The sequence below is a fragment of the Artibeus jamaicensis genome, unplaced genomic scaffold, assembly GCF_021234435.1.
Source record: "Artibeus jamaicensis isolate MK-2021 breed Jamaican fruit bat unplaced genomic scaffold, CSHL_Jam_final contig_3126, whole genome shotgun sequence".
In the NCBI taxonomy this organism is placed as follows: domain Eukaryota; kingdom Metazoa; phylum Chordata; class Mammalia; order Chiroptera; family Phyllostomidae; genus Artibeus; species Artibeus jamaicensis.
The window spans coordinates 4,767,551-4,839,639 of record NW_026521723.1 but is presented as its reverse complement, the minus strand read 5'-3'; positions in this window follow the sequence as shown (position 1 = coordinate 4,839,639).

Below are 72,089 nucleotides of genomic sequence, written 5' to 3'. Positions count from 1 at the left end.
TATGAAAGGTAATTTTCATAAATACCAAGGTTTAAATCACATGGGAAAGCAGTAACAGCCTAATTCTCACATCAGTTCTGCCTCTACCTACACCTTTATGTTTCATGTGTATCTCAACAACAACAACAACGAATATATATATATATAATTGCATATATTTATATATGCAACTATATATATATATAGTTGCATATATTTAGGTGAAAATATATATTTTTTCACACACACACACACACACACACACACACATATATATATATATATATATATTTAGGGCAGTGCTTCTCAGTCATTGATGTTTCATTATGTCATTTAGGGATCTTTTGAAAGTGTAGATTCTGATACAGTTGTTATGAGATGAAGACTGAGATTTTGAATTTATAAAAATCTTTCTTGTGACAAAGATGCTATTGGTCTATAGACCACAATTGAAAAAAGATTTTTGGGTAGCAGTCTGCCAACATTTTCTGTAAAGAAACAGAGAGTAAATATTATAGCCTTTACAGGCCATATGGTATGTTTTGCAACTAGTCATCTCTACCATTAAAGCACAAAAGCAATCATACTTAATTCATAAAACAATCATAAGTGAACAAGCATGGTTGTCTTCCAATAAAACTTTATTTACACAAGCACCATACACAAAATAAACTCAAAATGCATAAAAGACTTAAATATAAGCCATGACACCATAGTAATCCTTAGAGAAGATCATACACTGGAAACTTCAGATATTCCATGTAGCAATATTTTCACCAATATGTCCCCTAGAACAAGGAATGTAAAGGAAAGACTAAACAGATGGGATATCTAGGTTAAAAAGTTCTGCATGGCTAAAGAAAACATCAACAAAGGGAAAAGGAACTATCCATGTAGAAAAATATATTTGCTAATGATAACTTGGACAAGGGTTTGATCTCTAAAATATGTAAAGAACGCACATGACTCCACTCCAGGAAGACAAACAATCCAATTGAAAAAAGGGGCAAAGGACTTGAACAGACATTTTTCCAAGAAAGACATACAGAGGACCCAGAGACATTGAAAGTATGCTCAGCATCACTAGTCATCAGAGGGATGCAAATTAAAACCACAGTGAGATACCACTTCACACCAGGCAGAATGGCCATCATAAACAAATCAACAAACAAGTGCTGGTGAGGGTGTGGAGAAAAGGGAACCCTAGTCCACTGTTGGTAGGAATGCAGACTGGTGCAGCTACTATAGAAACCAGTATGGAATTGCCTCAGAAAACTAAAAATGAAATTGCCTTTTGACCCAGCAATTCCACTGCTGGGATTATACCCTAAGAATCCTGAAACACCAATTCAAAATAATTTATGCACCCCAATGTTCATAGCAGCACAATTTTCAACAGCCAAGTGCCCATCAGTAAATGAGTAGATCACAAAAGTGTGGTACATTTTCACAATGGAATACTACACAGCAGAAAGAAAGAAGGAGCTCCTACCCTTCATAACAACATGGATGGAACTGGAGAGCATTATGCTAAGTGAAAAAAAACCCAGGTGGTGAAAAACAAATACCATATGATCTCACCTATAAGCGCAACCTAATCACCAAAACTAACAAGTGAGAAAATAGGACCAGAGATGTGGAAATAAAGAACAAACTGACAGTGACCAGAAGGGAGGGAGGAGGGAGGAGGGTGGTAATGAAGGAAAAAAGAGGAAGGGTCAAGTCAAGGAACTTGTATAAAGGACACATGGACACAGACGATGGCAGGGGAAAGGATTGAAAGTGGGAGGTGGGGGTGGGTAGGGCAGGAGAGAGTAATGGGGAAAAATGGGGACAACTGTAACTGAACAACAATAAAAATTTTTTTAAACCCTATTTACAAAAATAAGAGGAGAGAATATAGTTTTGAGACTCTAATTTGTTAATACCTGTTTTAGGGAACTAAGGGGGTTCTCCCAAGTAATTAATCTATATTCTAAACTTGTACCTCTTCAGGGTTAACAGAACAGAGGCTAAAGTAAATTTTTGAATGATCTTCAATGACCATCAAACTCTGGAATTTCTATTATATAATATAAACATATAATAGAATATTAAATATTCTATTATATAATATAAATGTGTATAGGCCCTTTTTCCATTTTCTTCCCTTCCTGATATCTTCATTTCATTTCCCGAGTTAAAGGGTGCTAAGGCACCATAAATCCAAACAACATTTAATATACACATAGAATCTCCAAGAGACTCCTCAAAGAGTAGGGTTTTAGAGTAATGAAGTTCCTTTATTCATTGGGTTATCTCTTCCTTGTTTAGTTTTCCACCTGGAATAATCCAAATTATCAAATAAAGCCACACAGTCAAGCAGGCTGCGTTCAACACCAAAGTTCAAATGTTTGATTAGATTAACCACATCCAATTCTTTTCCGCTAACTCAATCAAGATCAGAGTTCCCCTTCTGGACATCCCTTTTTATCTTTTCAATTACCAGGCCTTCCTCAGTTTTTCTAATGGCTGTATCATTTGACATCCACAGATCTGACATTTTATTAAATTGATTCAGTAGGCAGGTTTACATGGTCTATCCCAGTATGAGCAACCTCAGTACCAATTTCTAAAGTATCCTTTATTTTTTTCCTACATGGCAGGGGAAATAAAATTAAGGAATGTGCCAAATTGTGTTAGAAATATTTAATGTTGATAACTGTTAAGACTGTTAAAGTTACAGTATAGTAGGCCATTAATATGACATTTTAGTAATTTGACTACTAAATAGTCAAGAATTTTGAAAGAAGTTACATATAATTCTTCTCCGAGTAGAAGATATAGCAGTTAAACAGTGTTAGTAGAAACAATTGATTAGAACAGTTAGATAAACTATATCCTTAGGGCCAATACCACCTACTTTTTGTTTGTATACACCCAGAAAGTCAAGACTGTTGTGTGTGTGTGTGTTACTGTTTTTAAATGGTTGAAAAGGAAAAATGAATAATATTTTGCAAACCATGAAAATCACATAAAATTCAGATTTCAGCTTCCATACATTAGGTTTCACTGGCACACAGCCGTACCTGCTTGTTTGTGTACCTGTCTTATCCACAGCTGTGTTTTGGCCCAGAAGGGCAGATCGATTAGTGGCAACAGGCTACTTGACTCTCAAAGCCTAAACCATTTATTATCTCTCATCCATTTACAGAAAAAAGCACGACAATCTCGAGGTTAGATTAGAATCTCAAATACCTCATGATTTATATCTATATACTTCACTAAAACTTGATGACTCTTGGCCTTAATTAATTGGTTAAAACAAAGCATCTAACTTTGATGCTTTGTTTTGGAGGTGGTATTTGGAGGAATGGAACAAAGAAATTGGTTAGGATACCTGGATTTTGTCTGGTTCACAATATAATAACAGTTTTATAAAAGCCAGCACAACACATGCTCACTCTTTGCCAAGCACTGTGCCGAGAGCCTAGTGAGCCTCAGAGTTTCTGTCTCAACCGGAATTGTTTCTTGCAACCTCAGCAAGCATTGGAAATAGGTCATATTGTCATCCTTGTTTTGGAGAGGAGGTTTTGAGAGTGAGAGAGGTGAAATAACTTGCCTGGTGTCACCCAAACAGCAAATGGCAAAGCCAAGAACTGAACAGTGACAATTTGACTCTGAAGATCAATATTTTAATCATAAATATAGTTATCCAATATTTTGCAAATATAGTACCAACTTCCTCATACATGTTTTGATCATTCACTAACAGGTATGAGGACAACTATCCATTTGCTCATGATCTCGTGGTCTGGTGGCCTGAATGTGGTCTTGGTTAGTTTGAGATAAAATGGAATTCCTGTAGATTATTATTATCACTGAGGTGTGCACCTCTTTTAAAATTGATTCTTGTATTTTGTTGTGCTTGAGTAGTTGTGAATGAAAATGAATGCAGGCAGGTTGAAGTTTAATCCAGGTAAAATGAAAGCTTTTGGAGAATCTGAAGAGTACTTTTTCTACACCAAATTTAAGTTTTCGCAGAACAGAAATAATTTAGTTAGTTAGTTATTTAGTTAGGAAATTATTAACTATAATTTAGCTGTCTCAGAAAAGTGAAAATCTGCATTATATTTTTCATAGCATACAAATTTTTATCTTTTCCTTTATTTGGTTGTCTCATACAATTCTTAAGGCTGATAACCTTTTCTTTAATATACATTTTACAGCATTACATTTATGTGTGTATGCATACATAAAATCAGGTGAGCAGGGGGAATAGTCAGGGCTTTCATTACTGAAGTAGAAGTGTCACTAGCTTTTACTTGCACCAAAAAATTCGCTAGTACAGAGAGCAATAGGATATGTGTGTAAAGCAATTAACAGTATCAAGGCCTGAATAATCACTTGAATTCTGAGCTAGCTACTTGAGAGTGGATTGTTTATTTACCCTTGACTTATTTTACTGTACTCATGGGATTTCCTAAGGCTTAGAGAGAATACAGTCTTCTGATAATAGACATTATCTTTGTGTAAGCCCACAGTTGGAGTTAAAATATATTGGGATATTTGTCCTTCTCTGTCTGACTTACTTCACTTAGCAAAATAACTTCTAGTTCACTACAGAAGGTATATAAAGGTCTGATTACTTGGCTATACACCTAAAACCAATATAATATTGTATGTTAACTGTAATTGAAAAATGCACTTAAATAAACAAATAAAATCTATTAGGATCGGTGTGGGGTACACTGCAGATTAAATATGTTCTTTTGTTTGGAGATGAAGAAATAACAAGGAGATTGCTTTCTGTTCTTTGTATATTTTTTACCCTTATGGCGGTGTCACGGACTTTTTCTGCTGACCTTCAGGCAGGTCTATTTACTGTGGACTTTACCTAAATAATTTATGGGGATCTTTTGGGTGCGTAATTGGGCATTCAGTTGGAAGCTTTATTTTGACAGTGGGCTAATAGGTTAATTCTGTATTCAGAAATGCATCCCATAGTGTAGACATTTCTTTTTAAAATAATGAGTTGTCAAGCCGATTAGCATTTTCCAGGCACTTTGCTTTCTTCTGATGGCAGGCACTTTTGGTAAACAGATTGTGTTACTTAACTGTAGTCACTTCTTCATCCCCAGCAGAAATCTTGTTTCTCCTCTAAGAGAAACTTAAGCGTGATATTTATAATTCACGTGAAGGCTCTGGAAGATGGCACCAAGTGATTATGATTATATTCAACTGATAAAAAAGTGAAGTCTAACAGAGCTTGCTTGTTATTGTAGGCCTCAAGTGCAGCATTATTTAAATTCAAACCACACTGTCCTCTGCTCTGCAAAGCTGGCCAAAGGGCGAAGAACTGTCTCCAGGGCTATTCATTGGTGTACATTAAACCTTGGTAGAGGACAGAGTCCCACTGACAGTATGAAAGGAAAACCAGAGTGTTTTGTGGAAGGCTACTCGCTTCAATAAATAATTTCCAAATGATTTCATTAGGTAATTGAGGCTTTTCAAATATGAATTTACTGAGAATTAAGACAGAAAGATGAATAGTGACATTTAGTAATGTGTCACCATGAAATAGCCTTGGCTACCACTCTAAAAGTGAACATGTAATTATTAAAGCCCCATTATCTCATGTTATTATTTTATTAGGGGTCATGGTCTGTTATGTTTCCTGCATCCTGATGAAAATGTGAATAACACAAAGTTAATATTGGATTTGATTTTATTAATCAAAGGAAGACAGCAAACACACGCATACACCACACCGAATTGCCTTCAGGGAAAATAGCAATAAACAAAACCACACAACTGAACAAAGATGCAAAGGAAGCAGAAAACATTGGGTGGGGGAAATCAACTAATTTCTCTGCTTCTGGGCTCCTTAAAAATTGGTGTCGATTTGTATGAAATGATATGTCTTCTTTGGCAAAAAGTATATATACATTTCTTAGAGAAAGTTAAGAAGAAGCCATTTGAAAGTATTGGTGGAATGGTGAAAACGTTTTATTTCTTTAATATTTTTCTCTTTTTAAAATTGTGAAAGTGAATTTTGTTGCTAACCTGATAAATAATAATGAATATTTGTCATTACATTAGTCTTCTATCATAGTTTCACCTTATTTCTCTTTAAAATAAATTGTGGGCAAGGATATTTACCCTGTTCACGTCATTGGACAGTGAAAATATTAAATATAAAACATCTCTTTAACTGTCAATATTATTTCAATTTGTCTACAAGCTATCACAAAACAGTTTAAATAAGCCAACAATTTTCTTGAGATACACCCGGGGCTGGTTTTCCTTTTATTAGTGGAAGGAGAGAATAATAGTGACCAAATTCAGATCAATTTAGTTAGGCAGTTATTTTTGGTTCTCTCTCAAAGAAAGTAAGGCAAGGGCAAGCAAACATGTATCCATATTTGTGTGTGACTAAAGAAAAATGGGTAAATGTTTCCAAGCATTAAGACACTGCTTATCAGCTCCTGACCTGCTGTCCCTTGTCTCTGTGTACCACTAAGTTCCAGTCTACCAGCCGAATTTAGTATCTGCTCTAATTAATGTTTTGCCCTAATGCATTTGAACCATATCCCATTAGACCATTCTACTTAGAGAATTCCTTATTTATTACCAACTAGGTTTTAATTTTCCTTTCAGCCTGCTCCTTGGCATTTCTAATTAGATTATTGAGTACTGAGCTTCTCTCCCCCTTTATCTCTCTCTTCACTCCCTCAAGAACTGGTTAATTAGCCCAGTTAGGCCCCAAATAAAGCACATTGCAGCCAAGCACACATCTCGGATAAGCTCAGGTGCCTCTCACCCTGGACAAAGCCAATCTTCCATTCTGAAATGCAGCACACTTCAAATAACTGAGAAATAAACTGCTGAAAGGTAAAATGAGGTAACACAAGTGCAATTGTTTAAATTTAATTACAGTTGACAAACACTATTCTATTAGTTTCAGTTGTACAACAGTGATTAGATGTTTATGTGATTTACAGAGTGATCATATAACTTATGAAAGGTTGCCCCAATAAGTCTAGTAACCCTCTTACCCCATATTAGTTATTACAGTATTATAGACTATATTCCCAATACTGTACTTTGTATCCCTGAGACTGTTTTACAACTGGCAATTTATACATCTTAATGCTTTCCCCTTTTTCATCCACCCCACCAAACTCCTCTCATCTGGCAACCATCAATTTGTTCTCTGTATCAGTAAATTTGTTTGTGTTTTATGTGCTTATTTGTTTTGTTTTTTAGCTTCCACATATAAGGAAAATCATATGGCATTTGCCTATCTCTGTCTGACTTCTTTCATTTAGCATAGTACTCTTTAGGTTCATCCATGGTGTTGTGAATGGCAAGATTTCATTCTTTTGTATGACTAAGTAATATTCCACATCTTTTTTATTCTTTCATTTATAGATGGACACTCAGTTTGCTTTCATTAACTATTGTAAATAATCCTGCAATGAACATAGAGGTGCATATGTCTTTTTGAATTAGTGTTTTGGATCTCTTTGTATAAGTACCTGGAAGTGGAAAAGCTGGGTCATAATGTAGTTCCATTTTTAATTTTTTGAGTGACCTCCATCCTGTTTTCCATAGTGGCTGCACCAATCTACATTCCCACCACCGGTGCACAAGCCTTCTCTTTTCTCAGCATTCTTACTAGCACTTGCTGCTTGTTGATTTATTGATGACAGCCATTCAGACAGGTGTGAGGTGATATTTTATTCTGGCTTTAATTTGCATTTTAAAAAATGTTGTTGAATTTATTGGGGTGACATTCCAAGTGTACAATTCCATAATGCATTATGTGTATATTGCAGTGTATGTTCACCACCCAAAGTCAAGTCACCATTTATGCCCCCTTTACCCTTTTCTAACTCCAATCCCGTCCCCTCTTTCCTTGGTAATCATCGTAATGTTGTTTGTGTCTATGAGTTTGTTTGTCTGTTTGTTTAAGCCCTTTACCAATTTCATTCAGCCCTCTAAATCCCATCCCCTCTGGCAGCTGTCAGTCTGTTCGCTGAATCTGTGAGTCTGTTTATATTTTGTTTGTTTATTTGCTTCATCAGATTCTTCATGTAAGTGGAATCCTACGGTATTTGTCTTTCTATGACTATCTTATTTCACTTAGCATAATACTCTCCAGGTTCATCTATGCTATCACAAAATGTAAGGTTTCCTTCTGTTTTATAACTGAGTAGAATTCCATTGTGTAATATACCACAGAGTTGTGTGGGGTTTTATGTATTTTAATTACATTTTTTTCTACTACCATTTGTCCCCTCAAGTCCTCTTTTACCTCCACCCACCGCCCTCCCCGACCGCAATCACCACACTGTGGTCCATGTCCATCAGTCCTTTTTTTTTTTTTTTTTTTGTTCAGTCCCTCCACCCCCAACTCCCTCTCCCGAGTGTTTTAATCTGCATGCAAAATATGGCTTTGGTCTGTTGAAAGCTTTCCATCTTTAAGGAAATTAGTGTATTCTTTTCTCATTCTTTCCCTTCTTACCAGTCTCTGTATCCTCTCCCTTCCTCACCAATGTCTCCCCTTTGTCTCTGGAATAAACTTCTGAACAGCAACAATACAAAACAGCCATTGAGATGGTACATCCGGAGACTATAAACAGGGAAGGTGTGGAAAGGACTTGGCAATCAAATTTACATGTTTATCACTTTTATTAGTTCACAAATGAATTTGTTTAGTGAGTTCATATTATTAAAGAATAGAAAGCCCTGGCTGGTGTAGCTCAGTGGACTGAGCACAGGCCTGTGAACCGAAAGATCGCAGTTTGATTCCCCATCAGGGCACATGCCTGGGTTGCAAGTCAGTTCCCAGCAGGGGCCAGTTCCCAGCAGGGGATGCACCAGAAGCAACCATACATTGACATTTCTCTCCTTCCCTTACCATCTAAAGATAAATTAAAAAAAACTTTAAAGAATAGAAAAATATTTATATTGAGGGACTGTCTCCTACTTAGCTTTTACTTTTTATTTTTTGTGCTTCATTTAATCTGTAACAACTATGTAATATTAGTATCATTAACACCAGTTGAAAAGTAAAGTAACTTTAATATTCCTAAGGTGAATCTCTGGACCAGAGGAGGCCATATAATCATGATATTTAAAACTGAAATATCTAGTCCCCTGCCTTGGGCAATGTCATTATGACTATTTCACATATGAGGCAACTGAACCCCAACTGGGTAAAAAAGAACATATTTGTTCAATTTTCAGATTTAAATTCCTTCATAATACATAAATCATAATACATAAATACATAAATATATATATAATATATAAATTTGAATAATACAAAACTATTATTCAAACTCATCATTCAATCTCTGCATGAATAATTGTAGTGATAAGAAAAGGACAATTCCATATTTAAAATAATCATTAGAGATGTCTGCTTTATTTTGACCTAAAATTGACTTCCTTCCTAACCTTGATGATCCCACTCATGGTGCTCAAACCAGATAGTGGCCATACCTGGTTGATTATTTTTTCAGGAGCAGAATTTAATTGGAGGTACTTTGCAATTTAATGTTTATTATAGGTACATTTTTAATAGGGACATTCTTATCGGTACATTCTTATAGGCATATACATACTTATCACAAGTAATATTTGTTAGAAGTACTTAAAAGAAACCATCGCTTCCTTCCTTATTACCAAAATTTGAGTACTTCACTGCTGCCAATGACTTCCACTTTATTTCAAATGACACAGCTGAAAAAAGAGGCTCTCCAAGTATTTGCCCTATTTATCATTCTATGCTATGTAATTATTATTAGAATGTAAATTTTCTGCTAGCAGAGATCCTATGTGTTTTGCTCAGAGATATGTTTCTAGAAATACACCTGTTCAAATGGTAACCCCTAGTCACATGTAGCTATGTGAAGTCATATTTAAATACATTAAAATTAAATAAAATTAAAAAATAAATTTCTCAGTCATACTGATTACACAGCAAATCCTTGAGAGCCATGTGTGGTTAGTGAATACCATTCTGGAGGTGACAATATTAGAAAAGTGTCACCATTGCAGAAAGTTTTACTAGACAACATTGTTTTAGAGCCTAGCACAGCTCCTAGAGATAGGAAATAAATAATAACCGAATTAACTTATTTTTCAGTCTTTAGGGAGCAGAAATCTTATTTGTCTTCACTGTGGGGGAATGGATTTGAATGCCTATAATATAGGAATATTTGAAAGAGGCTTTAATGCAATTGCTATCCCTTGTAATCTACTTCCTAGACCAAATAGGCATTCAAAAATTATTATATTCTAAGAATAAAATTTCATATGTCTTTGCAAATATTGATAGGCATTCAAGAAATGGTGGTATTTCTGAGGAACTAAGTTTATTCAAGCTGCTATATCAAAACACCACAAACAGAGTGCCTTACAAACCACAGAAATTTATTTCTCAAAGTTCTGGATGCTGGAAGTCCAAGATCAGAGTGTCATCATGGGCGGGAAGGGCCCTCTTCTGGGCTGCAGATTTCCTCTTGTATCTTCCCAAGTCAGCAGGAACTAGAGCTCTCCATCAGGTTTCCTTTCCAAGTGCACTAGTCCCATTCACAAGGGCCCCACCATTGTGACCTAATCTCATTCCAAGGACCTACCACCTAATGCCATAGCTTGGGGGTGAGGTTTCAACATACAAATTTTGGGGAGACACAAATATTCAGACCACAGCCAGACATTTTATAAATCATATGTCTGATTGAACTGTTTTGAAAGAACTCAGCAATAAAAGAATCTGGAGTTTCAATTGCATCATCATTACTTCTTTGGCTAACTAAATAAGATGGAGAGGAAAGCCTTGAATCAAATATGACAGTTTAGCCCTGGCTAGTGTAGCTCAATGGATTGAGCACAGGCCTGCAAACCAAAAGAGCACAGTTTGATTCCCCATCAGGGCACATGCCTGGGTCACAGGTCAGTTCCCAGCAGGGGATGCACCAGAAGCAACTATACATTGATATTTTCTCCTCTCTTTCCCTTCCCTTCTAAAGATAAATAAATAAAATTAAAAAAAGAAAAGTAAAGAAGTGGTTACATTTAAAAAATATGAGAGTTTAGGAAAATGGAAGAGGGACTATAGAAAAAAATTATTAAAGAAATATGTTTAAAATGAATTGTTCTGTCTCTAACTTTCTCTCATTCTATCTTTTTCCACTAAATTTTCAAAAGCTAGTTCAAGTTTAAGGCTTGTCACTCCATATTTAGCTCACAGTGCTTTCTTTAGGTAGGAAGTCGCCATGTTAATACACAATCTTGTGCCCTGGCCACAGACTCCAAAGTGATGGAATTTATTATTTCTGTCATTGATGAAATCTAACAGGCACAAGTATTTGTTTACTGTTTGGAACTGTTTTCTCTTTGGGTATAATATTGAAACAAGGAGAAGGAAGTGATGAGGTTCTTTCAACACGGTGTTTGTAATTTGAAGAGACTATCTCCTTCAGTCACAGATTAAGAACCATAATTGAAGCCTGGCAATTAAAAAAAAAACATTCAGTAATCTTAATTTCAGCGTTCTTTCATGTAAGAAATTCTCTAATCTAGTGGAAATGTCAGAGTAAGAGAAAATCAATTGAATGGTAGCTTCGAAGTCATTTAGCCCAAATTCCTCACTGGATAGGAGGAAAACCGGAATCACCAGAGCTCTTCCTGAGTCTCAGCAGTGAGGTCCAGAATCCCTGGCATTTTCATAGATGCTAGATAAAGAGAATTTTTGAGCCCTGGCTGGTGTAGCTCAGTGGATTGAGTGCGGGCCTGCGAACCAGACAATCGCGGTTCGATTCCCAGTCAGGGCACATACCAGGGTTGCAGGCTGGTTCCCTGCAGGCCAGTTCCCAGCAGGGGATGCACAAAAGGCAACCGTACATTGATGTTTCTCTCCCTCTCTCTGTCCCTTCCCCTCTAAAGATAAATAAATAAAATCTTAAAAAAAAAAAAAAAGAAAGTCCTACTTTGTTTAAAAAAAAAAAAAAGAGAATTTTTGAAATGCATTCTTGTATCAACAGATAGTCATTGAGAATTTGTAATTGTCAGGCTTTTATTTAAAGATGAGTGTTTTAAAGAACATATAGGTTAGATAATTGTGTTGATTTTCCCCATTTCAGAGACATACTTCTCAGTATCTACTCTTATCAAAGGTAATTCTGTTCTTTATGACTTAAAAGTGTCTACTTCATCTTGCTTAATTGATGTATTATAAAGTAACATTCACAAGACTTCAACAATAAAGCACAATATCAAGCTAGTAATTTCTCTAAACATTTAGCAAAACTTTGCCCTGAAAGAATTATATTCATTAATGTTTCCCTGGAGAAAGATTGGCCAACCATACGAGTTGCTGACTCTTTCCACTTCAGCTCTGAAACACAGGATGACTATTTATAATGAAGCCAATTTTTGTTGGAGAACATGTAAATGCTTTTGTTCATTTACTCTTTCATGCAACAGATATTAATTTAGTACTTTATATTTAGGCACTGAAGTAGATCTTCAGGTCAACGTTGAACAAAACAAACATTCCTTTTCTGCAAGAGCTTACATTTCAGTAGAAAAAATCATAAAATTTAAAATAAATATTATATATATGTGTAGATATTTAGATGTGTTAGAAGATGCTAATTGGCAAAGAGTATATAGATGGAGCAAGGTGAGGAGTGTTAGGAATTGCATCTTCATTGGTAGGGGTAACATTTAAATAGAATGGTCAGAGTTGGCCTTTTCAGTGTCTTCTAGCAAGTACATGAAGAAGAGCAAGTCACACATGATGAAATTTTGAAAAAGGTCTGGAAAAAAGAACTACCAGTATTAATATTTTAATATAAGAATGTGCCATGGCTGGTGTGGCTCAGTGGATTGAGCGCTGGCCTGTGAATCAACAGGTCACTTGCTCAATTCCCAGTCAGGGCACATGCCTGGGTTTTAGGCAGGTCCCTGGTGAGGGATATGTGAGAGGCAACCACACACTGAAGTTGATCTCCATCTTTTTCTTCCTCCTTTCCCCTCTGTCAAGAATAAGGAATGTACATAGTTTGAGGAGTAGTCCAGAGGCCAGAAGAACTGGAACAGAGTGAGTGACAGAGAGAACAAGAAGTGCTGAGATCAGAGAAGTAGCAGGTGTCAGGTCACAAAATCACTGAGAGGACTTTGATCCCTCTCGGTGTGAGATGTAGAGCCACTTTGGGGTCTTACTAGAGGAAAAGGATGGTCATGATTTCCATTTTTACTTAAATGTTGTGGGAATAAATTATGTTTATTTGCTCATCCATCATAAATCTTGTGCAAACTGCATTTTAAGTTAGGCATGGAACTTGCATTCAAGTTAAAGTTACACTGTTTGTTCAATAATATACATTTATCAAACACATTCTATATACCCTAGTAGAAAAATTTTATGCTAGTTTTAATGCTTTTTGTACATTTACTTCTAGTTCAGATATTCATATTTCTAATTGGACATTATTTGTGTGAAACTTCTACAGTAAGGATGTCAGCAAAGAAGAAAGGCAGATCTGAAAAAAAGTCAGGCAATAGGCTCACTGTTGTTCTTACTTTTCCACAACAACCTGTTTTGGATGAAATTTTGCAAGAGTTTACTGTGTGTAGGTTTTCACTGCTACATTCATGTCTGATCCAGAAGAACCTGAAGATAAATAATCAATTGGAAAGTGTCCTTTAAGAAACAGGTAAGAACAACCCTAATTTTTCTTAAGGGATCTGTCAACAAAGCTGATTTGTATAATTTCTACAGAACACACATTGGGGGGAAATTATCCTGACAAAGCCGAAACATCACTAGCAGAGCAATCTGACAATATGAATCTATTCTGAGACATCTGCAAATTGTTTTCACCTTGAATTTTCTGTCAAATCAATCTAGGATAACTGGCTATCATTAGCATGACCATGTACTTCAGAATAAGGAGGAAGCAAGTTTCTGTAAAGAAAATGCATATAATACTAATACACCCTGACTCGAAAAATTGTATTCCTTAGATGTGTTGTGTTTCACAGCACTATTTGATCTGATCTGACTTCTTTCACACTCTTTATTACTCTGTTTATACTGTGCCTGGTTAGTAATGTATTACAAAAAGACTAGTTTTAATTAGTTGCCTCCTGCCTGTATTCAAATTCTGGCTCATTCATGGGTAGATTGAGAATCTTGGGGAAATTTGTGAACCCGTCTTAGCCTTATCTTCTCCCCTATAGAAAGGGATTATCATAATATCAATCTTTAACCCTGTTTCAGAAGAGGCAACTAATGTGCTGAAAGAATTTAGGTACTAGTATTATCTTCCATCTAACAATCCATGTTACTTTTTATACTGAGATTAACTTTTGTAAAGTGTTAACTCCTCAAATAGAAGACATTCCAGAATTTCAGTTTTCCAATAGGAAAAAAAATGTTCTTTTCTTAGACTTGTATTATATATCCCTAAAAACTAGCATGTTTCTATGGTGTAGAATTACCTGGACTCTAACTAGTTTTTCTTTTTTTTTTTTAATTCAAGTCTATCTTGGCCAACGGGATACACATCCTCTTCCTAAACCAATTCCCTACAGTGTGCCTTACATAAGTCCACATCACTTCCTTTACTCATATGATTATCCACACCTAAAATGCGTTTTTCTTTTTACTTTGTGAGCCTAATCCCATTCATCTTCAAGGTATGTACCATTTTCCTTAAAAAAGTTACAGTACTCTATTGCCTTTCTATTTGTCATGTATCACGCTGTTGCTGTTTTACTTTTTGTTGTTGTTGTTCATTATTAATCCCCAGATAGTCTGGAAACTCCTCAAAATTAAGGACTGTATTTCTCTGTGTAAACTGTAAAAGCAGACACAATATTAGAAACAGAATCAAACCAAAATTTTGATCAATGTATTGTTCTAACCCAATGGTCTATATAGTGTGTATGTTACATTTACTTTTGATGAAGTGATTAATGAATTCTTCTGAGAACAGCACAGATATGTGTTATAATAAAAAGCAGTAGCATTAAATCATTTAGGCATTCACAATGGAAGTCCTGGAAAAGATGTTTTATTAGAGAGGTAGCATCTTTTTTCGTGAATACTGTTTTAAGTATCATTGCTACAACTGTATTTGTAACCAGGCAGATACTGATAATTTATGCTGATCGTGACCCCTAGGATAAATACAATCATTAAATTAGAAGCTTCCTTAATGTGTGTGTGTGTGTGTGTGTGTGTGTGTGAGAGAGAGAGACAGAGAGAGAGAGAGAAGTTTCTTCCTGTACTATGTGCCTGTCATAATAAATACATATAAAATAACAAACTAAATTTAAAACTTGATTATTGGAAAGGCAATTTGAAATGAAACATATTTTGAAAGCAGTTTAATAAGAAGACTTTAATGACTATAGAAACATATTTTTTAAGAATAAAATATTGAAAAAGCTCTAAAAGATTATGTATTATATATATAATGCATATATATTATATAAATATAAACTAATTAGGGATCTAATAAGTTTGTTGACCTAAGTCATAAATACTCTGACTACTATACAATGACCAGCCTAGTACTATGCACTGTAGATCTTAAATTCTTTCAGTTGACAAGACTTATTTTAAATTTCTCTATCTAAATAGGAAAATAATTAATTAAAGTGAGGATAAATTTTTGAACATGTAAGTCTCCCTCTCTCACAGTAAAAGAGCAAAGGAAAAAGTACAACCTGTCGTTAACCAATTTGTTTATTCCATACCAACAAAAATGGTTAAGCATTAGCAGGTCTATCTGCACTGTTTTACTTAATAGTTTTAAACATGAAACTCTCCAAATGGTTGGCTAATTACCTACTGTCCACATTGATGATATATGTTATCTTCTTTGGCATTAAATAATTTTGGTTGCTTTTACATTGATGCAAATTCTAGAAATAACCACATCTATTATTCATGTTTTCCTTATAATTTGTTAACCTAATATTACTCATTTTAGTTTTATTTTCACTTGTGGGATGAAAAAGTTGTGCTTGCAGTTGTCACTGGGTTGTGCTCCCCAAAATTCATTTCCGGTGCTGCCACCAGCTACTGTCCCAGAGCGTTTTCTCTGCTTAAGCTTTGTTTTGTTTTGTTTTTACAAAATGGTAATCTTCTGGTTTATTGTTGATGAACTTTAAACTCTTAAATGGGTTACACTTGGGCTACATTGACATATATCACATTTTAGCTAATATAATTTCATATTTAATTTAAATTATAAATACATAAACAATTATAGACATTTCCTTACTAAGAATTTATCCTACAGATGTGTTCAGAGGCATGCAGTATATATAAATATATAATTTTTATACAATCATATCTAATAATAATAATTACATACAAACATTCATATATCAACACATAGGATATATTGAAAGGATCAGAAAAAATATTAATCATTTATTTTTCTAAATTTTAATTAGACTGTCCAAATGATGTTTGAGGATGGGAGTTAGTCAGCCTAGGCTTGGGAGTGGACTAGATTTCAATCTTTAATTTCTCTTATGTTATTTAAGTAATTTATTATGATAGTAAATTATCTTGTAATTAAGCAACATTAACATAATTCAGTTAATCGTTTTCACTTTGTTTCTAAGGATAAGAGAATTCTAATAGATATGAAATAAACAACTCAAGAGATAAAATGGCAGGAATTAGACTCCAGGATTTTTATCATTTTTTGTAAGAATAAAAGGTGAATGCATTAAGGATGTGAATTTGCTGTATTCTCTATTCAGAGAAAAGATTACAGATTGGACTTTTTGACATTTTTTTTATAAGAGGACTGCAAAACTATGCAATTTCATACATTTAAAATGACATTTGAAAGTGTATCCATCTGTATAATTGTGCGGCTTTGTTAGTTTCCTGTTAGTTTTGATTGACACAATAATTAAGTGTGCAGATATGAAAAGATAGTGAGTTTTTTTTTTTAATAGCTTGGGCACAGGTGGAGATTTTTAAATCTCCACTCAGAATTTGAGTAGAACACCAAAATCACAAACTATCTTTTCCCAGTTTCTGTGAATAAAAAAAGAAGTCTCTATGTTACAAAAGCAACTCATTAAAAAGTAAAGATAGAAGGTAGATGGTATAAATTAAAATGCATTCTGAACACAACACTGATTTGCTCTTCTAATAGTCAGCTTTTAGAAGCAAAATTTCTCCATTTTAATCAGACTATCTATATGAACCTTTTTAAACTTTTATAAATACCTTATTAATTCTGAATATATTACTTATCAATGTTAAACAATGTTCTTATTATATAGAAAATAATAGGGGTTTCCGTTATTTCATGAATCTAAAAAGAAAGACCAGAATACAACCTGGAATGTGAGTGTAGGAAATAACCAATTTTTAAAGACTTGTATTTGAGGACATTAAGTTAATGATCCCTAAAATTCTGGAACATAAGCCAAAAATATATTTTATATATTTTGGAAAGCTCTGAGGTGTGATTATGTGAAAAATTCTATTGGTAGATTACATTTTTTGTATCAAAAATAATATTTTTACCTTTAAAATGCTGGAAAATATATATTTTGAAGAAACTATCTCTAAAACTTCTCCTATCTTATTTTAAGATCCTTACTAACATAATTTTTCTCCAGTAAAAGGGCTTTCAGAAAAATCACCATTTACTTATCCTTAATACCTTGCCATTTTCGTCTTTAGAAAGCCACGGGAAATAACCTGAGTATAATGGTTATTATATGTATGAGTGGTTGTTGTGACAACCTCGTACATATACATTTCAGGTTTTCTGGCTTCTTGTTTTCCTTTCTTTATTACTATATTAAGAAGATATGTTTTCATATTACTATTTTCATCTGTTCTTCATATATCCCCTAATGTTTCAGAATATTTTGTCTAAATAATCTCAAGGAAAATATTTCTAAAAAAGCAATTCAGCCCTGGGTAGTGTGGTACAGTGCATTGAATGCCAGCCTGCAAACCAAAGGGTCGTGGTTCAATTACCAGTTAGGGCACATGCCTGGGTTGTAGGCCAGGTCCCCAGTGGGGAGTGCACAAGAGGCAACCACACATTGATGTTTCTCTTTCTCTCTTTCTTCTTCATTCCCCACTCTCTGAAAATAAATAAATAAAATATTTAAAAAATTATTTCAGTGTGTAAAAATCAAATATCTCTAGTAGGATTTTGAAACTTGTATTTATAACATGTTAAACTGATTATGGTGACTTTTTTTGTTTAAGTTCAGATTAGGCCTTAAACATACATCTTTGCTAATCATTATTTATTTATTTAAAAAGATAACTTGGATTTTATATGAGTTACACTGAATACATATTTCATATGAGGAAGCTAAGGTTCAATAGATTAGGCAGCAAGAGCAGAAAATGAATTAATAGAATGATGTACTTCTTTTCCTGGGAAATGTCTTCTGTATTGAATGGCTAGGATCCATAATGACTGGATTCAGACTGAAAGCCCTGGGCTTTTTCTATGGCTTTGATTGTTGTCCAGTTTTTTCTTGAGGAGAGGCAAGGGCATCTTCTGCAAGAGATTGAACTATAGATCATGCTTCTAGAGCTTTCATATATGTCTATAAGGTATTTAGGATATAATGTAACTGCCCTGGCTGGTTTGGCTCAGTGGATTGAGTGCTGGCCTGGGAACTGAAAAGTCACCAGTTGATTTGCCAGTCAGGGAACCTGACTAGGTTGTGGGCCAGGTCTCCAGTACGGGGCGTGTGAGAGGCAACAGATTGATGTCTCTCTTCCTCTCTCCCTCCCTTTCCTTCTTTCTAAAAATAAATACAAAAATCTTTTTAAAAACAGAATGTAGTGTAATTAAATGAGAGTTTCCAAAGGTGCTTATATTCACTCATTTAATTTATTTTTGCTCACACTCATCTTCTATTTAACAGTTTGTAGAAATAAGAGCAACTTTGAAAACATACACTGTTTTTGAAGGTCATGCTAGTTTAAGACAGTCCGTAGATTTTTCTTAGATTCACTATGTTGAGGCTGTTTTAGAAAATGAGAGGTCATACTGAACAAAACTGAAAATGAATAAAAAAAACAAACTTATGAAAAATACACTCACTATTTAATAAATGAGCCTGCAAAATACAAAGTGGCAAACAAGCCTTGTAGATGCACATTAGATTTGAAACACCCAACTTTTAAAGTCTATATTCTGTCAGGAAACAAGCGTGGTCCATCAGTGCATCAGGGGATAGTCATAGCCAATACCAGGGTCAGTGTGTAGGCAGCTAGTTAGTTATTAACAAAAGAGAAGGGAGCTAAGCTGCCTAAGCCTGATTGACTAGGAAGCTACAGCTTCCAGACATTCCAGAAGTTAGACACATCTTCATCAAAGGGATTAACATCTGTGCTTCTCCTGAGTAGGGAAGAAGGACTGACTTCTAATCTCCTCAAGGAATAACCATTTTGTTCCTCCAGACTACCAGGGGGAGAGAGAACCAGTAAAGGGGGGGTTCCTTTGCTAAATGCACACACAAGAGAAACTAAGAGGCGTGTAGCCTGGGGAGGAGTGTAGCCTGGGATTTTCTAGGAAAGGGACTATTTAGAGGGAGGCCCACCAGAAGCCCCTAAAGAATTAGAAAGATGACTGGTTAGTTTGAAAGAACACTTACCCCTTCCCAAGTCAAGGCAATATAATTAAAGCGTAATAAAGGCTGAGGCTTGTATGTTTGCACTTTCTTTCTCCCTGTAGCAGCTGCATGGTCTGAAGCCTGTGCTGATGGGGCTAGAGCTCAGAGGGAGCACAGACTGCTGGACTACTGGAGCCTAAGTTGATGGCTTTACAGTTCTGGATCCTGGCTCTCCTGATGGGCCCTTGTGCTCACCAGGCCCAGGACTCCTGCAAGGAGGTGAAGCTAAGCCACCGGGTCATGGATGAGACTTTGGGCACCTGGGGGTAGCCTTTGTTTTTTCTCCAGTAAATCTTGCCACAGTGCCTCAGGCCTCTATGTGTGTGTCCTCAAAGTGCATTTCCCATAACTCTGAAAGGATCCTATTTCCACCAGCCACATAACTCAGCGCTGATGTGGTACTCACTGCTGGTACTCGAGTGCAGGGAAGACTTTGAAACAGACTGGCAGTCCGGCCAATTGCTTCGGGACAGCATTTCCTTTGAAGCATTGTATTGTTTGCCCCAAGATATTTAACTCCCCTTTCAGGCTCAGTACTTGAGGTTTACCATTTGCGTTTAAAATCTAGTTAAACCAGTACAGCTACGGTTGCTAGGAAACCAGCGTTATTTGGAGGCTGGTTTACCATCTCCCTTCTAGTCACAAACAACTGGGAGAGCCATCAGGTTGCAAAGTTGTTCCTCACATTCTTCCCCACTTTGAAAGGTCATTGAGACTCAAGATCATTTTTTCAGCATTTTCCATATCACCACATTAAAAAAAATGACTGTGTAGTATATTCCTTTGTGGTCTTGATTAAATTTCCTCCTTAAATAGAGTCCTACGTTGCATTTTTTAAATTTTCCTAATGCAGATTTCCACTGTGAACAAAGCAGTTTATATTCTTCCTTCTCAGGGGTATTGTTGATGGATGAGAACCACTAAAGGGTTAATATTTATAGTTGGCAATTTAAATACCAGAGATCTTTAAAAGAGAGATAATTAGTTATGTAAGTCACAAAGGTATTTTGTTTTTACTGCTCTTCCCAAATTGACAAAATTTTGGGTCCATTCGACATCCCTTTACTATTTCCAGTCTAAGGCTTAGGAGAGATCTTTTGTTTTTGCTCTTTTTACATCCCCTCTAAAATAATGTTATTTTCTCAAGTTGTTAGGCTGTGACGCAACCAATTTTCTGAAATAGTGGGAACATGATCTTCCAATTTAATATTCTTAAAAGGTTGGGTACAGCTTAATAGCCTGAGAAAATAACATCAGTAAATTACGCATGCTGTCATCTATACCAGTCACACGGAGTATAGAATCTCAGATTAGCAGTCACCCAAGGCATAGAAGAAAGAGATTATAAAGATGGTTAATATATTTCACATCTCCTTATTATTGACTTGCTGAATTTTCAAGAAAAGATATTTGGGAATGTGTTCTCCAGTCACATCTGTATATGGCATATGATGGGAGAGCAAGGCAGTTTGCTAGCGTTTCAGGGGATCAGCGGGTAGTTCATTCATCAATCATGTATTTGTTGGCGCCTAACAGTTTTGCTAGTGCATAAGGGTAAAATGAAAAAGCAATTATATGCTCTCAGCTAAAGGATTTTTTTTATTCTGGTTAAAGGAGAAATAAGACATATATACACAAGGCATATAAAACCTAAGAATATATTTATTGATGACTAGCATTGATTATTTGCACCCCTAAACTAAATAGGAGGCTATGAAAATATCTTGCTTATCCTGGATGGCCAAATATTGTACAGTCATGATTTAATCCAGGGTGAGGCAAAGGTAGGGTCGCAGCAGTTTTTTTGTATGAGAACTAATACAATGATTAATAAATAATAAGAAAAGAAACAATTATTTTATGTACTCACAACTGTAAACCTACTTTTGCCCATCCTGTACAATTATTTAGGAATGTAAACAATGAAAACTATCTTAACAAGTGTTTATCTCCCTCAAATATTCACCTTAAGAGCTTATATGACACTTCTTAAAATATCAACAGCACTCCAAATATTTCTGAACACTTCCTTGTAAATTTAAACACTTTATATACACTTCAAAGTCTGTCACTCACTTTGAATACCTTTTATTGTAACATATTTACAGACCTTTAATCTGTAAATATTGGACTGGGTGTTAGAAACAATTTGAATATTATTTATAGATTAGTCCAATATATATTGTAGGTGATCTTTGAGTATGCTTTCACATATTATAAAACTAATATGTGATCCTAAAGTAATGAGATGCTAAAGAATTTTTTCTATATGCTGAAAAGCAATCTCTATTACAAAAAAAAATTTGTCCAATTGACAACATGGTTAAAGGTGTATATAACCTCCAAAGAGTTAACACTTTCATGTAGTTATAACCTGTGCTTTTCTTGACTGACTGTATTTAATGTCCTTATAGACTGAGTGACTTTAAAATGATAGTATTTTTCACTTCATTTTGATTACATGGGTACTCACAGTCATTTTGAGAACTATTGATTGATTGATTGATTGATTTTAGAGAGTGAGGAAAGGAAGGGGGAGAGGAGAGAGAGAGAAAGAGAGAGAGAGAGAGACTGATCTGTTTTTTCACTTATCAGTACATTCATTGGTTTTTTCCTTGCCTGTGCCCTGACCAGGATGACGTTCTAACCAACTGAATCACCTGGGCAGGACTGAAAGACTTATATTTGAAGAAATTTGGCATGCATTTTGGATGACCTTACTCTGATTTTTTTCTATTTACCTTATTTTTACTGTTTGTTTTTTCTTGTTATCTATTTTTATGATGTTGCATTCTATAAGTTTTATAAATTATTTCAAATGTCTTTGAAAAAAGTTGGGTATAAGTATCTATAATTTTCTTAACTTTAATGGTTTTTATAGGTGCATCTAATAATAATTTATGGATAGTTATACATTTTTCTTTTAAGCAAATAACTTAGGGAAACGAGGATAATTAGGAGACTGCCCCGTGAAAGGTCAGGGGAAGAGTAAGCAGGTTATGCATCCCGTCAAGTCTAGCTTAATAGCAAATAACTGTATAATTTTTTGACTTTATAACACATTTACTAAAAATATAGCATAATATTAAATAACAACATATTAACTTGATAGATTCTCAAGACTAACAGTTAATAAGCTAGGTGTTATTTCCTAATTTTCAGAACATGAGTATGTCTCGGAAGTCATAAGAACTATTTTATATTCTTTACGACTATGATATGATTTAAAAAGAAATGTTTTCAAAGTGAGTATATATGTGTGTGTATGTGTGTATACACATACATACACATGCATACAAAATTTGATACAAAAGAATAAGCGTAGTCTCTTTGAATTTTTGTGAATTATTGGAGTTCACTCTTCAATTAGTGCTTTAGTGTCCATGGCAATATGTGATTTGCAAATGATGTATTTCCAGTAAGGTTTGTTTTTTTTTAGATTTTATTTATTTATCTTTAGAGGGGAAGGGAAGGAGAGACGGAGAGAAACATCAATGTGTGGTTGCCTCTCGTGCGTCCCCTGCCGGAACTGGCCTGCAGTCCAGGCATGTGCACAGACTGGAAATTGAACCGAGATACTTTGGTTCACAGGCCCGTGCTGAATCCACTTAGCTACACCAGCCAGGCTCCAGTAAGTTTCTTTGAGATTCAGAAAATAGATCCAAATTCAAATCAATATTTAAGATCCATTCCTACCTTACTCGAGAAGGTAATGTTAACCTTTAACCTGATGGTGGTGTTAAGCACATGAATGCTCACAACATGTTAAGCTTGGTGAGAAATATTTTCATCAGATGAAAGAGATACCCTAGGATTTTAGGTGTTAAGGTAGTTGATTATACATGATGGCATGAGAATAAATTCTCTCCTACTCTGTGTATTACCCAGCTAGATCTGGAGTCATTATTTCATAAGTTATATATTTTTTGTTGTTCATTTTATACCATAAAATAGGAATAACTATACTTATGTAATAGACTTATTTTGAAAACTATACACAAATTATTTAGCTCAGTAAGCTATCAACAAATACTAACTAGCAGTTATAGTAGTTTTAATAGTAAAAATGGTAATAAAATTAATGATTATAGTAGTTATTCAAGAAACAATTAAGAATTACATATTACATATTAGAATGTAGATACTAAAACATTTCTTACAAAAATGCTATCAATCTTTTATTGGGCATGGACAAGCTAGTGTTCTTTTATCAGATAATGTCTATTTTGTGCTATAAAATGTATTGGACAATTTTCCTTGTTGGCTCAGAGGATAAGGCGCATGTGCACAGGGAGGTGAGATGAAAAGGTGGCAGAAATGGGCTGTTAGTGCTTTTTGATAGTGTTAACTTTGTGCCATTTCTCAGCTAGTGGACACTGCTTGGGACCACCCCAACCATCTCCTTCTTCTGACAATATCTCTACTTCTCCTTTTCAAATCTCCTTCTTGGCTCAAAGAAGTTAGGTTATAGTTAGGAAAAGGGACTTTGGGAGAAATGAAGATGAGTAGTGTGGGAGTAGAAGTGCTTACCTGCACGTCTTTTACCTTCCCTTCTGGATAAATAGGTAGGATAAAGGTATCTGTCCTTGCAGGTAATCTGGTTCATGTGGCCAGCATATGCCTAGGGTTGTTAACCAAAGTGATCTGTGTCGCTTGCAGGCTATAGCATTGACCTGCTGCGGTGAGACCTCTACGCTCTCTTCCTTGTTTTGTGATGGAGGTTAAATGTTCTAGATGGTGCAGCTACAGGATGCTGGACCCCCTTCCTGCAAGTAGGCTTGTTACTTTGGAAATTTTCCTGGACTCGGGCATTTCTTGTGTGAACAAGAAATTAATCATTGTTGTGTTAAGACTCAAGACTATTTTTGTTATTGCACTCAGCATATCTTGATTATGGATTTGACGTTATTTTGATTATCTAACTCTCACTCTTTCTCTCAGTTATTATTCTAAGTATTTTCTATTGTGGGAGGGAATAAAGTTGAAAGTAAATACCTGATATAAAGAAGTTGGTTTTCATTTTACAAGGATGAAAGCAGATAAGCAGGAAAAAATAAACTATAAAAAACAGATAGTCTGGCTCACCCGATATTCTTCTCCCTCCACATTAATTCAAAGTTGTTGGGGTTTTTTTGACAAGCTAGTGTTCTTTTATCAGATGTCTATTTTGACATGAGTCTCTTTAACCAGAAGGAGAAATGCTGCAGGGCTTGAAAACAAGAAGCTCTCCCACATCCTACAGACTAGGAAATAGGCAACTGTAAGATGATGATAAAGAGATAGCATTAAAGTCCTTCCTCAGCTTTGGAAAGAGAGGTGACTTAGATCACAGTTCCATTACCTACCACTCTACTGCAACTGGAACAAAGTGAGAAACTGAGCCCACTCAGCTCACTCAATCCTACTAACAGATGCAGCAAAAATGCAAGCAGGATGTGTAGAATTTTGAAGTTACTTATTGGAGATTTTCTTTCATATTATATCTCCAAGAAGGGTGCATTCTTTTTAACATAGCTATCATGAAAGATTTCCACCCCATGAGTTTATATGTAACTGGGTTAAAAACCCAATTAAATTATGTCCTCTGGACCAATACCTAAAAGTCCAGAAATCTATACTATTCTTGACCACACCCCCAATCTTCTTATAGTTCCCAAACCTTTTCATTAAAGTTCTGAATCATATTATATTTCAGTTCTGAATCATATCAGGGATAGGGGTAATCTCATAGAGAGACCCGTTAAAACCCTTCATCTCATACCATTTTTAATGACCACATGTCAGAGGAGATTATACAATGGGCAAAATGAGATAGAAGGTGTGTTGTGCATCACAAAGAGTTATTTGCCCAAAGTAGTGGATGTATATGTGTGTTTGCTCTATGATCCTGAATTGGTGATTTATTCCTGAGATTGCTCATGTTTCTAAGAACACAGTGCAGGAATGGAAGATACAAAGTGAAAACATATAAAAACAAAACACAACTAATTAATTACCTTTAAAAATGGAAAAAAGAAGAACCTGTTTAATGATTATGTCATTGTTCACACAGCTGGGGCACTTGCTATCCTGAGGGGAAATGATGTTGAAGGGCTAGGATGTGTAAGGGAGCAAAGAAATACAAACCACAAGGGTACACCGTGCAGAGGGGCTGCGGGGTCAGGGACCATCAGTACCGCAGCTGCTTGCTCTGACCACTATATCATCTCCAGGTACTGCTTTCAGGAGCTCCTTGTCCTCCCTTGCTACAGCAAGTTTTGAAAGACATAGACAGGAAAAGCCTTGGAGATTATTAAGAGAGAAGTTTTTATAAAAGGCAGCTTCTGGGGTTGAACCTAACAATCCTGCCACATATTTCATCTTTCTGTCGAAAACATCTTCTTCACTGGGACCTTTAGTAAGCTTGGCTGGCCAGTCTGGGACCAGATCTTGTGAGCAGATCCTAAGGAAGGACAGTGGCAGTTCTTCTAGTATCTCTACTTGAATTAGAGGACAAACTGGAAAGACTCACTTTTCCTTTCCCTGTACTCTCACCAGTAAAAGAACTTTGGTAGTATGAACTCTTGCCCTATTCCTCTTGTACACTCTCCAGTTCTGCAGCCCCCGTAAATAGATCCCTGTTTATCAAGGCTTCATGATTTTATGAGAAACCTCTATGCATTTCTTAGTACGGGATGGTGACACCTTGCTGTTGTTACTTTTGAGGATAATTTTCCACCACTTCCCCAGTTGCCATGCCAGGAGTCCAATCCCCTCCCCATTTCATAAGTTGTCTTGAGACAATCTGTTTTAAACTGTGGGTAAAGTTCAACTTCATGGTTGATCAGTGACTTCTGAAGTCCTCCTTCCTAATTTAGTGAATTGACTTAAGAGAAGCCCAGAGACTCCAGTTTATTTTTATTTATCCTGATCAAACCTGCTGACCTCAACCCCAGTTATGGATGCCTCCTGAGCTGGATTTTCTCTCAAATTGTCCTATATCTGGCAGATAGCAAGTTAGGCAGTGGAAGTACCTAAGCAGGGTCAGACCCTTCCATAGTCTATTAAAAGTTCTTATTTTCACTTTAAAAAATTACTAGTGTTATCGCTACCTCTGATCTAAAGAATAAGCTCAGAATTCCCATAGATGCTGAACACATATTTATGAAATAAATTATTGATGCACTTCCCAGTTGGTGCCCCTGTGTTGCATGCTTTAGTGATATTCTTAGTAAAGGATGGGTACCTGTGGTCAGCAGTTTAGGGGTGCAGCCCAAAGCCAAGGAGGTGACAAACAAAAACTGAATCCATCATGTCACCATCATTTCTACAAGATCTGAATTAATGAGACAAGCTCCCACCATAACATTCTACTTCTTGCTGGTACCACTGCTGAATGCCCCTGAAGTATTGCTGGTCCCTGAAACCCCCATGAGATTTCTCTCACATAACCTTCTACCCATACCCTCATTTGAGTAAGCCCCCACCACAGGGTCATATGTTCACAGAAACTAGTATAATTACAGGAGGTCATAGAGTTCCATTTTGCAGCTGAATTTCAAAATGAGCTGGGTCATTTTATGGCCAGCAATAACACCCGTAGTTATGAGGGCTAAAATTAAAAAAGAGCTAATCATAGCTCATGTTTCAGGACATAAATTTGTCACTGTGAGCGTTAACAGGATTTTGTCCCTCTTAGGTGGCAATGCAGTATGTTATAGAGGATTTTCACTTTTTAGTCATCGGTGCCATATGTTTGTTCCTGGGAAAATTCAATTCATCATGCATTAATTATTTGGTGCCCACTGTGCATTAAGCACCATCCTCAGCAAAATTTCCGTAGGGCTGAGAGACTAGCAAAATAGCATCACATATAATCTAGTTACAGAGGGAGATGTGTGCAAGCAGAGCTCAATCAGTGACTCCAGGACATCAAGATAGCAGGATCCCTTGGACGTTTCATTTCAGAAAAAGCACTTAATATTCTTTGGGGCAACTTTAAATGGAACTCACAAAGAGTGAGTTCTTTACAAATGTTAAAATCCTTATCAAAGGTTGAGATGAAGGGTGTCCACCCAATCCTGGAGAGTGTTTCCCGTGATAACTCTAAATATCATGGCATATCTAAAGGACCAGATCTGAGAGAGAAAGGATGTTAGAAAAAGTCCAGTTTGCCTTAGTCTGATATGAATTTCTTATCTAAGGAAACTTGAAATCTAAAAAAGCAAGTATCTCTTTAGAGAAATTTAAAAATCCATAATTTCTTAGAGGCAAGTCCGTATCTCTTCAAGTTTTGTCATCTTTGAAAGAAAGCTTTCTGTCTCTTGTGGTAGAAAAAGCCATTGACTCATGCCCTGGCTACCAGCCACTACAGTGGCTCAGTTGGTTGGGCATCATCCTGTGAAGTAAAAGGTCGCTGGTTTGAGACTTGGTCAGGGCACATGCCTGGGTTGCAGGTTCAGTCTAGGGTGTGTTAGAGGCAACCTATCATGTTTTTCTCTTACATCCATGTTTCTCTACTTCTCTTTCTCCCCCCCCTTTTCCTGTCTCTAAAATTAAATGTATAAATCAAATAAAGAGCCATGATTCTAAATAGGAGTTCATCTAGAAAGCTAGAATGAAGAGGAAAAAAATTCCTGGAAGCTCAGAGCACCAGGGAGGAGAAGAGAAATAAAGCATAGGCAAGGTCGAATTCTAGAAGCTAATGATGACCCTGATGGAGAGAAATATCACTGCAAATATTGAGTATCCAGGTCTCCCAGCTACTTGGAGGGAGATGGGAAATGGTGGGCAGTTCTGTTTTTGCTGTGACAGGAAAGCGGCTATCAGAGAATAAAGCTTGCTAGAGTGGACTCTGGACTAGGAATTGTAAAGAGGTGGGCCTGGGGCTTCCATGTGGTTAGCAGAGCCTAAGCTTCAGCTATAAAAATGAACTACTACATGAAGCAAAATAAAATAGGCACTTTATAATAGAGGAGCAAAAAATGGGCTATGGAATTTCAGAAAGATAAACAACTGATTATGAATTACTTAGGAAAAACTTCCAGAGAAGAGATTTAAGGCATATGTTGACTTCAAATAATAGAAGAGGCATTAATGTGTGGGGCCTTCCCGTATAAGCAGATAGCACAAACAACAAAGGAAGAAAGGTTAACTGTTCCTATTTTTCATGAAAGGACTAATACTACAATGAAGTTGAAATGGAACTATAGCGCTCTGTGTTGGAGAAGATGAACCTGGAAACATAATCTCAGGTTTGTGATGTCTTCAGTAGACTACAGGGAATCCTCAAACAGAGGATGGATGTGATCTGGAGTATTGTAAGGACACAAATCTGTAAGCCTCATGAAAGTTCACACTGAGAGTCAAGGGGCAAGAGAGTCATTGCTTTTACCTAGAAAGTCATTCCCTTTTTCTTTGTGTAATTGGAGAAGGGGCTCTCCACGAGGTTTTGGCTTAGACACTCACTCATTCCAAGAAAGCTTCCTGATCCTCACAGCTGAATTAGGACTAAATTTGAATGATTGTTTGTCAGTATCTGCCTTAGACTATCAAGTCCATTAATGCAGACCTCTTGTCTTCCTTATTAGCCATTCACCATTCTCCCTGCCTGGCCCCTAGTGGATATTTAATCCATCTCTATTGAATAAATGAATGAAAACAATGTGTGAATACTTTGAATAAATTAGTTGGGAGACGAGGGCATAAAAAGAATAGTGATGAAGGGAATAAAAAACATGAGAAATATGAAAATACTATGCAAAGGATTAGAGACATGTGAGTTGTGGAAAAGGAGACAGATTTAACGGTACCTCTGGTGTGTCTCGCGTGGGTGTCTGGTAGAATAGTGATGCTACTACAATGATGCAGTTAGAGTTTTGTTTCCTCTCATATGTTTCTTTTCCTTGTACATAACTTTTGGTTGTGGCATTTGGAGATTCCACATTAATTCTAGAACTGGCCATTTTCTCCTAGCATGTGTACCCTCCAGGCTGATTTCTGGGATGGGAAGATATGAGTTTGATCCTGATTTCAATGATATGCATACCGATACTCCTCTTGGGAGAGAGTCCTTATCATCCCTAGGTTCTGAAGGAAAGAGAAGTCAGAAGTTGAGATGCTTAGATTTGAAGCTGTAGACATCTTTACCCTGGAAAATATTGTTACTGGACTTCTTCCTTCTATCCAAAAGAAGATAATTTTTATTGAGTCATTTCCAAGATTAAAATAGTTCAAGCCTGTGAAAGTCTATAGTGCTGGCAGTGTAGTGACGTAATAATCCACAGAGACTGTCATTCTACAAAACCTAAGAATGGCTAAGCTGTGCCCAGTTCCACAGAGTTCTGTTGTGGTGCCCAGGCAGGAAGTTAAACCTTCCATGTGAAGGTGACACATTTGGAGCAGACGTATAAAATGGATCACTATAAAATGTAATATGTTTCAATATGTCTATTATCATTAAAATTCAGTGCTTCAATAAAGAAAATAAAATTTCAAGTCTTATTTAAAAAGAAACTTAATTTTCATTGAAAACACATCTGCCTAATTTGTTAGCCAAATAGAATTAAAAGAGAGAAGATTCTCAAAGCTGCAATTCAAAACCTGAAATAATTAAATTCCTAATTTAGAATGGGATTATTATAACTGTCATATTTTTCTGCACATTAATATAAAGTCACTTTGTATTTTGGATTATTTTTGTACCAGCCACTTGGCGATTGAGCTATTGAATATGCACCTGCTTCTCAGAGTGGCAAGGCAACAGTTTGCTGTGAAGAATCAGTTGTTTTGAATGGCTAATTGGTTACAGGTGCAGTGAATTAACCATCTGCCTCAGAGACGGACTGAACTAAAAGAAGGAAAATCCCTTTGCTTTCTGTCACTTTGGGATCATATCAGTGAGATGTGATTCTAACTTCGAACTTGTGAATCCTATGGTGGTGTGTTGGCAAGCTTTCAAGGACGGACATGTTCATTCGGCATTTGGGCAGACGGAAGAAAATTTGCACAGCCATGGGGATACCTGACATGCCATTATTCACGGGTGGGCCATGCATGCTTCCAGTCGTGTGTCATCCCCCCTCAGGGAGTCCCAACTCCCTTATATATTAAACGCACACAAAGCCGGAGGGTGCCAAGATATCATATAACAAAGCGGGATTCTGGGCGTATGAACCAAATCAAGGTTATGAGAATGCTGCTTATCGTGCCCATTCCCAAGGTTATGGGAATACTGCTTTTCTTAGCTGCCCAGACATTTGGGTGAGGGAACCTGACTGACTTCATTTACCCTACAGGTGGGTAGGGTAAGGTGCATGGGAGAAAAAGAAAGCAAGTTCGTTGGTTAATTAGAAGACCATTAACCCCGGCTGGTGTAGCTCAGTGGATTGAGCGCGGGCCTGCAAACCACAGGATCATGGTTCAATCCCTAGTCAGGGCACATGCCTGGGTTGCAGGCCCGTTCCCAGCAGGGGATGCATGAGAAGCAACCATACATTGATACTTCTCTCCCTCTCTCCTTCCCTTACCTTCTAAGAATAAATAAATAATTTTAAAATTCTCTCAATTAAAAAAAAGAACATTACAGGCTCGTATGTGAGACTGGTTTATTAATTTATCAATAATTTACTGATCTTTTTAATTAAACACACCTCAAAACAAATACAAAATATATAATTGAATTTATATGTATATATAAAACATAAAAATATGAAATATAAAATATTTGAAATATATCTAGAATAGAGCATGTAACTCCACTGGTGGAATTTATATCAGTGCATTTGATATTGTCTTGGTTTAGGTTATTTTCTAGCTGTTCCTTCTTAGTTCATTTCATTTTTGACATATTCTGAAGGTTTATGATGTAAATATATGGTTGTGTCACAATACTTGAAATCAGATCTTTTATGTAATTAGGTGACTTTCTGATTGCTCTGCTGAGGTAAATCATAACATTTCTAAATGGATAACAGCCATTCGGTGAGTGTGTATGTGAATGGTCATAGTCTTCTGACTCCAAGAAGATAAAATGAAGTTCTTGTTAATCAGGAATGGAAATCTGCAATGGGGTCGGGATGGGAAATGATGCTAGGTGGTCACCTGACCATACCTCTTCCACCATAGGAAACACTTCATTTTCCTTCCCTATACCCAACCGAATTCATGTTTTATATGTTGTTTAGTTTAGTATATGTAAATGTAAATGTAAATATTACATTTTACATTTTAGTAAATGTAAATATTTAAGAGTTGATTTGACTAAACATGTTTCCTTAGTTAGCTGAGATTCAGAGTCCTATAAACTGTTATGATTATGGGTTTTTATACAAGTTCCTCTTCTCACTCACATTTATCTTAGGGAATTGATTGAATAAAAATTAACTTTTTATCACCAAGTGATGTGGAACTTTTTAAGATGAATGCACCCAGAACATAATTTCTTTCCAGTTGGTCTTATAATATATCCTAATCTTTGATTGGCTCGGTTAAGCAAGTTAGTACTTTAGCCATATTTAAGTGAAACAATAATTTGTGTTTATGTGATTGCACTTAAAAAAGCCACGTGATCACTTTCCATCACTGTTAACAGCCATCAGTGTAGCTAAAAGGAGAGGACTCTCCTACATCACATTACTATGGAAGGTATGTGAGAATGAATGAGCATTGTAGGCATGATTTAGTCTTTTCTAAAAGTGCTTAATTTTTTTATAAAGTATGCTTTGATTCAAACAGAATATTTGGGGAAAATTCTATGTTCAAGATTCTGGTTGAGGATCACACCATTTTAAAAGTATTTCCTATCAGATAAGAGTCAGAAATTGAGTAGGTGATGTACGATATAGTTTTAGATTCTGTACCTAGTCATAATGTCATAAAATGAGATATCTTCCCATAGAAAGTTATTTTAACTTTTTATTCATTTAGAAAAATTTCTAAATTTTATATTCTCTTTCAATATATGTAAAATTTCATTGCAATTAAATCTTTGTACAACAATGAAATAGTTCTGACATACCTCATTACTTTCAAATACTATTCAATAAAACATTCATTTGATCAAAATTCTTAATCTAAAAGTTTCTTAAGATTATTGTAAACAGACATAGCTTATGTAAATCTAATACAATACTCTAGAAATAATTTGAGCCATTAATTATCACTACAGAATAATGTCATCTCATTTTCATATACACATTTCCTTTCGTAACCCATTCAGTGGAAAAGTAGCATTTTTTCTACATGTTTCTGAATGCATGGAAATGCTTATACTGATTTTCTCTTTTAACAAAGTGAAAGGTCTTTATCGTTTATCTCCACTATATTCCCTTCCTTTGTTTCTCTCTTAGTAATGCCCATCCTCCAACATGAATTGGTGTTGATGAAAAGTATTGTGTCATGGAAGCTGTCTACACAGGTGACTAATGGTGGAGTTGGGAATTACATATCTCATCTAAAATGCTTGTGCCATTATCCAAGCTAGACATCACTTTAGAAATCTTCCTCCAGACTACTAATTTTCAAGCATTTTATAGCAACAGGAGTCCTCTAAATAAAAATGTGAGATGCAACAGAATGCAATACTGTTCCAGTTGATGCAAAGATAAAGTGTTCAAATTCATATATTTTATTGCTTTCTCTGTTGTATTTCTCAGTCCTTAATATTCTGGGTAAAAGAGTTCTTTTCTAACCATGTAATTTTTTTTGCTAGGAAACTGGGACATAGAGAAATTATTTAGCTTACCTAAAGGCAACCAGTGATTTATTACACAAAATAAGAGAAAAACTAAGTTTTCTTGAATTCTAATCTAATTTTCTCTACTCTTAAAATATAAATTTTAATATTTGAATTACCCATGTGGTTTCTTTTTATTGGCTAAATGCCCTGACTTTCTAATTACTACATTTGACCTAACCTATGTATGTGAAAATACTATTCCAGCCTCTTCCTAAATTCACCCTTCTCTGAGAGCATAATAATGTTACCCCCAGTAGCTCAGACACTCAATTTCTTGGATAGTTGATTATGTCAAATGCTTAGCACAGGGCCAATACCTGGCTTCAGGCTATTGATGGTTTTATTAAATCTTTCTCAATATATCTATTTACACAATTCCAACTGGGAAAAATGCATGGAAATGAAACATCTCATTTCCAGGACTGTCCTGAGGCAAAAAAGAGACAATGATATATATTTTCCAATTTAGAGTCGATGAAACTAGCCCCCTTTCAGATAGAAAAGTCACATTCTGAGTTTAAAACCAAGTTAATCTGAAAGGAGACATTTTCTCCTTGTATATCTGTGTGCAGCTTCAATTGATGGCACTGTGAACTATGTATCTGAACCAAAGGACATTTTAAAAAAGAAATGTTATAACTGGCAAATTAACTCAAACATACCCTTAGAGTTTTCTCCTCTGTTGTCCTTCCTGTGGTGGTGGTCTCTGGTATTACCTGGTGAAAAACAAATGAAGAAGTGTCTTATTGAATTATTTTGATTGCCATGTTGATCTGTCTTTTGTGCTTTGTTCTTATGCACAATAATAAGAGAAAACAGTCAAACAAGGTTTCACTTTGACCAAAAGGAAAAAAATTCAGGACAGAGAAGCAATTGGTTCCAGTTAAAGATCAGTTAAGAAAATTTCTTCCTGTATTCTATTACAGTTTTCCTCAATTTTCCCTTTTGCCCTCCTCTGCCCATCCCAACTCCCACTCCCACAGTCAATTCCCACACTGTTGTCCATGTCTATGGGTCATTCATACATGTTCCCTGTCTAGTTCCTTTACACCATTATCTCTCTACTCCTGTCCCTTTGGTCACTTTCTGTCTGTTCCATATTTCCATGTCTGTGGGTCTATTTTGTTCGTTAGTTTATTTCGTTCATTAGATTCTTCTTATAGGTGAGATTATATAGTATTTGTCTTTCACCACCTGGCTTATTTCACTTAGCATAATGCTCTCCAGTTCTATCCATGCTTTCAGGAAGGGTAGGGGTTCCTTCTTCTTTTCTGCTGTGTAGTATTCCCTTGTGTAAATGTACAGTCATTTTTTGATCCACTCATCTACCAATGTGCACTTAGGTTGTTTCTAGCACTTGGCTTCGGGAATTGTGCTGCTGTGAACATTGGGGTGCATAGGTTCTTTTAAACTGGTGATTCAGGATTCTTAAGGTATATTCCCAGCAGCAGAATTACAAAGGTAAAAAATGTATGTGGAAGGACAGCTTTTGTTTTGTAATGAGAAGTTTGCACAAATGAACTTGAGCACATTTACTGGATAATATTGAAGCCTAATGACTGAATGGATGAGTCACATACATTTTACAGTTTGTCCCAGTGCACTGGGTCTTTACCTACTGTGTTCCAAGTAGTTTCAACTATTAAGTTGTTAATAACTGATCAACATTTTAAAAGAAGGTTTTACAAGAAATGTAATTAGATTTCATAATTGAGCTTAAGCTAATGCGTGTTTCTACAAAAGTTCAGGTGCTTAGATTACATTTCAATTTAGATTTGCCATCTGCTAAAGCTCTTTTTTTCTCTTCTCTCTCTTCAGCATCCTGATCAGATCTCCAAATTTCAAAATCAGCTTTCATTATTCAAGACTCACTGTAAACTTCAGATACCAGGTTACTTTTTAGTCTCCAGGTTCTTCATGACTGCTTAGGGTTTTATATAAAAAAGCCATTTTTTACTATGCAGAGTGATATTAATATTTCTTTATTATGGAGTGTTCTTGTGTTTAACAGCATGCTCTTTTATAATATCTCACTGGAAATATTTATGCTCCAAAATGCTATTTTTTGAATTGTTAAATGTAAATCATTTATACTGTAATGCTTTATGGAAAAAGTATGTGCTAAATTTTAGTGGTATTTTAATTTGCAATTCAAAATTGCATGCATACAAAACCATATAATACAAAATGTATTCATACAAACCATATAATACAAAATGTATTCATACAAAACCACAAAATGACTAATGAAGTGTTCCATCAATTGTACACTGCCTACGTAAATTCTATCATGTATCTATAAATTTATCTGTATCTAATATATACCTAACATATATATAAAACTTTGAAGAAAAGATTATTTAATTTTTATGAAAGTAACATTACCAAAATCTAATTGTACTTATGTAGGTGGTATAGATATTGAGCCTTTGAGAACAATTATTTGAGTTACTAGACAACTTCAGTGAGTACCAAGATTAGCATCAATGAGGGAGCAGCTTGGCCTCCCAATGAACATCAGGACTCTGACCCTCCAGGAATGGACAATGACATTCTGAGTTTTGAGTGAGCCGTCCAGGTCCCTGGCCCAGGGGTTCACCTAGAGAGATTTTCTACAGGAAAAGGCAAAGGTCTATGCAACACTTGCTCTTTTCTCCTGTCCACTTCTTCATATTTTCACTCTAAAAATCATTCTGGATATAAATTTTGGCATAAGCCTTTAAGGTGTGAAGAAAGAGAGCTGAATTGGCTTTGTTTATTTGAGTTTACTGACTTTTTTAGGATAAGCCATTAATAATGTTGGCAGAATTTCTTACAGAACCAGCTAAATTCTTAGGAAATGGGCCCGAAGGGTAAACAGTTTGAAGCTAGGACATGTCTTTGCTAAAGTGTGTAAGATATCAGTATACTGCTAGCCTCTGACATGACTCCCATGATATTTTAATATTTTCAATTGAAATTGCAGATAAAGGTGCTATATTTCATTACATTTTTCATTTTCTTCCTACTTTAATGTATATTTTTTCTTAATGTTTACAAAAATTAGTAGAATTACAAAATAAGAATTTATTTAAGGAATAAACATTTTGTTTATACTTGCATTTCAATGCTAGAAATTTACATAAAGTATAAAAAAGTAAGTCTAGAAAATAAACCAAACAGACCTTGAAAATTTCTTCTGACTTTAAAAGCATGTATATGTATGTATACTTATACCCCTTTTTTCCCTGTGTATAAAAAAAGTTCTACCTCAAAGGAATGCTGGGAGCAACACATTTTTCAATACAACTAAAATTAGAATTAAAATTCTAATACATTGCTTGGTATAGTACACAGTAAATAAAAAATTGTCAGTATCCAGTTCATTCTTCAAAGTAGAACTTTATACTTTACCCCTTGAAAAATTATATAGCAAAGAAAATGGCCATGTTAGCAGAAGTAACCTTGACATGGAACCCAAATCTATAAAAATCTAAAAGCATAAAACTCTGTGTGCCTGGCTATTCTGATGATGGATTGAGAAATTTCCAATTGTACAGGGAAAAGTTTGCTTTCTCCAAGATATTTTTAGGGCAAAAGCTGTAGGAATCAAGCCCATGCTGTGGTCTTAAAGGGACCCAGCCCACAGGGAGTCACTTGATGGGGTGCTAGCTCAATAGCTTGTCTGAAGTAAATGCCTCAAAACCATGGTGGTGATAAACTAGTTATAAAAGACAAGCTAGAGGATACATTACTGAGCTTAGGACTCTAGCCTCTATCCCAGGGCAGGGGCCTGGGAAGGACTAGACTTAAACATTTTTCAGGTTTGAAGGTCAGATACAAGTACCTGCTGTGCTCAAAGAAGACCAAACGCAGACTCCATTTTTGCTGATCCTGGATCACCTCTCCTTCCCCTTACAACTCTTTCCCCCTCTCATCTTTTTCTTATGCTCAAGAACTCAGCAGCAAGTTAATGGAGTGAATGGAGTGGGATAGGAGAAGAGATAGGCGGGAAATGGCCACTGGCTCAGTTTGTTGGAGCATGGTCCATATACCGAAAGATTGCAGGTTCCATTCCTGGTCAGAGCATGTACCTAGTTGTGGGTTCTGTCCCCAGTTGGGGCATGTACAAGAGGCAACTGATCAATGTTTATCTCTCATCTCTCTCTCTCTCTCAAATCAATACATATCCTCAGGTGAGGATTTTTTTAAAATTATTTTAAAAAGAGAAGCAGGAAAACTAAGTCAACCCCTCCCCTCTTGTGCCACTGAAGCATTTCCAAAGGCTAACATGGATCAGAACTGGAAGACTTTCATCATAAACATATGGCATTTTTAATGACCAGAATGGTATTTTTACAACTGCAGTGATTAGGGCACTTTTTCTCTACTGCCCTTTCCACAGACCTCGAAAGGGTTTCTGGTATCTCTGCCAGGTCATTCTCTCTTGAATCTCCAACCAGTCAGGCCTTTGTCCCCTCACTCTACACAGGCTGGTCTTATCAAGGTCTCACATTACCTCCAGACACTCACAAATACAGTGGTCTCATCTGAGTTCTTGTCTTACTTGAGCCGAAACCTACACATGATGCAACACCTTTAAATTCTTTGCAATCTTTCTTCAATGGCTTTTTAGTACACCGTCTCTTTAGGTGTTCTTCCTACAACTAATTCTTAGTCTCTGCAGCTATCCCAGATTACCTTGCCTCTAAATTCTGAAGTGCTCCAGGTTTTGATCCTTGTACTTTTCCTCCCAGCAATACTCATTCTTAGGAGAGTTTATCTAGTCTCATGGTTTTATATATAATTTTTAACTGCACTTGACTCCTATACTATCCTGGACCACTTGTCTAAATTCCACACAGATTTTTTGTGTATTCACCTTATTCATTTGGATGTTTATTAGCTTCTCATGTCCAGAACTTAACCCGGGATCTCAATCTGCCCCTAAACCTGTTTCTATCTTGGTCTTCCTCAATCTCAGTATATAGCAAAAATAGTCCTCTAAGTGCTCACCTCAGGGAATTCTAAAGTTATTCTTGTTTTCTGCTCTGACAGTCCTCATCTGTACATTTGGAAATCACATTGGCTCTGCCTGCAAGTGATGCTGAGAATCTGACTAATACCAGCAATCCATCTCTCACGTGCTCATTTAAGTCATCAATATTTCTCACTCGCACTCATTTAGGCCTTCTACTGGTAGCCTGCTTGTTTCAAGTCTTGCCTTTAACTGTTTATATTTCAATAGAGTAGCTACAGCAGTATGTTAAAATAAAGATCATGGCATTTCTGCTCCAAACCATGCAAATGTTTCCCTTTTCTTCCATAGAAAAGTCTAAACTTTTTAACATGTCTTACAAGGACCTACATGGTCTGGACCCGATGCCTCTTTGATATCATTATTTTCCTCTGCTTTTCCCTTTGCTCAACCAGCTACTCAGTCTCCTTCACTTTCTTGTTCCATGGACACTGCAGAGGACTGCTCAAGTACCAGGTAAATGGCTAATGCAATACTAATCCAGATGAGGGACAGAGCATTAGGCTGGGGTGGAGGATTGGATGAGTATTTTGCTGCAGTAATGTCATTAACAACACCTCTAAATCACAAACATTGATTTTTGTCATTCATGTCTTTGCAGGTAGATTGAGAGTCCAGGGGGTCACCTGGAGCATCAGGTATAGATATGCACCTTTTTTTCCCTCTTTCTCCTAGGACCAACAGCTTCCCAGGTATTTTTTTTCAAGGCAGATGGGGAGAAGTACAAAAGTCTAAACCATATTATGTAAATACCTAAAAACTGGCAGATGGCACATATATTATATCTGGCTACATTCCATTTGCTAAAATATATGACCAAACAAAGCACTGAGTGGGAAAATGTAGTCTAGCTACTATAGTGGGAGGTACTATAAAAACATTGCAAAGATTATTATATATATATATAATTCTATAACAAGCAGTGAGTGAATAATATAATCTAAGAGATTATTATAATAGGTTGGATGCGTGGTATATTTTAAATATTTAATTAGCTGCAAAGTGTGAGGAAGAGTTAAAAATTATTATTCCCACATTTTTTAACAAACAACTGGGTAGATACAAGTACCATTTACTGATAGAAGACTGGAGTAAAAGGAAGTTAAGAGTGAGAAGATCGATATTTTGGTTTGAGGTATGTCAAAGAATTGGACAGGTGATACAGAGGAAGGTAACTGAATAGTTACATTTGGACTGAAAATTATGGTTAGGGCTGATGCTGTTGGCATATCAATAGCTTTTATCTTCCTTCTTTCCTTCCTTCCTTCCTTCCTTCCTTCCTTCCTTCCTTCCTTCCTTCCTTCCTTCCTTCCTTCCTTCCTTCCTTCCTTCCTCTTTCTATCCTCTTTTTTCTCATTCTTTATTTTCTATGTTTGGTTCTTTCACAAGAATAGGAAGAAATGCAGAAGTAGCAGTGGGAAGACAGAGGCCTCACCTGTGAACCTTGAGTGTTAGGCATACAGGAGAGCAAATGCTTAACATAAAGAGACTTCAGGGGAAGAAGTATGCTCAGGAGCCAGGCAGGCAGGCCAAAGTAGGGGGTTCCAAAGAGTCCAGGGAAGGATTTAGGAAGACTGAGATTTGGATCAGATAAAAAGATGTGTAGGGCATTTTGGAAATAAAATTTTGATCAACAAAAGATATAGTTTTGAACAACTTAACAGAGATGTATGTTTCCAACTTTTAAAATACATGTTGTACAAATGCATAACATTCCAAGATGCTTGTTAAGGGAAAGAATCATCACCAATTTCATTTTGTTTAGTATATTTTATTTTATTCTTATGCATATTTCCCTCCTGCATTAGATTATTATAGTAAGTCAATGATACAAAGATTTATAAGGTAAATTTAATATTTTTTTCTTATCACTCTCACATTCTACCCTATATTTTACTAATGCTAATGGTTTGTGTATTTTTCTATATACTTCTTTATGTGTATGTGTATGTATACTTATCTACAGGTTTTTTAATATTGTTGCACCTTTTTAAATATAAATTTGTTTTGTTCACTTGACCATGTATCTTGGACTACCCACTCCAAGTCAATAATGTAGATCTTTCTTCTTGTTTTTGATAGCTGTTTAATGCTACATTATTTGTACAGTATTGACTAAACCTTTCTCTTAATGATGAGCATACATATGTTTGAGTAGTTAATATATATATGTTATTGTTTTATTTTTGAGTTGTTGGCTACTATAAATAATGCTTTCATAAATACTTTGTACTAAGCCCTTATGTACTGAAACTTTTATGTCTGCATGACAGATTTGCAAAACTAAGATTACTTTCCCAAGGGAGATGGAGACGTTTATTAAAAAATTAATAACTGTTGGTAGGTGTTACTTAATCTAAAAGTTTGTAACAATTCACAGTTCTACCAAAAATTTATGAGTGCCTGTTCATTTGTATCATTTCCAGCACTGGTTGTGATTGCTTTTGTTATTGTTAATCCAGTTTCTCTTTTTTACAAACTAAAATTTTTGGTAACTGCCTTATTCACTTGTGGTATATATATTTCCTGTGTTCTTAGAGTGCTAGCCATTAAGGATACACTGGCATGCAAGATAGAAATAATAACAGCCTTGAATTTAGTAGGTCAACAAGTTGGTTTATTATTAACTAACAAATTTATTTATTGTCACAAATCTTATGTGAGGAAAAATACATAATGCTAAAGAATATTATCTGCTAAGGTTTCACACAGGAAGTATAACAACTACACAGAAACCTAATGGATGAGAAGGAATGAACTAGGTGAAGGTGAAGTGGAATGGGGAGACCCTTCCAAGCAGAGGCAGAAAATCAAGTGCAAAGGCCCAGAAGAAGCAGAGAACCTAGGTAGCCCACCACTTGGGAAGTAAAGGGGTGTCCTGCAGTGAGTAAAAATTGCCTTTTAAGCCACATTAAAGAGTAAGAACAATAATAAAGCACTTGGAATAGTTTATAGATGACTTCTTATGAATCTTATTAATATCTGTTTCTTTTAAAGAACATAGCAAAATGTATATACAGAGTATCTTTCACAAGTTTAGTCATACCATAACTCCAGTCATGTACTAGCTATTTATAGTGATCTCTTGTGGAAAGTAAAGTCCAATCCAGATGCCATGCGAATGACAACTGACTTCTACTAAAATTTGTTTTGCTTAGTTTCACAGATGGGGCACGAAGGTATGATTAGACTAATCACATTGTGATAATCTTAAGGTTTTGCCACAGTTCTTTTGCCATATTGTTGGAAACTTTTATGCATGTGCTTTCTCATCTGCTCTGGTGGTACCTTGTGACAGTCTGAGTTCCCAGAAACATGTGGAGACTGGCTAACCATCGGGTCCATTTATGGGCAGGGCTTTCTGTTGGCAATCACCTGAAACTCAGTGAGCTCCTTAATCTTTCAGATGTAAACACTTGATCTTGCTGTAATTCAGAAGACAGACTGAGGGATTATGACTCATATTTGTTAACTCAAGAGAGACTAAAGTACATGAACAAAAGGTTAATTTTATTAAGTAAAGAAGCCATATTGCTATTTAATAAGATATTGTCAATATTTATTCAGAAAAATAAATATCAATATATATTTGTGTGTAGATATGTATAAACAGAAAACCAGAGGCTACATTTACCTCTAACCACGATTCTTTATAATTATATGTGGTTTAATTATGAATATTCATATTTATTTAAAATTTATTAAAAAATAATTGATAAATGTTCAAACAGAAGAAGAGAACAGAGCTTTTTCAACTGTGGGCCCTAATCTATAATTGGTCATACAAACAACTTACGGGGTTGCGAGGAGCGTATTTGTACAAATCACACAAATTTATAAAGGAGAAAACTGAGGCACAGAGAGACTAAATAACAGTACAAAGCCACAAGGTTAGCAAAGGGAAACTGAGCTTCCTGACTCACAGTCTTATGTACCTTCACTAAAGTTGGATGCCTCCAGAAGCCAATGTTACTGGTCTGGCGATGTAACGAGAGTCATGTTGCACGTGAGGAAAACCGGATGCCGTGCACACATGAGGGCAGTTTGGAGGGGGCAGGGGCGTTGGCCATCATGGGACGGAATCGGCAGAGCTGTCTTCATTCTGGTTCTCAATGTTTCCCAAGCCTTGCTTTTCTCTGTGGGTTATCGTAACCATCTGTACACGGTTATAGCAGGCAAATCTGGACGGGCTACTTTGAATTTTCCAGTGTTGACCTTGAGAAACTGACACGTTAACACATAACTTGTCTTTCGTGGAAAGCTAGAAAATAAGAGTTACAGATACTTTATTAATTGCCCTAAAATTTCTCACATTACTTCTATTTCTAATAAAATATTTCAGGCTTGTAAAGAAGTGTACAGGTAACATCAGTGTTTATATCAATTTTTTCTAATGAGTAGGCAGAAAAATAGCTAAATTACCTCGCAGAATCAGCATCTTGATGAAACAGTAAAATGTTACAGCTGCTTCTTAGTTTGAAAGAATGAAGGCAAAAGATACTTTATTAGGATGAAATTATAGATTTTTTCCAATTAAACATCTGTAGGTGAGAGATACTGATTTATCCCGACAATCTGGTAACTTTGTGAGCTTCAGCATGTTTTAGCTTAATGGATTTGCTGATTATATTGCTATAATAATTATAGTATTCTCAATACATTCTAGGTGCTATTTGATATAGCAATAAATAAAATACATGTTTCCCATCATGGAACTTTCATTAACAGGAGCATTATGGCCAAATACAATATATCCCAGTATATAGCTTATTTGTTTTTAATTTTTAATTTTTTTCTGTTACAGTTAACATTGAATATTACATTAGTTTCAAGTGTGCAGCATAGTGGTTTGACATTTATATAACTTATGAAGTGATTCCCAAATATGTTTTATACACACATATACCACATAGAGTTATTACGATATTATTGACTGTATTCTCTAAACTGTACCTTACATCCTCATGATTAGTTTGTAACTGTCAGTTTGTACTTCTTAATCCCTTCACTTTTTTTTAACCCAGCCCTCTCTCCCCCTCCCATCTGGCAACCATCAGTATCTGCTCTCTGTATCTATGAGATTTTTCTTTTTCTTTTTTCTTATGAATTTATTTAGTCTTTTAGATTCCACATACAAGTTAAAGCATATGGTATATGTCTTTCTCTGACTTATTTCATTTATCATAATACCTTCTGTGTCCATTTGTCATAAATGATAAGATTCCATCCCATTTTGGCCCAGCAATATTCCATTACATACATGTACTACTTCTTTTCATTACTTTGAATATTTTGTGACAGTCTCTTCTGGCCTGCAAGGGCTCTGTTGAAATATCAGCTGACAGTTTTATTAGAACTTCCTTGTAGGTAACTGCTTTTTTCTTTCTGTTTTTAAGATTCTTTCTTTGTCTATTTATTCATTTGCCTTTCGATTGGAGAATTTAACCCACTTAACATTTAAAGTAGGCATGTAGTTATTGCCATTTTATTCATTATTTTCTGATTTTTTGTAATTCTTCTCTGTTCCTTTCTTATTCTCTTGCTATTGTATCTTCATGGCTTTCTATAGTGTTGTATTTGAATTCCTTTCTCTTTATTATATGTGTATCTGCTGTAGATTTGGGTTTGTGGTTACTATGTGCTTCATATATACCAAACTAATATGTATTGCAATCTATTTTAAGTGAGTGGTCACTTTAGTTCAAACACATTGTGAAATAACTACCATTTTCACTCACCCTTCCATGTTTATGTTTTTATCATTTTTTACTTCTTTTGTGTATGTGTTTGTCCCTTAATTTACTGTTGCACATGATCTTCCTACTTTTGCTTTTTAATCTTTGTACTAGTTTTAGTGCAGTTCGATTCACTGATTTAATATGTGTTTGTTGATGAGAATATTTTTTCTTATCTATGGTTTCTTATTCACATTTTTAACCTTTCTTTCTTCTTAAAGAAGTCCCTTTAACATTTTTTTTTTTTGTAATACTGGTTTGGTGTTGATGAATTACTTTGGCTTTTCTTATCTTGGAAACTCTTGATCTCTCCTCTGATTCTCAATGATAACATTGATGGGTAGAGTGGTCTTGATTTTAGGCTCTTGCTTTTCCTCACTTTGAGTATTTTGTGCCAATATCTTCTGGCCTGCAGGTTTCTGTTGAAAAATAAGCTGACAATCTAATGGGAACTTCCTTGTAGGTAACTAATTGCTTTTTTCTTTCTGGTTTTAAGACTCTCTCTTGTCTTTAATCTTTGGCATTTTAATGATGATGTCTCATGGAGAAATACCCTCTTTGGGTTCATTTTGTTGGGAACTCTCTGGACTTGGATGTCTGCTTTCTTTGCCAAGTGAGGGAAGTTTTCCGTCATTATTTCTTCTAATGTTTTTTAATCCCTTGCTCTCTCTCTTCTCTGGTACAGCTGTGGTGTAGATGTTGTTGCATTTGATGTTGTCCCAGATATTCCTTCAAATATCCTAATTGGTTTCATTCTTTTTTCCTGTTTGCTGTTTCTATTGGGTGTTTTTTGCTACCTTTTGTTACAAATTGCTGAGTCAGTCCTCTGCTTTATCTAATCTGTTTTTGATTCCATCTAATATATTCTTCATTTCAGTTTTGGTGCTCTTCACTTCTGACTTTTTAAATGTTTTTCGCTGTTTTTTAATCTCTTTACAATCTCTTTACATTCTCACTGAAGTCACCTATTCTTCCCCTAAACTCACTGAGCTTCCTTATGATCAATGTTTTAAATTCTGTGTCTCATAGATTGCTTGCCCCTGCTTTATTTAGCTCTTTTTCTGGAGTTTTATCCTGTTCTTTCATTTGGGACATGTCTTTGTCTCCACATTTTGACTGCCTTCAGGTGCTTGTTTCTGTGTATTAGGTAGATCTGCTATTTCTCCCAGTCTTGACTAAGTGGCCTGATGTAGTAGATGTCCTCGGGGGCCCAGTGGCACTGTCTCCCTATTCACCTGAGCTGGGTGCTCCAATGATGTTTTTGTGTGGGTTGTGTGTCTCTTCTGTTATATTTGAGACTTGATTGCTCTTGGCACATCAGTGGATGGGATTGACCCTCACGCTGACTGTGAGGACTGGCTGTGACTACAGTGGACAAGCTGTTGTGTCAGGGTTGATCCCATGAGGAGGGAATCACTTTAGCAGGGCTCTGGTACCTGCCAAGACCATCTTTAGGTTGTGTCATTTGTGATGTTAGTTCGGAGTACTCTGGTGTTGTCTAAAGCGTGCCAGTGGGTTTGTTGGTTCTGGAGACTTTGGGGAGGATCTCTGGTGCAGGCTAAGGTCAGCCACTCCTGAACTTGCCTAAGGCCACCTGGTAGGAGCTACAAAGTTACCTGTAGTCAGTAGTGGCCTGGTCTTGGAGGCACCCAGGAATGGTTATGCTGTGAGCAGAGGCTGGGTGCCACTGGTGCCAGACTTGGGGCTACTGCTTAGCAAGAAGTACAGGGCACATTGAGGGCAGCTGCTGCTTGCCTGAGGTTTGTGGACCTTTGAGAGAGTTTAGGAAAATCCACAGTGCAGGTCCAGGCCAGACACTGGTGTGGAGTAGCCTCCTAAACAGATTTGGCCTGGATGCATAAATAGGTAGGGTACAGTCTGAGACAATCAACAGGGTGAGGTGAGAGCTATATTAGCCAGGTTGCTGGGAAGTCAGATTTGGCAGTGGTCTGCATCTGCCATCTGGTTGCGGGGAGGGCCCAACAAAGGAACAATGGTGCCTGCCTGCACTTTATTTAGGTCGCTAGGGGCTGCCCCTCCAGCCCTTGCCCTGAAGCCAGACAATTCAGCCACTCCACATATGTCTCTGGCATTTTTGGAGCCACTATTTTGTTCTCTGGAGTTTGGGATAAGTGCTTACGACATGTGAGTTTGTTACTGGATCCGTTAAGAGGATGCCTGAGTCAAAGCAGCCACAGCAGCCCTACATCTCACCCAGACTGAGTCCCTGCTGATTTTCGTATCCAGCTATTGTAGGGACTCCTCTTCCCAATACTGGTGCTCCGGCTGGGCAGCCCATGTGGGGCTGGGATACCTCGATCTTTAGTGGGCCCCTCCACAACCAAGGTACCATCCCACATTCACCTCCATGTGTGGCTGTAGGACCAGCCCATTCAATGTCCTTGCCTCGCCTACCAGTCTTGATGTGGCTTCTTCTTTATACCTTAGTTATGGGAGTTCTGTTTGACTATTCTTCAAGTAGTTCTCAAGGCTGGTTCTATAATTTAGTTGTCATTTTGATGTCATGACAAGAAGTGAACACAGCATTTACCAGCTTTGCCATCTTGACAGGAGATTTTTTAAAAACCAGATTGTATCATTTCTGAAATTAATTTTATGCCAAATTAAAGGTCAGGGGAGTGAGGGGATAATTATAGAGAGTAGGCCTTGATGAAGAGGTGACATTTTAACAGAAACATTTACTACTTGAAGGAACAAGCCCTCTGATCTGGAAATGAACTTTCCAGCGTAGTGAGTTGAAAGGCCTGAGCTGCCTTGGTACAGCACAGGACAGGACAGGACAAGATAAGAACATGGGGAGGAGCCACAGTGCATGGGCCTTATGCAGCGTGTGAGTGAGAAGTGAAGATTTTAGTCTAAGTGTGATCAAAGTCAGTGGATAGTTTTGAGAGTGGAAATTACATATCCGATTTACATTTTAAAGAGGTCATTCCATCTGCTCCAAACCAAATAGACAAAGGAGACTACAGAGTTGAGTGAAGCTGTTCAGGTAAATGTATCTTCATTTGGAGAGAACAATGGAGGAGGTAAGAAGTGTGTGGATTTTGTATAGATCATGGAGTGAGGAAAACTGGATATTGTTCTCACTATCAAAAATAAATGTTGAATGGCAGAGCTAAACAATTATAAACAATATGTTTATAAACATATCATAAAAATGTGGAAATATACACACTCATGGTTAAGAAATGCTATCTTAAGACACAAAGATCCAAATCCAAAAAAGGCAAGAGAAAATATTTGATATTACATGAACTAAATTTTTTGACTCTGTAAAGATTACTATCAATCAATTAAAGACACAGTAAAAGAATGGACAAAATATATAAATAAAAGCTTCAAAAAAGAAATATGCTCAATGAGTAAGTGAACAAATTCTCAACCTTATCTCATATTAGTAAAACACAAATTAAAACAAAGATGTCTGAGTTTATTACATTAGTAGATATTTAAAATGTGGCTAACAACAAGTGTGTAAGAAAGTAGGTAAAGAAATCATTATATGTTGTGGACGTTCATAAATGATAGATGAGGGTATAAAATGACACCACCTTGTCAGAAAGCGACTTTGGTACTGTCAATCACAATGCAGAATTCTTATTTCCTTTGACTCCTAGGTGTCTGCCATAGGTGTGCAGAAGTGTGAACACATTTATTCATCTCAGCACTGATAGAATATTCATCAAAAGATAATGATTAATTGGACTATGACACTCATCCTACATAATGCTCTGGAGTGGTTCAAAGGAAAAGATACATCCATGTGTATCTATAAAGACCTCCAGACTGTTGTTGGAAAACAAACAAATAAGCAAAAGCAAGAAACAAACTCACAGACATGGACAATAGTACTGTGGTTACCAGAGGATATAAATAGAGAATGAAGAAGACTAGACTTTGGGTGATGAACACTTGATACATTATACAGATGATGTGTTATAGAGTTTTACACTGGACACTTATCTAATTATCAACCATTGTTACCCCAATAAATCTATTTTTAAAAAATTTAAAACTAAAACAGAACAAGATGTAAACTATTCATGAAGTGTGACCCTCTTTATGTTAAGAACAAGACAAAGCAAAAGTACCCCAGAAATAATGATGCCTCACAAGAATTGTGCACGTATGTATTTAGATAGTTGTATATTTTATTTACATTTACATAAATGCATAAAGGTAGACACATGTGTGCATAAAACTGTTGACTCTGGTTACTTCTAGGAAGAGGAACTTATTTGGAGTAGGAGTGATAATTTTAGTTTTTTTCTCTGTATAGTTTGTAATTTTCTCTGTATAGTTATTAATTTTCTTGGAGACATACTTATGTATTCCTTATCTAATCAAAATTAATTTGTTATATATTCTGATTAGTACATTTGACCACTCATATAAGCTCATCAATATAACTGAATTATTCTAAGAATGAGCATTTCTTCTCAACTTGTCTGGCCCTCAGCCCTGCCAGGCAATCACCCCACAATGACACAATGACATTGACAGCCATCCATTTGGTCACTGAAGAAAGGGAGACTGAAAAGTTGTAGAACATGCCCAGGGACACACAGTTAGAAATAACTGTACCAGGTTTTGAACCTAACTTTAATGCATAATAAGGCTCATGCTTCATGGAAGCTTCTGCAGGAAGCAAACAGTCACTGTGACAGAGAAGCAGGGTTAATGCAGGAGGCAGCTCAGACCCTGGGCTGTCCTCACTGTGAATACGTGGGAAGTCCTGATCCTGTGACTGCCAGGGGCATCTGACGCCATCTCTAGAGTGTCTGATTCAGCTAGCTTGCCACCCACATTAGCCTTGAGAAAGGAATGTGAGGTGTTGAAATATAAAACAAAATATTTAGAAGTGAGATATATTTTAGCCAAAGGGAAAAGATGTCTAGGCTTCAAGGTCATGAAGAATCATTGTAAAAAGAATAGTGTCTTGCAAGCCTTTTATGAAGATAGTCATTTCATTACAAATTAAATAAGAGGATTCTATAAACATGTTGTGAGGAGTTATACATTTTACATAAAGCAGGAACTACTTTTAATAATACCCGTGTATTGAGTACTTAGGTACCAGTTGTTCTAGTTCATTATCTGTGTTGTGTTGTGTCATTTAACTGTCACAACAAACCTGTGAAGTAGATAATGAGACTAGCTGAGTTTTATCTGTGCTTTGTAGTTACTAAGTTTCCACAGATACTAGGTTAGGAAACCATTTTAACCAAAACTAAATAAAGGGAAGGGGACCACATCAAAAAGTCATGGCAAATTTTAAAATCAACCTAACAGAAAATGACCCTGAAACACTTTCAAGACAGAGATATTTCATTCAGCCAAAAGAGAATCAATGATAAAAATGCATGTGGATGCCAGGTCTTCCACTGCTCACGATGACTGAATATGCTTTGATGAGAAATTTGAAGTGAGAAAGCTTCTCCAGTGACAGTAAACACTGGGCTAGAAACTCCGAGTATCAGATGTGATGATGTAACGTATTTTACTTGCTTTGAGATTCAGTGGGAAAAATGGCTTTATCAAACTTTTATTGGTCTCTAATTAAGGCTATTAAACCACTATACGTGGGTGACAGTCAATTTGGCAATGGATAAACGAAACATGTTAAACTATAATCTATATATGCTATGTACAAAAGATAAGAAGGTAAGTACCTGTATTAAAGCAAGCAAAAGTTTAAAGTCAGCTATAAGAAACAGACCATTTGACTTATTTGGGGAGCACAATAGGAAATTGTTCGTAGGTTACTAAAGGAAACTGAGGTTCATCAGACAATTTATAGCCTGCTGTGGCAGTTACCAAGTGATTATATGAGGGTGCAGAAGTAGGTGTAATTTAACAGCAGTTCAAATGGGACTTTTGACAGTCTGTCATAGAAAAAGTTAATGAGCAAAAGGCTGCAGCAATCTAAGTGTCAGACTAGCTCAAAAACTGATTGCAGCCCAAAATATACAGGGTAACAGCAAATTGCAGCAGATCTTCATGGCAGGGGATGAATGGAGTCCTTCAGGACTGACCGCCAGACCCTTGACTGTTTAACACGCTGTGTAAGTTATGGTGTCTGAATTAGTTGATAACATTAAGGATCCAGTTTTATCTTTTGGAAATGTCATTGGATAGAGCACTTCAGTTGCTTGGAACTTTTCAAAAGCTATGACTATTTAGACTAATTTTATAATTCTCACATCTTTTAAGCTTGGCTGAGAGAGAGGGAATTTCAAGTTTATACTTAGAAAATATATATACCTATTTAGTACTGCTGGTGATTATGTATGCATTTCTAATTGTTGGAGATATTGGCTAGTAAATATTTATTGAATATTTATTATGTGTAGGACCTATCCTCTATTGTGGACATAAATAGATGAAAATTCCTTTATTCTCTTTAAGTCTGGGAGACATTTAGGTTCTATAAAAATATAATACATTTTAATAAGCGTGTGTAAGCCAAGGATTATGAGAGCACTCTATCTAGCCTACAGTTTGAGGCAGTCGCCCTAACAGCAAGACTATTGGTCTAATCTTGATGTTTAAGTGAAAATCATTAGAGAAAGTAGTGGAGATACACAAGTGGTTGCTGCATATGTAAAGACTTGGAGGTAAGGGACACAATGTGACACACTCAGAGTACTGCAAGCCAATGATTGAGGATCTCGGGTACAGAGTAGATTGTACAAGTGTATGTAATATTGCCCTCCCTCTCTGTACCCGATATTAACAATATGACTTTTAGCTCAACATATAGAAATTGAGTCTATTTACTTAATTTATTTCGGCTAATAGGACGTAGCAGAAGAAATGCTCCAGGTATGGCCCTAGACTCAAGAGGCTGTGACACTCCCCACTCTCTTGGAAGCCTTTCCAGACACTATGTGAATAAGCATGAGCTGAGCTGCTGCAGAGTGATACCATATGGAGCAAAGCCAGCTCTTCCAGCTGAGGCCATCCTAAAGTAGCCTGTTGCAAGCCAACCTGATGGCTCAAGACAGACATGAGGCCTCTCCAGAAAAAGTCCAACTATTGTTAACATAATGAGAATAGTTCGCACAACATTGATATAACCTAGCAGCCAAGGAGTGTTGACTAGAATGCACACAGACAAACAATAACAACTTCACTGTACTAGTCAGTGGGGACAATAGATGCCATTCAGTGAGCATGTGTACTGTGTGGCTGTCACATTCAAAATGACTGAGCAAGTAAAGCAATGAATCTGCATCAAATTTTGCTTTAAGTTTGAAAATTCCTCCTTAGAAACTATTCAGACAATTCAGAAGGCCTCAGCTATGGACAACTGGTGATTGGCAGCTTCATCACAACAATGTGCCCGCTCATGCATCACATCTCGTACAGAGTGTTTTGGTGAAACTTCAAATCACCCACAGAACTCAGCTCCCCCACAGCCCAGATTTGTTGCCTTGTCACTTCTGTCTTTTCCCAAAACCAAAATCCCATTTGAAAAGGAAGAGATTTTGGATTGTTAATGAGATTCAGGAAAATACAATGGGGAAACTGATGGCAATTGGGAGAACTCCGTGAGGTCCCAAAGGTGCCTACTTTGAAGGTGACTGAGGTATCATTGTCCTATGTACAATGTTTCTTGTATCTTTTTCAGTAAATGTCTCTATTTTTCATAGTACATGGCTAGATACTTCTAAACCCAGTGGAGACTAGGAGAAATACCCAGCTGAACTCAGCCCAAGTCACCAGACTGAGTATATAAATGATTGTTGCTTAAGTTACAAAGCTTGAGGTCATATGTTATACTGCAAAAGCTGATTGAGCTTAACAATAAGGGTGAACAGAAGAGCAAGATTATACTATGTGTTTTAGGCTTTAACCTGAAGGCAATAAGGATTAATAGTTCCCCAAATTTCGGCTTTGATTCTTTCTTCCTAAATTGATAGTTTTAGAGAATTCCAAATATATCCTGCAAGGAAATTATAGTGGTACCATCTTTAATCACTTATTTATGGGTTCCCAGAGGAAATAACCATATTTAAGTTTTGTCTAATGATTGAACCAAATAGCTTTATACATAGAAAAGTCCCAAGATGGATTCAACCCAGTCAGAAAAATTTAATTTTATCTCATGTAAATGCACCCAGAAAAGTATGTCCTGGGGAAAGCAGGATAGCCCATTTGAAATAGTGTTCTGAAGACTCTCTTATAATTTATGGATAGTATTGCTGCCCAGAATCCCTTCTCCTGCCTTATTTTTGCCAACACTTATTTATCCCCCTGTTTATTGTTATCTGATGTTCCCAGTAATCTTATATTCAGTCTGAAAATTGTAAGCTGTCATAGAAAAGCAAACTGTTCTGGGTGATATGTGATGATGTACGTCTTTGGTGTGTATGCAGCAGCTAGTTTTGATTCAAGTGTGTGACACAGTCGCCAACATGCTATGGCCGTGCAGGCTGTACAAACATGCAAGGCTAGCATATGCACCTTGGGGAAATGCTCTTCTGCAAAGTCAAAACTAGAATCATGCAATATGGCATTGATGAAGGAAGGTCAAAGTGAAGCTTGGGGAGGAGAACTTCAGCTGTTAATCTTTTTATCCCATAAATAGGGAAGGCCACAAGACATTTGTCATATTTTCTCATGGGCTAGTTCTATATTTTAAGGGTGTATGTGTGCCCCAGTGTGTATGTATGTGTGTTTAAAGATATTGCTGTGTCAGGTGTACCTGCAATAATCATCAGTCTTGATCCTTGGCATCAGTGCTTATGGCTAAATAATCACCAGTGACTCACTAACAATTTATCCCCTTCCCAGAGTAACACTGGTTTTGAAATGGAGTCAAAAGAAAAATAAGGCAGAGCCCCTGACCTCGAGGTGCCCTTACCCTGGGTGGCAGGGCTAACCCACCTGAAGAGCATTAAAGCACAGCACACTTTATGAAAACTCTTGTATACTAATTTGAACAGAGCATTACCCAGTGTGCATGCTCTGGACTTTCAAAAGCTGTCTCAATTATCTGATTGATTATATTTCATCATTGACCTGTTGTGTCTGGTGAAATCCTTATATGGCAATAATATTATTGCTGAGAAAGTGTTCCCTTCAAAGGTGTGTTTTACCAAGGGAGTAGGAGGCAGGAGACCATTAGAAGCCCGTTCACTCAGCAACCTTATTTCATGTCTACATTCTGAATCCTAGTCTTCTCTCCCCCCTCTGATAAAGAACTGTGACAAAGTTCCTCAGTGCCAAAGTAAACTGGGCTCTCTTGCTGTGTAAAAATGTCTCCTTTCCTGATGGATTCATCAAGTTCCTGTCAAGAACCACTCAGGGAATCAAGTCTCCTTCAGATGTTTTCTTCCTCCAGGAAAACCACGTGCATGTGACTGAAAGGTGGGGTTTACACGTTAGGGGCCAGTGAGAACAATTATAAAGCAGGTCAGCTTTGTCTGAGTCATCCGGTCTCCTCTTTCTGAAGCCTCATGCCTCCACGCGGGTCCCCAGCATGTGTTCCAGAGATCCTCCCTCAGCGAGAGCGTCTCCCCCAGGCCCCCGTCCAGACCCGCTGCTCTGGGAAGGGTTCTTAACCTTGCCTTTTCCTCTCCTGCCTCTCCAAGCTTATCTAACCCTCAGCCCATTTGCTTCAGGCCTGTTTTTTTTTTTTTTATTAGAAAGTGGTAGTCCAGCCTGCTGTATAAGGTGGCAGTAGGTTTTAATGAGAACCTTTCATGCTCTACCCACCCACCATATAACATGTTACATTAGAATAGGGGCTCTGAGGAACAATGATTTAACCTAAGAGAATAATTTTGGCCATGAATTGTTATAATTTGATAACATTTAATAACCGTCAAGCAGCCATCAAACACTTTGGCAGCCATCTTTTTGTTTCAGTGAAAATGTATTCTTTCCTGTCTGAGTTGTTGGGAGTCAAGTACATTTGACTCTAACCGAAAAGCATGGAAAACCACTGGAGTCCCAGCTAATTGCCTCACCTTTCTGTTCCTCTCCTGAAGCCAGCAGCAAAATTATAAACATTCTTTTTTCAACCTTTAGTCCTAGGAAACCAAAAGCACTTTTTGAAATGTATGTTTTTAGTGCTTTAAAGGAAGAACAAAAATAAGTGGAAGCAAGTTTGTCCCCATGTCTGTGTATGTATATGAGTGTGCATTTGTGTGGGGGGTTGTGTTTACTAGGAACTTGTATTAACTTTCTTTTTTAAATTTTTTTACATTTTAATCCTCACTCAGGGATGTGCTTGTTGATTTTGGAGAGAGAGGAAGGGAGCAGGGGGAATCACCAATGTGAGAGAGAAATATGGATTGGTTGCCTCCTGTGTGCACCCCAGCATGGACCAAAACGCAACCTAAGTATGTGCTCTGGCCGGAAATTGGCCTGTAGACTCTTGGTGTTTGGGTTGATGGTCCAAGCAACTGAGCCACCCCGACAGGGCATGTTAACTTTCTATCACTGAATAACAATTGCATTATGCACTTAGCAGCTGAAAACAACAAGCACTTGTTATCTCACCTTTCTACTGATCCAAAGTTCAGACACAGCTCAACTGAGTTCTCTGCTCAGGATCCTACCAGGATAATATCAAAGTATTGGCTGAGGTGGGTTCTCATCTGAAGATCAAGATCCTCTTCCAAGACCGTTTCAGGTTGTTAGCAGAATTCAGTTTCTTTTGATTATAGGACTGAGGTCCCTATTTTCTTGTTGACTATGCCCTAGGTCTGTTCCCAGTTCTTAGGATTTACCTGGTTATCCCTTCCACGTTGCTTTTTCTACAACACTGCCCTTTGCTCTTTCAAGGGCAGCAAGGGAATATCTCTGTTCCTAAAGTGAATCTCTTTGACATATTACTCTTGTTTCTAAATCCTCTTTCAAAAGAGTTCACTTTATCAGGTCAGACCCACCTACACTCAAAGGATGGGAATTATACCTCCTGTGATGAAAATTTTGGACACTTGGAAATCTGCTTACCACAGAGCTTTTCTTCTAAATACTCAGTGAAAGAGTGGAAATATGAAGGGAGAAAATAAATAATATGCAGTGTCATATAGAGTAAGAAAATGATGTGACTCTTTCTGAAGCTGAAATCACAGACATTCCAATTTATCTAGCACTCTGCCTTTCTCTGGAGACATTCAATAGAACTTTTTGCAGGTAAATGTTCTATATCTTCTCTGTCCAATACAGCAACCATTAGGTGTATGTGAGTATTGAGAATTTGAAATGTGGCTAATCAACACTGAATTTTATATTTTATTTATTTAAAAAATTTAAATTTAAAGAGCCACATGCTACTGTGTTGGTACCAGTGGCCACCATATTGGAGAGCACAGCTTGAGGGCAATAGTAACTTCTGGTCCCTCTTCTCCTTCCTGTGCTACAGAATCATCTCCTACCTGCTGAAACACTCTCTCTAGTGCTTCTATTCTGCCCTACTCTCTACCTGGACCTGAGGTTTCCATTTAAATCCCAATTACTATCTTTACATCTGTATTTTACATTTGCCTCTGGCTTTCTTGCAAATATGCAGTTTTAGATATTGAGTTATTTTCCATATAAATTCTTAAGTGTAAAAAAGTACAAACGTCATTTATTCTAATCTCTTGATCAAAGCAGAAATCCTTTCTCCTTGCCACCTTTGTCACACACGTGCTCCAAAATAGCACTTGTTTCCATTATCGAGTGTTTACTACTATGCAAGGCACCGATGCAGGTTCCTCTTACACAGTCTCATTCAATTTCCCAGCAACCCCAGGTGATATCATGATAATTCCTGCTTTACAGAATAGGAGAAAACCTATTCATAGAGGATGTATGTTAATTCCTAAAGTCTCACCATTATTTAATACTAACATACAAATCAATTTCAAATGTTTTGTCTAAATCATTCTTGATGTTAGCCTCTAAACTACATCACCATTTCTAAGAAACACTTGCAAAGAATAACAGAGCCTGTTCTAATGTTGGTTTGGCCAAACAGTTTGGTTTTCTTCTGCTAAGATGACTCTAGTAATACTTAGTTGTCCTGAACCTCATTTGAAACAACGTTGTTACATTGCATTGTGACAGCTATTATATCAGTGTACATTTGAAAAAAATTAAAAATTAATGAATTTTTGTGTAGCCATTTTAGTATTGAAGATGAAAGAAAGTAAGCAACATTTTTGGCATATTATGCTTTATTATTTTGAGAAACTTAAGAATGCAACTGAAATGTCAAAAATAAAGGATTTGTCCAGTGTATGGAGAAGGAGCTATTACTGATTAAACATGTCAAAAGTGGTTTACAAAGTTTTTTGCTGGAGATTTCTCATTGGACGATAATCTATGGTCAGGTCCACCAGTTGAAGTTGATAGCAATCAAATCAAGATATGACTCGAGAACAATCAATGTTATACCACACAGATGATAGCCAACATATTCAAAATATCCAAATCAAGTATTGAAAATCATTCGTACCAGTTTGGTTATGTTCATCATTTTTTTAATTTTATTTAGTTATTTTTCAAGTACAGTTTTTTGTCTATTTCTCCCATCCCAGTCCCCCCCCACCCCATGCTCCCTACCTCCCTCCCATTTCCACCCCCCTTAGTTCTCGTCCCTGTGTCCTTCCTATTTATTCCTCCAAATCCCTCCCTTTTTTTCCCCTTAAATTCCCTTCCCTCTCCCCTCTGGTCACTGTCCCCCTGTTCTCTATTTCAGTGTCTTTGTTTTTATTCTGCTTGCTTGTTTGTTTTGTTGTTTAGCTTCCTGTTAAAGGTGAGATCATATGGTATTTGTCTTTCAACACCTGGCCTATTACACGACTCCACTTTAAGAAGACAACCAACCCAATTAAAAAATGGGAAAAAGACTTGAACAAACACTTCTCCAAGGAGGACATACAGAACATCCAGAGACACATGAAGAGATGCTCAATATTGTTAGCTATCAGAGAGATGCAAATTAAAACCACAATGAGATACCACTTTACACCGGTCAGGATGGCTATCATAAACAAAGCAACAAACAACAAATGTTGGAGAAGTTGTCGGGAAAAGGGGACCCTAGTTCACTGTTGGTGGGATTGCAGACTGGTACAACCATTATGGAAAACAGTATGAAATTTTCTCAGAAAAATAAAAATCGACCTGCCTTTTGACCCAGCAATTCCACTGCTAGGATTATATCCTAAGAATCCTAAAACATCAATTTCAAAGAACCTATGCAGCACAATGTTCACAGCAGCACAATTTACAATAGCCAAGAGTTGGAAGCAACCTAGGTGCCCATCAGTAAATGGATGTTCATCGTTTTGATATTTGGATTCCACATAAGCAAGAAAACCCCTCTTGACCAAATTTCCACATGTGATTCTCAACTTAAACGTAATGAAAATTTCTGGTTTTAAAACAAATTGTGACAGGTGATGGAAAGTGGATACTTTACAATAATGTGGAACTGAAGAGATCATGGAGCAAGCAAAATGAACCACCAACAACCACATCAGAAGCCAGTCTTCATCCAAAGAAGGTGATGCTGTGCACATGGTGGAATTGGAAGGGAGTCCTCTATTATGAGCTCCTTCTGGAAAACTAAATGGTTAATTCCAACAAGTGGTGCTACCAGTTAGACCACTGAAATCAGCACTTGATGAAAGTGTCTGGTATTAGTCAACAGAAAAATGCATCATCTTCCATCAGGATAACACAAAACCGCATGTTTCTTTGATGACCCGGTAAAAACTGTTGCAGCTGGGCTGGGAAGTTCTGATTCATCCACCATGTTCATCAGGCATTGCACCTTTGGATTTCCATTTATTTTGTCTTTACAGAATTCTCTTAATAGAAAAATTTTAATTCCCTGGAAGACTACAAAAGGCACCTGGAACAGTTCTTTGCTCAAACAGGTCAAAAGGTTAGAAAGATAGGACTATGAAGTTTTCTGAAAGATAACAGATGGTAGTGGAAAAAATGGTGAATATGTTGTTCAATAATGTTACTGGTGGAAATGAAAACTGTGCCTTATTTTTACTTAAAAACCGAATATACTTTATGGCCAACCCAATATTATTACTGACAGCGAGCCCATGCACTTGAGAGACATTGTGTTCTATTTCCTGGCAGTTCTAAGAGAGCTCTGGGCCTTCTGTGGTCTTTCACTGGTGTTGCATACAGCAAAGGGCCAAGTCATCCACTTCTCTGTTATCTCCCTGAGATTGGATCCAAGTTGTAAGTGTTGGTTTACAAAACATAAGCTTTATAAATAAGTTATTCTCTGGCCTAGAGTGAGAACCTTTTTGTCCACAATTTCTACTCATTGTTTTTAATTTTAGTTTCTTAGGCTGTTCTAAACAAATGGATGCCCTTGGACTAGAGGATAGAGCTTAGGAGCCAGGGTTTGGAATTCATGCAGATCTAAGTTCTGTTATTCGCTCCACCTCTTATGAGTTGTGTGAACTTCCACTTCTCCATGTTTCTCTGTTATATATAGAATGGGATAAAAATACCCATCTCAAAAAAATCAAGGAAGAAATGAGATGGGTGTTGAAAAGCGCCTGGGAGTTAGTCCAGTGCATAGCACACAGTAGTAGGCAATTACTCTCCTTACAGTCCTGTTAGAATAGAAGTCAGCTTCCAGGCTCCCCACCTCACCCCCGCTTTCCTGGTTTTCCCCAACTTGAGCCACAAAATAAGTTTTTCAGTGGTTCCTCATGCAACAAATAGTGAGGTCACTTTCTTCTGTTATTTTTGTGTGTTTCTTTGGGGCGGGGGGGGGGGTTGGCCTAGATTTGATCTGGGTTTTAAATGTTGCTCCACAAATTGTGAGCTCTAAACTGAACATATTTCAGGAGCTCTCATAACTCCTCTGCTTATACCAAAGACACATAAACTTTGTGCCACGTTTAAAGCTAAACCACGTGAATGAGGTTGGCCCTATAGTCCAAGTAGGGACAGGTAGGTAGAATGTTACAGGAAGACATGCAGAAGATGTGGTCTGTGACAGAGAAGCAAGAATGAGATTCTGACATAACACACCAAATAGCACATCTACAGGGGAGAGTTTGACTAGGCAAGCTTCCAGTTCTGGTGCAAAATGAAAATATGAGGCTAAGTCAAAAAAAAAGAAAAATTGCTATTAACTGTATCAAAATACAAAGCTTTTTCTTTTGTCTGCAGCTTCTTTTTTAATGTGTCAAGGTTTGTTATATTTGCTACTTAATGTTGTACTAAGTAAAAAAATAGCAGTTTTAATTTTAGCATAACTTTTACTCTTATATTTATGTTGTGTAACGCTAGTTTTAAATGCAAAAGTAATAACAGTTAACTCATATGCAGAGTCACCAAAATTATACAACTCGTGCATGCGTATGTATTTAGTTTTACCACAACAATAGAATTGCTGCACACACTGAATTCAGTCTGCTGCTAATGTTGTTTCTTACAGGTAGCTAGAGCTCAAATTATGTTTAGCTATTAAATTCAGGAAATTTAATGAGAAGACAATTAATTGCTACTGAATTTTTCTTTGTCATGGAGATGCATTTTAAGTGAGTATTTTTATTATCTTTTCTCCAAAAGATACATACCATGGTGCTATTAGAACAATTAAGTTTCCATTGGAATACTTCTGAAATGCATCAACTTGCCTCCTTGGTGCTAGAGCAGCAAAGGTCCTGGCAACCCTCTGGGCAGAGCTGCAGCCACAGGATTCTTCACATTCACAGAGACATTCTTGTTCTCTTCTCCATCTTCACACCTTAACGGTCCTGATTGGAGACCAAAGTGCTGTGGAGACAATTGTATGATTCGAATATAGTCATTTATTCTTGGCAGCATCTTGAAAGGATGAATCTTAAAGAACAATTAAATTTCTGTGTATTTGATTGGAATGTGTTTATCCTCATTAACAATTTACAAACATTTCTTTCTATAAAGCTCTGAGAACAATCTCAAAAACATTTTAGTTTTCATAGGCATTTAGGTGATGTGTATTTTTAATTCTAACATAATCAAAGGTTTATAATGAACTTAGTGATTTATTCCATTTATTTCCCCCATTTATTCAAAGGAGAATTGTTTTAAGTAAAGCATTCAATCTACCTATAATTCTAAAGAGAAATGTAAAAGTCCAAAAAATCATAATAGAAAACCAAAGTTTCAAATGTGACATAAGTTGACTAATCCTCACTTGCCAAACTTGAGAAGTTTTTAGATCGTTCTTAGCTATAAAAGAAACAGGTCCGTGTTAGCTCTCTGGAAAGTCAAGTACAAGGGCAGTAGCGCCCAGCTGCCTGCCCTTGATCCACAGCGTCTGCCTCACAGGACAGTGTGACAATGAGATTCTGTTCTGAGGAAACAGACACTTTTAGAGGGAAATCATGACGTAAACTGGGTTCTTAACAAGTTGTGTAGGAGGAGTTAAAATCCTTGCAGATTTCTGTGGTGAGAGTATTTCAAGAATTAGAGTTCTCTAGTCAATAATTTTCTGGAAAACTATTTTAATTGTAGAGCTGTACTCATAATGCTAAGTTATAATGTTACTAGGATCTATCATTTGCAAAGTACTTTTAAACTTACAAAAAAAACCCTGTATATGGTTAACAAGTCGTTTCCCTGTTTTAGACATTAAGAATTAGAGGTAAAGGACATTGTTTAAAAACCTAACAAAGCTTTCGCAAAAATAAGAGAACATATGCCCATTTTCTAAGTTTCTTTTTCTTACCTCCTGGGCCTTAAACCCAGAAAGAACTTCATGATCACATTCCTGTGGTCTTTTACGATACAGCAAACCAGTCAGCCCTGTGCCCTGATGTCCTCTCATTAGAAATTTACGGCTCTCCTCCAGTGGACGTAGAGACTAAATGCAGTATCTGGAGGTCTGCGGTCCAGGGATCCATCTGAACGGACATGAACCTGGATTGAAAACAAAATAATAGAAGTTAGCTTAAAAGCAATGACTTTCATAAGTGTGCTTTTTGTATGTGTGATTTTTAAAAATATTTTATTTATTTTTAGAGAGAGTGGAAGGGAGGGAGAAAAAGAAGGAGAGAAATATCAATGTGTGGTTGCCTCTCATGTGATCCCCACTGGGGACCTGACTTTCAATGAGACACGTGCCCTGACTGGGAATGAAACCGGTGACCCTTCGGTTTGAAGGCCGGCACTCAATCCACTGAGCTACACCAGCCAGCGAGCACCATATGTGTGCTTTTAAGGGCTAAATTTAATGCAAAACTTGTTTTTTTTAAAATATTTTAGCTTATTGTCATGTAAATACAACTGGTAATATTGTATTTGTTTTTCTGCACATACGAACTTATAACTATATTGTCTATATTATGAATGAAAATTTAAATTGAATTTCTTTCCTTATGCTCAAATGTCTTGTAAATTGGATCAGAACACTGTTAATCAAATCACACCTCCTCTACTTTATGCTACCTCCCACTGCTCTTGAGAAATAACTTTTTTAGTTCTTTTTCTTAAAATTGTTCTAATGGAACTAGGTTGCTGAACCAAACAAATAAAAATATAGGGTACCCAGTTAAATTTGAATTTCAGATAAATGATGAATATTTTTTTGTATTAGTATGTCCCTAACATTGCATGAGACACAGTTATCCTAAAATAATTGTTCATTGTTCATCAGAAACTCAAATTCGACTGGGCTTTCTGTATTATTTCTGACGACTCTTAAATGGAGCCAATGGGAAAGAAGGATGGTTTCGTCACTGGTAGTCTGTGCAATGAGCAACAGTCAGAAGTAAGGGCAGAGTCACTGAGACAGGAATAGATTGTCCCTGGATCTGATTAAATAAATGAGTAAGGGATTCTTTTTCTCTCACGGCTGGAAGTCAGGATAAGAAGAGAGCAGGTCCCAGGTGCAGCATGATCAGCAATTCAACAATGTCCTCAAGGACTTTGCTTCCCTGATTCCTTCCATCTCCCTGCTGCCTCATTTCCTGTGCGCAGGTAGCTACAGCCGCTGGAGGATCAGACCGGGAAGCAGCAGTGTCCAGAGGCAGGAAAGAAACTCTTTATTTCAGTGTTGTTTTCTTAAGAGCAAGGGAACCTTTCTCAGAAGCCCTGTGAAGACCTGGTTTCATGACCACCTACTCCCCCCTTCCAAAAGTAGTCATAGGGGTGGGTGGAGGGGACACGAGCTCGTGAGCTTCATCATCATATACCTGTGAAGGCAGGTAAGTTCAGTTTTCATGGGGCCCAAGGAGGGAGACTGATTGGCAAAAAATAGGTCCCACTAGGAAGGAAGAAGATGGTGAAAAGATAATAGCGACTGATACATTTTTAGTTTCCTCTAATATACCAAATTTGTACACTCTCATTTACATAGGGCAACCTTCTGTGTTTCTACAAAATTTGATTTGACAGCACAGAGAAGGGCCAGCCTGTTAGGGAACCTGTGAGTGCTTTCAACTTTGGAGTGTTCCTGGAGGTGCTGCACTCATCCCTGAACAGCCTCGTATGGAGAGGATGCACGTTAGTGAGGGGAAAAGGAGAGGGCAACTTCCCTCCTATTAGAAGTCTAAAAGGATCTTCCATTTTCCTCTAGTGTTGACCTGGATTATTGTTGAAGACCTTGTTTGAAAGACATCCACCCAGAGTCTCAAGAAGCTCGGTCTATCTCAATGGCAGCCTGGACCCCATGAGTCACCTCCAGTGAGGCTCCAGCTGGTTTGCTGAAAAATCTATATTTTGAAACTAAAAATGTAAAAAAATGAGATTTTTCTGATTATTATACCATTAACAGTCATTCTTAATTATGAGTAATTCTTTACATTGAAATTTGACAGTATAGATCAAGGAAATTGTATTCTACATTGGAAATTCTTTAACGTGTGTGAGCTGAGTGAAAATTCTCAGGATTTGGAATAAGCAAAGTAACTATAATTAGTTTGACATATGAATGAACTATTGTGCTTTTGTTCCTGGCTCTAGTTTAATATGGAAATGCCTTATACTACAGATATAAAGGACCCCCAACAAGTGAAAGAAGCACTGTAAAACACAGACTGTGTTAGTGGCTTAATGGTGAAAAGCAAATAGTAAGTGATTAGAAGCACAGAACACAGAGAGTAAATAGATACACGCACACACACACCTTCCAGCTTGCTGTACACACATAACCTTGGGAATTCGTTCGTCTAGCCACCGAGATGCTCACCGTCACTGCAGGAAGCAAGTCCACTCATGACCAGTGAGAACAAGGTTTCTGGCTCTGATCCCTTCCAACGGATTCCTACCGTTGCTGGTCTAGATGCGGCGGGTGAGGCCGAGATGCCTCCTCCACACTAGCAGGAAGCTAGTAGCCCCACTAAGCAGAATGTAAATGAAAACTGCAACTTTGGGCAGTGTAACCAGTTATAAACTTGGAGAACTGAGTGCTAGAAATTTTGCAAAGACGTGTTTTAAGAAAATCACATTCGAGCAGAAATTGAGAAATGAATGAAGCTCTGAGGATCTACACCACCCAAATAGTCACAGACTAATACATGGATTCTGGTCAGATCAGCAAAGAGAATATTGAACCATCACAGTGGCTTAGTGGTAATGTGTCAGAACACCCTCAGGTCTCTTTCTCTGTGTCTCTATGTCTGTGTCTGCAATAGTTTTTAATAGCTTTTCCTTCTAATATGGGCTGAATATCAGGAATGCTTGTCAGTTATATTTCTTGGTACAACTTAATAGATGCATTCAGATGTTACTGAGTCCTGACAGTGTTCCAGCCACCGGGACACAAGGACAGAGTAGAAGGGGCGGAAGCACAGGAATGAGAGGTGGCACTACATCGTTAGGGCTCTTTTGGAGGAATGATGGTCACCTTCCTTTTGTGTTCTTGTAAACATAACATGATTGCATGTTAGTAATTGCAGTAGAGAAGTACAAGTTCTTGCAATAAAAATAAAAATAGAGAAAAGAACCACAGTGTGACTGAGTATAACACGGACTGGAGAGGTCACAGGCTTTCTGAGAAGTCTTTATAAAGGATGTAAAATCTGAGATGGCCATGGGAGGGTCAGTGGACTGTTTCCAGGGAAAAAAACAAAAAGGTAGAAATGTGGGAAGAAACATGAAGGTACCAAATAAAATGTGTTGGTCTGTAAGCAATTCAATAAGACTGGATTATAAAATACAGGCTTTGGGCCTTAATTTAAAGGTCTTTCTATGATCCAGCTGAAGGACGATGCGTTTATAGTCTAAGTCAACAAGTGAATAGAAAGTAGAAACTGCAATGAGTTGTCAATGAACAGGTGTGAGTCATCAATAAATGTGAAAGATGGGGAAAATGGCAGTCGCTAGGGTTGCTCACTAAATGTTTCTCATTTTTCCTCTAAACCCTGGCAGTTTCATACTTTCTCATCTCCCTGAAGTGACATGTGATGCTGTGTCTTGCTCTGGCCAATAGACGGGAGCAAAAGTCATATACGTACGCTGCTTCTAGGTCTTTGCCAGTTAACCAATTTGACGGGCTCTCTTCCCCTGGCTGAGGTAATCATGGAAGTGTGTATGCAGACAGATCCTGTTAACTCAGACCCTGAAACGACCATGGTTGAGCAGAGACCCCTGCCAACACGAGCGTGCTGTGTGAGCAAGGAATAGACTAGTGGTGTGTAAGCCACTGAGGTCTGGCTACTGTTACTCATTATGGGCACAATCCATCCACCATTCCAGAATATGCTATTAATATGCCAGCACCTGCTTGACCTGAGTGAACTCATAAATTCGTTATTTAGACTTAAATCCATGCTTAGATTTGGATTCTGCACAAGTCTGTGAAGGCTTGCAGGCTTGCTGCTTATTAGGGCTGTTGTTAAATGACCTCCTTAGATGAAGAAGCATCCCTCCTTTATCGTTGTTGTTTTAATGCAGAATAGAGCAGTGACAGCCCCTGGCAGGAGAACATTTGAAGAACACAGTAGTAATTAGTAAACTAGACAGACCGTCAAGCGCATCTGGATTCACATCTTAAAATCACATGTCTTAGAGTCTGCGATACTAGACAAAGAGATACATAATGCTTTCCAGGAAAGGGCAGAAAACACTGTGTTCTGATTGGAAAATTATAGTCATTGAGGTATGTACAGTCAGCATAGAGTTGCATCTATGGAGTTAAATTACCTGTTGCGTCGGCAGTGCAGGAGGTAGTGAAAATAGAGGGAGCATTCTGTAGTTAACTCCTGTTCCTACGTGAGTTGTGAGTTGTCTCTTTCTCAGACTCCTCCCTTTTTGCCTGGAGCTTTGTGGACCTGAGACTGAGTCCGTGAGAGCAGAACACTTTTCCAGGGCTGCAGACTGCACCTCGGCCTTTCTGGAGGACCACTCCTCTGAGAGCCGACCCCTCTCTGAACTCCAGCATACCCGCACCTGTCCCAGCAGCCTCTGCTGGGCACCAAGAGGCCACCTTCAGCACGGCTAATTTTTGTTCTTTATTATTATTGCATTGACTCATACTTGTTTGGTTGCAGGTACACCTCCACTGTTTGAGAGTATTATTGTTTAATCTTTATGGTTTTATGAATTTAGAAAGAACAAGCAAAATCAATGAGAAGTAAAAGACACAGTTTAGTTACTAACTGAAGTTAGTCCTTAAGTGGCCCTCTTGCAATTTACCCATAGAATTGTCACGTCATCTGAAATGGTATTTTAAAAAATTTAAAAATTATTTGATGATGTTCCATGTAAGAAATAAATTTTAGCCCTGTCCACACTGGCTCAATGGATTGAGTGTGGCAAACCACACAGCCTGCAAACCAAATGGTCACTACTTTGATTCCCAGTCAGGGCACATGCGTGGGTTGCAGGCCAGGTCCCCAGTAGGCAGCATTTGAGAGGCAACCACACATTGATGATTCTGTCCTTCTCTTCCTCTCTCTCTCCCCCTCTGTCTACAAATAAATAATCTTTTAAAAAAGGAAATTTTATAATAGCCATATAAATATAAATGTATTCTTAAAATATACATTTCTATTTAATCAATATTTAACATTTCTGTATGTTATCCATTATAATATCATATACAGATACACATACAATGTCGTGGGGATCTTTTAATTTTTTTACATTTATTTTTATTTGCAGGTGACATATAATATTTTATTAGTTTCAAGTGTACAATACAGTGACTAGACCTCTACATACCTTACGAAGTGACCACCCCAATCACTGCGGCACCCACCTGGCCCCACACACCATTGAGAGGGATTAAGAAGTCAAGGGGATCTTCCGTTCAGATGGTGTTCTTTCCTGAAGCAAACAGGGGACAGATGCCACTCCCTACTGACTCAGCAGTCACCAAGTGCGCTTAAGTCGTATAAATCTGCTCAGTGCTGCTGAGGCTCTGAAACCACATGCTTACTTCTTCCAACATGTTTTACAGGGTACTAGAAACTTTTGTCATTCTAATTATCTTAGGATATAAAACTCTGGCAAGGCAACGGTTTCATTGTTGCTGTTATTGTAGTAGTTGTTACCATCCTCAGTTTTATAAAAACCTGCGCTCACAAGTACAGGCAGTGCTGGGTAGTGGGCGTGCAATGTCGGAAAGAAATCCCGGAGCCGCCAGACTTGTCAGAAATTCCAACTATGACTGACATCCGTGTAGCCTATTTCCCTCTCATAGCCCAGAAAGCTCTCTAGCGGAAGACAGGCCCAGAGACCTGATTTTCAAATGGTGGGTCAAGAAATATGAGAAGGAGACAAAAATTATTTTGTGGGTCATGATCAGAATGTTTTTGAGTATATATAGAAGAATAAAATAGAATACATTGCACATCATAAGTAATTATTACATGATGACATTTTTGTTTAATGATAACATGATAATATGCATGTATATGTAGCTATATACAAACATACACTTGGTCCCAATATAGAGTATGTTCTCATGAGTGTAGTAAAAATAGTTTTATAAATCATTTACATTTTAGCAGTGGTTCTTTTTTTGCCAGACTTTATTTTACGTAGGTATACGTTTACTCAATTTGATCCTTACACCTGGTCTTATAATTTTCCCCATTTTGACCCTTAAGCACAGGGAGATTGAGTAATTTGCCTGACTTTATGGAACTGTTCAAACCTAAGCAGTTTTGCCCCACAAGCATCCTAGCTCGGGCTGTAACAACTAAGTATACATTAGTTGGCCCAACAACAGACATGTAGTTCTCACTGGATTTCCGGTGGCTGCAGTCTGAGACCACGGTGCCAGCCTGATGGGCTTCTTGGTACGTGCCCTATTTCAGGTTATAGAGGCCTGCGGCAGAAAGAGCACTAGCACGCCCTCTGGTCTCTTCTTCTGAGGGAACTAACCCATCATGAAAGTCTCACCCTCCTGACCTGATTTTCTCCCCAAGGCCCCACCTCCAAACACAACTACATGGGGATTCAAGTCTTGACATGAAGTAGGGGAGAGGGGCAGACACTAACATTCAGTTCATTGCAACAGGCCACTGCCGTAACCTGTAAGCTTAACCGCTGTCATAACCTGTAATACTGTCCTCTGAGGACATTAAAGTATTGTCCCAGGTGACCACTGGCACAGGGTAGGAAGGACAATTTCATGGAAAAATATGTAGAGAGAATGAATTGTACAGACGAGGAGGGGGTTTTTCACAGGTACAATATGCATAGAGAAAAAGGTGATGGAAAAGGAAAAAATCAGGAGAAATTTCAGTGCAGAGGGGAATATTTATGTAAAAAATGTAAATGGGTTTCTCTCGTTTAATTTAGCTGTTAGGAGAGGTCAGTCTGTTGTAGATATTCACGTTTCATACTCTAGCATTTCCAAATCAGTTTTAAATATAATTATTCTTGCTTTGTACTTGGACTTTAGATCCTGGAATTTCAACTTCCCTTTTTCCTTGCACATGCGTTCACAATTGCCTAAATGTTGAGGTTGAGGCATGTTTTCAACGTTACTCTACCCTTAACAGTTCAATTTTCCCTTCGACTTTTATTTCTACCATTTAAAGCAACTTCTTTGGAAATTACGTATTTGCTGAGCATTATCATATCTCTCTTGCCAAACTAAACAAATTTTAGTGTTTTCCTATGAGTGTATGAGTCATGCTTTTGCTGACATTTAACCATTCTTATTGCTGGCTGTGGTACCAGCGTGCCGAGGACCACTGCTCTCCCTCAGGGGTCTACGTGTAGTTCAGGCTCTACGCAGCGTCTGGGGCTGGGGCCGGGCTGTTTCAGAGGGCGGGGCCTGTGCCTGCTGGTAGTGAGGAGGGACGCTCCCTGCCTCCAGGGTCTTGTCTAGGGACCGCAGGGAAGATGTATCACCTCTAAAAAGATTCCAACCTTTTATTTGTCTCTCTTGAGACCCATAATTACCAGCTTGTATAATTAGGGTGATTTCAAACAGATGGTTTTGCCTGTGGAATTTCTTTAAAATGTCTTATTTATTTGCCCTCCAGGACAAGAAGAATAAATAGTCTTCTGTAGATTTTTAGAGATTGAATTAATTGTCCTATTAGTAAAAACAGGTCACATTCACGTTTACTTAGAGACAACTTTAAAACACACACATGCACACACACACTATATTTCAAACAGATCGTGGGTCTGTGTTAATTTCTTGGTATTGTCCTTCCTTAAATATAAAAAGAAACTTGTTGAAATTGTTTCTTTTATTTTTTAAAAAAAATATTTCTATTCTTAGTCCCTTTAAGAATTATATAATTACATTTCGTTGTGCTTTTAGAGATAACTATGAAATAAATATTGCCTGACCTGAAAAAATGCAGCATTTTTGTTCCTAGATAATTTATGGGAAGAGCTAAAACTCTCTGGTTACCAAACATAATGGAAACAAACCGCATTTCTTCCTAACAAAAAAGATTCCAGCAGTGGCGTTAGCAAATACGCTGAAGCTGAAACTCTTGTTTCTAAGGTGTTGCCTATTTCGAACACTAGAGGGCACTGGTGATTCACTCAACTGGGTCACAGGGCTTTTAAAAATTCAGTGTGTTGCCAGCAGCTTTTCAACTTTCCTTAGGCAAGAATGGCGTGGAAAATAACTGCTCGAAAGTCCGTGTTTTGAGAGAGGAAGGTTAAAAATATTCTCTGCAGAGCCTACTAAAAGAAAGAAGAGAAGCGACTAATCCTCGTCCCATGCCAGCTAAAGGTCTTCATCCAGAAGTTGTCCTGGGTTCACACATCATCACAAATGACAGAAATAATGTTTGTAAAATATGAACATGGCTGGCTTAGATCCTATAATTTGGAACACCCTGTTTTCCTTTTAACTCTTGTTTTTTGTTGTTATATGATGAAACAAGTTTGTAACTATCGGGAAGATATTCTGGGGCAAAAGCCCTCTTAAACACAATATGGTGATTTGGACATAATGAAGCAAGACAAAAAGGACTGAAAGAGAAAACAAGGCAGTAAGAGTCTAAGACACCTTCTTAAAATGAGTTTACAATAAAACAGCAGAAACACTCGTTATCTGTACGATCCTGCTCCAGATGCTTAGAGGCACAGGGGAAAATAAACAACAGCGGTAAAAACAACAGGAAAAAAATGGAAGAGACACCAATATTTCATCGGAAGTGTTCAAGTAAAGGAAGCTACTAATTAAAAGCATCGACGATAAATGAGTTAAGTGTGACCAGGATAATCAAAGCAACAGCAAGCGGGGGCCACTGTACGACTATTTTTCCAGCACAGGATTTTAAAACTCCCTGTCCTGTTTCCCTGAAGCTTATAGTCAGAGAATTTAGGGAGGGAAGCCCATTTTCCTTTGAGAATCTTCCCTTGCCCCAATCCATTAATTCCTACCATTCTCGTGGAGCGAAGAGTGAGGGGCAGGCACTGCATAGTGTCAAATGAACTTCAGAAGCTCAGCCTAGTAGCGGCCAGGCTCCGCTGTCCTCCGACTTCAGCGCCACCCCTGGAGAACCGGAGTCACTGCAGCCCTGGAGGCCTGCCCAATCCCCACTCTGTTCTCGCCAACACCACTGCCGAGAGTGAGTGGTCAGCAACACCATGGTCTTCGTGGGAGCGACACGCTGCGCTGTGGCCGTGGATAATGGTGAAGTGTATCTAGTGGTCAGGTCACTTAGAGCCACGTTGTATCTGCCCAGGTTGGTAACAACCAGCTCCGCTCCACATCTGTGTTTGTCTCCTCCCAGCTCAGCTGCCACCTTCTTACTCTGTAATGAACTAGCTTCTCCTAATCCTAATAAGCTTCCTTTGACCTAATGACATTTATTTTACTAACTGGTTTCTACTCCCCATCCAGATGACTACGTGTTTGCTGACATCAAGAGTTCTTTGGTATGAGCTTGAAGATATAATGGTTGTTTATTGACAGTGACCTTTACAATTGTTTAACCACTAGGCAGTGCTCCTAATTTGCAGAGAAGGATGCAGCAACTTACTTTTACATGATATTATTAGCGAGAGAATTTACCCTTCTTCTTATTGCAAACAGTTTCTGCTCTCCAGAGTAGCTTCACAGAGAATTCAATAGTCATAAAATGCACAGAGAATTAAATCTGAAATATATAATTGCTTTGTTTATAGAACACTTTTCTTTTGGTAGTTTTAGGTTTTGAAATGTGCAGGCACATACATCTCATTAAAATCTCCGAGAGCATTTACTGAGAATTTGAAGATCAATGCAGGTACTGAGGTAGTGAGATAGGATGTGTAAAACATTGACTTACAATGTTTTACATTTCTTTTATAAAATAAAAATCTTTGTAGCTTATTATTATGTACAAACACACACAAATACTTATTGCCAGACACAATTTTCAATTTATTTTGAGACATTTTTGTTTGTTTCTAAAATGACCGATTTTAAAAGTCAAACAGGACACATAAACAGCAGGCTTCTTTCGGGAAATTATTGCTTCTTCAAATAATGTTAATTCTATTTGAACTATATATGAGCTTTGTCTGGGAAAAGTCAAACCATAATTAGTATAATGAGAACAGTTTGCCTGAAATTGTTGTAACCTGGCAGCCAAAGAGAGTGGACTGAAATGTGCATGGGTGAACAATGATGACTTCACTGTACTACTAGTCAGTGGGGGTGGTAGGTGCCATTGAGTGAGCATGTGTACTGTGTGGCCATAACATTCACAATGACTGAGCAAGTAGAGCAATGATTCTGTATTAAGCTTGAATTTTGCATTAAGCTTGAATATTCCTCCATAGAAACTATGCAGATGATTCTGAAGGTGCAACAAAGTTGCAGCAAAATCAAGACCATGTTAACTGTGTTTTTTGACTGGGAAGACATTGTACATCACTAGTTTGCCCCTCCAGGTCAAATACTTAGTAACGAGTACTACCTCAATGTTCTTCAGTGGCCGAGGCATACAGTAGGACAAAAATAGCTGCAACTATTGGCAACTGGTGATTACCAGCTTCATCGGGACAATGCACCTACTCATGCGTCATGTCCTCTGCAGAGTTTTTTGGTGAAACATCAATAACCCAGGTGACTCAGCCCCCCTACAGCCCAGTATGGTGCCCTGTAACTTCTGGCTTTTCCAAAAATTAAAATCACCTTTGAAAGGGCAGAGGTTCCAGACCTTTGATGAGATTCAGGAAAATATGACAGGGTAGCCGATGGCAGTTGGGAGAACTGTGTGAGGTCCCGAGGTGTCTCTATTTTTATGACATGGCTGGATACTCCTGGACAGACCTCTATGTGTGTATGTAACTATTAGAGCTTTTATATTTTATAATTTGCATACACGTAATTTAAACTTTACAATTTGTAGTTTAAGATATTTATCCCACCTTCAAAGATTTATTCATTATACTATTTAAAGGTAAAATTCTTTATTGAGACTATTTTTTTTGGTGGTAACTAATTTAGGAATTGAGGACATTTTGACTTTAAATTATTCTCTATTTACTCTCAAAGTCATATAAGACACATTTAGGACTTTTGTGATGACTGCTCCAACTT